The 72,089-nt window shown below is 39.1% G+C and overlaps 1 protein-coding gene across 4 annotated transcripts; it reads right to left on the reverse strand.

Moving 5' to 3' along the window:
• Positions 1-496: 496 nt before the first annotated feature.
• On the reverse strand, positions 497-40,523 carry THUMPD2 (THUMP domain containing 2). Of its 4 annotated transcripts, none has more exons than XM_027555081.1 (10): positions 40,364-40,521; positions 34,769-34,904; positions 33,031-33,434; positions 32,049-32,126; positions 28,622-28,674; positions 25,474-25,561; positions 18,962-19,033; positions 18,338-18,452; positions 8,393-8,501; positions 497-1,397 (listed from the first exon to the last, which is right to left on the reverse strand). In XM_027555081.1, exons 1-10 carry the CDS (start codon positions 40,487-40,489, stop codon positions 1,073-1,075), a joined length of 1,506 nt encoding a protein of 501 aa, XP_027410882.1. In that variant the 5' UTR covers positions 40,490-40,521; the 3' UTR covers positions 497-1,072. The 4 variants fall into 4 exon arrangements, with proteins under 4 accessions (XP_027410882.1, XP_027410883.1, XP_027410886.1 ...); XM_027555084.1 differs by lacking the exon at positions 497-1,397 and adding an exon at positions 4,795-8,039 and having other exon boundaries at positions 40,364-40,523; XM_027555082.1 differs by lacking the exon at positions 18,962-19,033 and having other exon boundaries at positions 40,364-40,520.
• Positions 40,524-72,089: the final 31,566 nt, after the last annotated feature.

Consider the following 72,089-nt stretch of genomic DNA (forward strand, 5'->3'; position numbering starts at 1 on the left):
AAATAAATGACTTATTATGTCTATCGTTTTTTATCTGTCTCCCCCACTAGCTTTAAATCCTGTGAGGGCAGGGATTTGCTTGGTTCACTGATAGCTCCAAGGGCTGAAAAAGTGCCTCGGCAGATAGTGAGTTTGCAATGAGTATTTACTGTATGAATACATAACAGATTACTGTCCCACTGGGCCCACTATGAGGTGCTCTGGGTAAAAGTCCCACCTATCCCACGTACCCCACTCACCCTACACTGACAGTGGGCCTTGATAACTGAGCTGAGGTTACACATCGCACCCTAGCCAGAAACAAGTTTTTGCTTCTATTTTGGAGAGGTGGGATTCACAAGGTGAGAATTTTCCCCAAAATGGAAACATTGTTCAAATGGTACTAAAGCAGCCATGAAGCTATATTATGCTATGGAAAAAAATCATATTTTTCATCAACTTTAAGAAGTGAACACAAAGGATGCATTTAATTTAAGTAGGAATGAAGTGACAATGCTTTTAGAACAAAAACAAAACTTTATTTTCCCTTATGTTGGAGGATATTGGTTTAATTCATATTATTATTCCCACTGATGCTTTACATAACATGGGACATAAAAAATGTACTGTGAATAAAAGTTCTTTTCATTCAAATGGAGAAGAAAATTATAGGCTCAAAAAAATCGAGTTAAATATCAAAAAATAAAAGTTTCTATGTTTCAAAAAACCTGACAATGAAGACAGTTCAAATTTGTGATGAGTGAGATACACTTGATGGTGAGCCTCTGAAAACCTTGGCTTTGAAGTTGAAGCTTCTGCTTAGAAACAGTGTGGGCAGAGCAGACCTGTTCACATTTTGACAGAAGGGCAAGTTTAAGAGTCCTTTAGTTCAAATATCAATTAATTATCCTCTGTCAGAAACACTCTTCAGAGTGTTAAACAGAATTCTTATGGAAGAAGAGGCGTCCAGCAGCCACAACCCTGCTTTAGGGGAATCTGTTGACTTGGAACTCTCTGGCACTGTTAAGATCCCTGGAACAACTGCCCTCTACTCTGTTCAGCTGACATGTAAGGACTCAGTAGCAGCAAGCCGCTATCGCCCAGGGGAGTGCGACTTCTTATACTTGGAGATGAGGGCGTCTGTTTTTCCAAGGCTCACTCTGTAGCAGTCCACTGGCACCAAAGAGCCAAGCGGTGGCATTCTGTCCAAGCGCCCCTGGTTGCTGGCTGCGAATGGCGATGACACTGGCTCTGATACAGCAGCTTTTTCTGCAGGAGTCAAGCGCTCTTCGCCTCCAGGTTCCTCTGTGTGGCCGCCCTGGGAATTCAAAGGGCCGCTACTCGCCTCACCGCCCTTAAGGTGCCTGTGGTGATCTTCGCTGAGCAACAACACGATGGTCCCACCAACACGAAGCACTCTGGCACAAAAAAAAAAAAAGGTAATTAGTATGAGTATTTCTTTCTTTGTAGACAACAAACAATCCCACTTTGTTTAAAATATTTGGTGTTCTTAATTTGAAATTTAATTTTAGCCATTTAAATACGAGGATTTTGATAATTAGGTAGTATCTTCCATAATGCATATTCATTATAGTAATTATGAAATCACTAGTACAAATCTGCTTTAATTATCTATTTTTACTCTATTTAAAAGGCAAGCCTCAAAGTAATTTGTAGTCACAGTTTAATAAGTGATTGTACAAAGGAAAAGGCAAATGAAAGGATCCTGAGGAATCTGAGCACATGAAAGGCAGCAGGCTGAACAAGAACAGAACAAAGTCCCCAGGAAGGACTGAGCACGAAAACAAGAAAGGGCGACAGGGAAGGCCCGGCAGTGTCAGCCTGTGGGGGAGGATTCACTTTCTCAATCGCTTGACCAAAGTCTATACAGCACTTACATGGAAACAGTGATGAATGAGGACATACAGTCCCGAGTTGCTAAAGAGACGACTGAGCAGTGGGAGAGAGAGGCAAGGAAAGAGCTAAAGAGCATATGTGGCAAACGCCACTATTGAGGCAAGGGTGAGGGGCTCCGGAAACACCTCAGGTGGGACCCAAACCTGGGCACTCGGAGTCGGGGAGACTCTCAGAGGCTGAGAATAGCTGCAGTGGGTGTGAAGGACAAGCAGGAGTGAGCTGGGCCGAGGGACTGGGGGACTGGAGCAAGGGGGTGCCCGAGGCAGGGAAGGGAGCAGAGACAGGAAGCTGTGGAGAGGACATACTGAAGGTGGTCCAGCTGGGAGGAACCAGAGCGGGCGGGACGAGGGGATGGAAGAGCTCAGTGTGGAATATGCTGAGCGGGGGGCCAACAGACAGCTGGGCGTAGGGCCTGGAGCTTGTCAGAGAGACCAGGGTCGGAGGTGGAGATTTGAGTTTCCCATAATAAATGGCAGATAAAGCCAGGTGGTGCTAGTGACAAAGAACCCACCTGCAGGAGACATGAGAGGCAGGTTCGATCCCTGGATGGGAAAGATCCCCTGGAGCAGGAAATGGCAACCCACTGCAGTATACTTGCCTGAGAAATCTCATGGACAGAGGAGCCAGGTGGGCTACAATCCATGGGGTCGCAAAGAGTCCGACACAACTGAAGGACTTAACAAACACAAAGCAATAATGGGGGATGAGATCACCTAGGGTGGATGAACAGAAAGAGGAGAGAAAAGGGGTCAAGGAACAGGGACTTAACATTCAAGGAAGGATGGAGAAGGAAGAGCCCATGAAACAGCCAAGGAGAAGGTCTGAACTATGGTGATAGCATGGAAGCCAGAAGAGCAGAGTTTTAAGACGGGAATGAATGGTCTCAACACTGTCAAATGCTACAGGACTAACAAGTGATGAGGATATTAGTGACTCTGGGGCAGCACTCCTAGTTGGGGCCAGGAGCCAGTACTGGTCTGCAGAGGCAAGGCGGGGGTGGGAAGGTGAGGAGAACAAGTATAGACTTTTCTCTGAAGAACTTGGCTGCAGAGGTTAAGAAACCAGGTGCCAGCTGGAGGACCAAGACTTAAAGGGAGCCCTGCCCCCACCACACCCAGCAATGAGGTCAGGAGCTGAAGTAGCTTTCCCTCATCTCAACAGTCCGCCAATCTAAACGAGTCTGTCTGCAAACGACATCACACATTCATCCACTTCATTCTATGCTCTCCTCTGCCCACACTACCACAGCCTGACAGGTCTTATTTCCAAATCTGTCATCATCCCCCAACCTCCCCTTCTGAGTTTCCACACCAGACACAACTACATCCCTGCGAAGCTCTCAACCATTAAACTTCAAATAAACTCTCGGCTCCCACTTGCCTGCTTCCCTTTGCTCACCGTGTGTTCTACAAACTGACCGCCCTTCTTCTTGCCCCAGGACATCCAGCTCTGCTGTTCTGGGGCACTGACACCCACTCCCTTGTGTGCTTCTCATCATTCAGGTCTCAGAGTTCAGACGCCTCCTTGGAGAGGCCTTTCCCTGAGCATCTATCTAAGGAAGCCACTGCTGCTCTCTTAGTCACTCTCTGGCAAAAATGTCGTCTTTAGTGTTCATCGTATCTATCGTGATCTGAAATTATTCTGTTGATTTATTCATGATTTGTATTCCGATGCTGGAGTGCCAGCCCCACGTGGGCAAAAACTCTGTCCTGTTCACAGCCAGATCCCCACTGCCTAGTACAGTGTGTCAGTATGAAAGGCCACAAAAATGTCTGGGGAAGGGATAACTGGATCTGGAGAGAATGAGGAGGTGGACAGGTTGAAGGTAAGAAAGAAGTGGGCAGAGAACAGTTCCTGAGGATGCAGGAACCAAGGGGATAAACTCTTGCTACTGGGAGAGGAGGAGGTGAGGTGAAAGGTGTGGCTGGACACCAGGGGACAGAAACAAAAAACACAGGTATCTCTGAACACATAGGAAAAAACACAATTAAGATAATAAATGAGATTCAATTTTTCACCTACCATATTAACAACAATAAAAAGACTACCACACTCAAGATGGCAAGATTAGAAAAAAATGAGTATTCCTAAAGACAAAAATTGATATAACTTTTTGGACAGTAGTTTAGCAATAATATGGAGGCTTGACTAGTGGTTCAGATGGTAAAGGGTCTGCCTACAATGCCGGAGACCTGGGTTCAATTCCTGGGTCAGGAAGATCCCCTGGAGAAGGAAATGGCAACCCACTCCAGTACTCTTGCCTGGAAAATCCCATGGATGGAGGAGCCTGGTAGGCTACAGTCCATGGGGTTGCAGAGTCTGACACAACTGAGCGACTTCCCTTTCCCTTTCCCTTTAGCAATAATATATCAAAAATATGAAATGTATATAACCTTTGACCCAGCAATCTCACATCTAGGAAATTATTCTAAGATATAAGAGCAGAAGCTGTAGCAGTAGTAGAATAATAGTGACAATTAATGGCAAAGACGGCTAATATTTATCAGTATCAAGGGCTTCCTGGGTGGCACTAGAAGCAGGTGGTAAAGAACCTGCTTGCCAATGCAGGAGATGTAAGAGATGTGAGTTGGATCCCTGGGTCAGGAAGATCTCCTGGATGAGATCATGGCAACTGACTCCAGTATTCTTGCCTGGAGAATCCCATGGACAGAGGAGCCTGGCGGGCTACAATCCACAGGGTTGCGCAGAGTCAGACATGACTGAAGCAACTCAGCAGGCATGCATGTATTATGTGATGAATGTTGTTTTAAATGCTTTGTATATCATTTAGTCCTTAGAATTCAAGTATATTCTGTTGCCACATCCATTTTTCAGATGAAGAAACAGAGGCACTGTGGTTTTAAATAACTTACTCATTATAGTCAGTTTGAAAAACTGTTTGTGCAAAGATGGCTCAGAATGTTATTCTTTATTAAAATGAAATGGTGGAAGTTACCTAAATACCCATCCCAAGTTCTGTAGGCTACATAATGGTATATACATATAATGCAACCACTGTGGCAACCACTGAAAATTATCATGTACATTACGACGACTCATCAGAATGATTGTGACATATTTCTGAGTGGAAAAAACAAAGCAGTTTATACAGTGCAGTAAATTAAGGATGATCCTATTAATATAAAGTTGAAAACATCTATTTGTATATGTGTACATGGAATGATGTCTAACAGGATGTTCAGCAATTAATTTATTGTAACTTTTTTCACATAATGGAAGAAAATAAGAAAGTAAAAATCACCTGGAATCCTGCTACTCAGAGGTGACCATTTTTGATAAAATGTCCTTCTAAGCATCTTTCCACATTCATATACATGTAAATTTCTTACTAAGAAAGCTATTCAGAAATTATAAAGCAATATGTTTCAAACTGGATTCCTATAAACACTAGTATAGTATGAGAGATTATTTCTTGTATATATAAAAAAGAAACCAGCTACAATTATGTGGTCAGTAAGTTGGAGAAGCTCTGTACCAAACAACATAAAAGAGATTTCTCTTTTACATGTGAACCTGCAAGGCTAGGGGTAGATGACACAAACACCCAACTTATTTGAACTTGGATGGCATCAGGCCTTAACCTTCTACCACTCGTCTCTATTCCAAGCAGTCTGGTATATTCATTGTTTTTTGCACATTCTTTTTGCTTCATTATTACCCAAGAAGTACTTGCTAGAATATCTGCATGTATAAAACGTGGTGTGGTCTCCTTTTTCATTCTTTGCAAATTTCTAAATTTCACTGAGATCATGCTTCTTCCATGAATCCACCTCAAATCTTCTGGGCATTGAGTGACTTCTTCCTTCAAGCCGAACAAGTTAAATTTCTAATTTTGCTCATCTGGTTGAGAAGAAAGCTCAAATATTATACTTATCTGTATTTCTCCTTTGCATACATGAGATTGTTATTGCTGAAGTAAATTAAAGGAGGAAATAATTGAGCTGAGAGTGCAGCGCTCACACCACCAGAGCAATCATCTGTCCGACAATTTAAAATTCTGATTGTATGTTCTTTCTTGAAGAATCCAGTGCTCTGTTACACTCAGGACCCAATATTTCCATTGCCTATTATAAACATGTTTATTTTGTATTTTTTCTTAGTGTAAACTATTGGTAAGTCATTGGGAAAAAAGTTATGTATACTTTAGATATATTTATGTATATCCCCACCTATTTCTCAAAAGCACTGGAACTGTTCTACACTGAAAAATCAGGTCTGAGCTAACAGTTACTGAGAGCTTTCAAGGCACCTAGCACTGTCCTTACTTCCCTGGTGGCTCAGCTGGCTCCGCCTGCAATGTGGGAGACCTGGGTTTGATCCCCGGCTTGAGAAGATCCCCTGGAGAAGGGAACACCTATTCACTCCAGTATTCTGGCCTGGAAAATTAGCCTGTCCTAAGAGCTTTAAATCTACTGACTCCTCAGGCCAACACTATCCAGTATGTACTATTATTTAAAGATGAGGCACAGGGTGATTGAACAACATGCCTAGGACAGAAATGACAGAAGAACTATTGAGTATTCTGACTCCAGAGACCACGCTCTTCACCATTGTGTTACAATATATGGCCTGTACAAAACCTCAAACCAGAAAAAGTCAAAAGCCAAACCATAAAGGCTGAGGCCATGTGGCAAGGAAGCTTGGGCACAGGAGCCAGGAATGTTCCTTATGTCCATAGGCATAATTTTTTTTTCTAAATTTTATTTAAAAAATTTTTTGCTTTTTTAATTTTTACAGTGTTGTGTTGGTTTCTACCATACGATTCGAAACGGCTGTAACTATAAATACATCCTTTCCCTCTAGAGCTTTCCTCCCTTTCCCATCCCTCCCTAATCCATCACAGAGCACCAGACGGCGCTCCCTGTGTCACACAGCATCTTCTCACCAGCCATCCATTTTACACATGATAGTGTATACATGTTGATACTGCTTTTTCCGTTTATCCTACTCTCTCCCTCCCCTACAGTGTCTGTAAGCCCATTCTCTACATTTTCATCTCCATTCCTTCCTTGCAAATAGGTTAATCAGTACCATTTTTCTTTCTGGGAGGCACCTGAATTAAGCAGGAAATCTTGAATGTCTTCCTGATTCTCGCGTAAATATTTAAATTTCCTGAAACAATGTGAGGGTGGTCATATCTGTTAGTTTCATTTTCAGTTACTTAGAATAAAAATCAAAACTGACCGAGAGAAAGTCAGGCTGGTCTAATTTTACTAGCGATGAAAGGACAGTCTACTCCAAACACTGCCCTCCAGTGACTTGTGAAGATGTTTAAAATACACAGCACTAGATCAGCAGGTAGGCTAAGCTGCCACCTCTAGTGGAAAGTTCCAGGTTGGGTGAAAAGTTTCATATTAAGTGTAACATGCTCTTACAGTAGTATCTCACCACGGGCTAGCTTAATAGTACAACTGGTAAGTTACCACGCTAGGCACAAAGGCCGTGGTTATTAATCCTGGGGGCACCACAGAATCGCCTTGGGAGATAAAAAATACTGGATGCCCAGGTTCTACTCTGGACTGATTAAATCAAAGTCTCAACGAGGAGGAGTGGAGAATGGGTATCAATGTTTTTCAGAAGTTCCTGAAATGATGTTAATATGAAATCAGCATTGCAAAATCTCGAGGGGAATGCTCCATCAACCAGAAGGCGATACAGGAGCTCAGGAAATGTCTGAGTTACAGGTGCTGAGACCCCAGGTGACGTCACAAGTCAGGTAACTGTGGAACAGGGTTACACACAGGCTCCTGACCATGTACTACGCTGTCCTGCACCATCACACACTCAGTTGAGACAATTTAATACAAACGGACCCCTTATCCATGTCCCTTCATTCCTCTGTGTTCTAGGTTCTCTCCTTTATCAGCTGAAATGATCAGGAAAATTCATATTCAGGTCTCACTGTTTGAACCTCTCAAAGAAACACTTTCACTTCACTGCATTATATTCCCTGAGGTTGACCTTAGAAACATTACATGACTAGCACTTCTGCATTTTCATTTCAAACCAACAACGAAGGCATCATTCTACTTGACTGAATGTTTCATATGTAAATTCTGTCCTGTTGCTCAGTAGCTCTGTGATCTTGAGAAGGATAATATTTCTGGGTCCTGGTTTCTCTCCTGTAAAATGTGGGGGATTAACACATAGGAGGCAGGGTTGGGGGAGAATTAGAAGTAAATATGTAAATTAAGTAGCTCAGTGACTGAAATATATGTCACTATTTTAGATTTTCAAATTTTTGGCTATAATGAAAAATTATCTTTTCCTGAATAAAACTTATAGTATGATGATACAGAATAACTATATCAAGTTTATAACTATATAAACTTCTGATTTGAAATCTTAGAAAATTAAGCTATAAAAACACGAGAAAATTACTAAAATGTAATCAAATCTTAACTGAAGAGCTACAATACATTTTGCTTAAATGCCCTATGGCTCAAAGATTTTGGAAAGAGACTCAACAACTTACCTTTCCATCTCCTGCAGCATCCTTTTGATGTCTTTTCCTAACTTAAACTTTTTTCCAAATGGAATATCAGAAATTATAATATCGACACTTTCTGAAGGCAATGGCAATTCTGAAATACAAAAATGAGAAAATTCTATTACACTAAGTTCAAACATTTACAACCTAAATATGATAAAACTGAAGTACACAGGATTTTTTGCATACTGAATAAAATTTAAGGCTTCTAATATTGTTTCTAAGGAATGACAAGATCCTGAAGGCTTTCAGAATCACTAAAAATAGATGTTACAATTGTTGTATTTTGTCCTTTGAAAAGTGGTTTTTCAAGTGTAATAAAATATGCCATAAGTTAAGAGAATTTTAAATTAACCAGAAAATTAAACTCTTTAAAAATATTACATGAAAAGAAAATTGCTAGATCCAAGAAGAAATCTATTAGGATGCCTAGAAAAACCTTTTACAAAATTATATCCTATAACTTTCATTTTTCTTTTCATGATCATATATAAAATCCATTTGTAGATCTATTTGTTTTTAAGAAAAGTGACACACATGTTTCATTGTATTTTTAATGGCAACCCCAAAGGTTAAGAACATACACTTAAGTCCTAAGATTAGAGAAAAAGTTAAACAATCAATAATCAAGAAAATGACATCACTAAAACAAAATATAGTGTTTGATTATCAAATCTAAATTTCTTTCTCAACTTTACATTTTATTCTCAGAAATTAATTACCACAAGGTAATACCCCCAATCTCAACTTCCACATTTTCTGATTATACTTTTCACTTTGCACTCTTTATACTTCTACTACCACCATCTAAATTTAAAAAATTATTTTACTTTCAGACAGCACCTAATTCTATAGAAATACAATAGAATTTAAATAATCTTTACTATTCTGAATACAAATTTTTGTTGGCAGGAAATTTAAAAACAAAACAAAAAATCCTGTTATCTGGGAAAGTCTAATGGATGAACATTTGCTAATAGAAGAAAGAGTGGGTTGTTAGAAAACAAGTAATGGGATGATATTTTGTTAGAACTAGGCAGGAAATCTTTTTTTTTTCCCCCAAGTCACGTTTTAACGTCATGGTGGCTCAGACGGTAAAGAATTCGCCTGCATGCAGGAGATCGGGTTCAATACCTGGGTCCAGAAGATCCCCTGGAGAAGGGAATGGCAACCCACTCCAGTATTCTTGCCTGGAGAAATCCCATGGACAGAGGAGCCTGGTGGGCTACAGTCTATGGGGTCGCAAAGATTCGGAAACAACTAGTGACTATCACTTTCACTTTCTTTTTTCATTTAGTTTTAGGGTATTGATATAGAGTGGGGCTTCCCAGGTGGCTCAGTGGTAGAGTCTGCTTGCTGACACAAGAGATGTGGGTTCTATCCCTGGGTTGACGGTAAAGACGGTAAAGAATTCGCCTGCATGCAGGAGATCGGGTTCAATACCTGGGTCCAGAAGACACCCTGGAGGAGGAAATGACAACCCAATCCATTATTCTTGCCTGGGAAATCCCATGGACAGAGGAGCCTGGCGGGCTATAGTCCATGGGACTGCAAAGAATCAGACATGACTGAGCAAACTGAACACGCACACATCCACTTGAACACTGTAACTATACTTGTAAAACTACTAAAGACAATGAGCAAACATGGTTATCAAACGTTTATACATGAGGAACCAGGCAGTAACTTATCTTGAGATTGAGCCCAAGTCTTTTGCTTACATAAACACACAACAAACACGAGCTGCCCATCTTCTGGTTTGGATTTTTTCCCCTGCTTGTTAGTCTACTTTCATTTGCAAGTTTTCTACTCTGTATTATAATTTACCAAACTGCTTTAAATCATTTTAGAAGATGAAGGAATAAACATCACTGAGACAGAAGGGAGTAATCTTTTACATAGAACCAGTGTCATCTTCCAATAATAGAACAGAAAATAATCTGGGCTTTTGTGCAGGCTCTGGTGTCAGCTTGCATTTGGCGCTGCCACTTACCAGCTGTGTGACTTTGGAAAATTATTGCTTTACTTTTCTCATCTGTAAAATGGGATAAGAGTACCTATCTCAGAAGTTAACATGTAAGGAACCTACAGAAAGTATCAACAGACATTGCCTGGCACACAATGAGCAGTCAGTAATTGTCAGCTGTTGTCAGTATTTACAACGTCCTCTCTCGCGTGTATAAGGAGATGACAGCCAGGGGGACCCAGTGGGTCAGAATCCTTCCAGGAAGCGCTGCAGAACTTCACAATTCTTCTCACGGCTCCTCAAAGACCTAGTGGGGCTGCTACTTCCAGATGGGTCTCTTTTCAACTTGCCTTTCCCTTAGCAGTGGTTCTCAACGTGCGGTCCCCAGAGAAGCACCATCAGTATCACCTGGAACTATAAACGCAAAATCTTGGGCCCTACAACCAACCTTGATGTTTAATGTGGATCAGAATCAACTAAGGGCCTGGAAGAACGCAAACTGCTGGCCCTACTTCCAGGGATGCTGATGCATGAACTCCTAAAATCACGAGCACCTGACCCATAAGAGTCAACACACAGTAAAATCTTTTAAATTATTAAATGTTTGAACTGCCTGTGAACAAAGAGTTTGTAACTAAGGAGATAAAATTCTGAAATAGAAACATAGCTTAAAACAAGTAAAAAAATCATCTTTTTTACATCTCTGCAGGATGATTCAAAAACATGAAAAAAAAAAAAAAAAGGTAAAAGACTGGTATGTCTTGAATAAAACTGTCCTATTTACTCCCTCCTTCTGGGATAAGTTTGAGTAAGAACTGCTTAAAACCAGGATATAGCCCTAAGATATTTTCTCTCCAAAAGTTTTAAGAGCCTTTAAAATAACTTTCATGTATATATGTAGACAAGAGACTGGGTAAACTGAGAACTTTTACAAGGCTGAGCACATCCTTTTTATATTTTCTTTCATTGTACTTTGTTATTCTTTCCATCATCTAGGTTTATAACAATGGCATTCTATCTTGTAATTCTCAGTTGCTCATATACTTGTATATTTGATTTAATCTTCATGACCGGCCATTTCACCTTGACTTTTTCTATTCCTCAGTTGGTTCATCTCTTAAATGTCTGGGTTTTATTAATTTTTAATAATTTTTCCCCCTCTGACATGCTTGTTAGTGAAACGTTGCCTGAACTTTTTATATTTGAAAGTATATTTGTACTAAAATGATATCTTGGTTGAGCATACTTCTGGGTCCCACTTTGCCTTAGTAACCTTGTGCTGCTGCTGCTGCTGCTAAGTCGCTTCAGTCGTGTCCGACTCTGTTCAACCCCATAGATGTCAGCCCACCAGGCCCTGCCGTCCCTGGGATTCTCCAGGCAAGAACACTGGAGTGGGTTGCCATTTCCTTCTCCAATGCGTGAAACTGAAAAGTGACAGTGAAGTCACTCAGTCGTGTCCGACTCTTAGCGACCCCATGGACTGCAGCCTACCAGGCTCCTCCGTCCATGGGATTTTCCAGGCAAGGGTACTGGAGTGGGGTGCCATTGCCTTCTCCTAGTAACCTTGTAAGTAGCCACTATTTCATTGGCTATTGTTCTATAATTTTGTTTCCATTGTGGGCAGATTTTGAAGTTTACTGCATTAGATTATGCCTTTTCTTTATTTGATTGCTGCTGGTGAAATTTTTCTCTTCTACTATCTTTCTCTTTATACTATTCTTTTTGATTTCATAAAATAGAGAATACAAATACTTCAATGAAGTTGAAATTTCTATATGTATTGCTAATTCAGAATTCCATAATTAGTCTTGAATATGCAAAATGTAGCTTGGCATCTGGGAGATAATTTTAAAGTGCTGTTGCCAGTTTTGTTTTTAATGACTGCAATTTATCAAAAACTTTAAAAACTTAAAAGTTTTTTTGCACTCCATTTGTTGAATTCTTTGATTACAGATTTCCAATGAATTCTGAAAAAACTGCAACTACAATTAGGCAACTTGTTTATTTAAAAAAGTTTATAGCACAATTATAAGATACTCTGGCTAGGTACATCAGCTATCAGTACATCTTCAAAAATTTAAACATTTTTAAGAAAACTGAAGTATAGTTGACTTACAATGTTGTGCCAATCTCTGCTGTACAGCAAAGTAACTCAGTTATACACATACAGTTCTTTGGTTATATCCTTTTCCATTATGGCTTATCCCAGGAGATTGAACACAGCTCCCTGTGGCATACAGTAGGACCTTGTTGTTTATCTATTCTAAATGTAATACTTTGCATCTACCAACTCCAAACTCCCAGTCCATCCTACTCCCTCATCTCTTCCCCTTGGCAATCACAAGTCTGATCTCCCTGTGAGCCTGTTTTTGTTTTGTGAACAGGAAGATTGTTTTCTGTTCTGTTCACTTGTGCCATATTTTAAGATTCCACATCTAAGTGATGTTATATGGTATTTGTCTTGCTCTTTCTAACTTACTTCACTTAGTATGATAATCTCTAGTTGCATCCATGTTGCGGCAAATGGCATTATTTCATCTTTTTTTTACAGCTGAGCAGCATTCCATTACACACACACACACACACACACACACACACACACGTATGTACCACATTTTCTTTCCCTATTCATCTGCTGATGGACATTTAGGTTGTCTCCAAGTTCTGCCTATTGGGCATAGTGCTGCTGTGAACCTCTGGGTGCATGTATCTCTTTGAATTATACTTTTGTCTGAGTATATATGCCCAGTAGTGGGATTGGTGGATCATACGATAATTCTATTTTTAGTTTTCTGAGGAACCTCCCTACTGTTTTCCATAGTGACCACACCAACTTACATTCCCACCAATGGTATAGGGAGGGTTCCTTTTTCTCCACATCTTCTCTAACATTTGTTATTTGCAGACTTCTTAATGAAGGCCATTCTGACCAGAGTGAGGTGGTACCTAATTGTAGTTTTGATTTGTATTTCTTTAATATTTAGTGATGCTAAGCATCTTTTCATATGCCTACTGGCCATCTATCCTCTGGAGAAATGTTTATTAAGGTATCCTGTTCATTTTTTTTTCTTGGATTGCACTTTTTTTTGTGGTTGTTGTTGAGTTGTATGAGCTCTTTGTGTATTTTGGAGATAAAGCACTTGTTGGATGCATCATTTACAAATATTTCTCTCATTCTGTAGGTTGTCTGTGTTCTTTTCTCTGTGCAAAAGCTTATAAGTTTGGTTAGGTCCCTTTGTTTATTTTTATTTCTATTGCCTGGGAGAATGGCCGAAGAAAACATTGATACGATTTACATAGGGGAATGCTTTGCCTATGCTTTCTTCTAGGGTAGGAGTTTTATGGTATTATATCTTTTTTTTTTTTTAAATTGGAGGATAACTGCTTTACAATGTTGTATTGGTTTCTGCCGTACAGCAATGCGAATCAGTCACAACTGTACATATATCTTGTCCCTCTTAAGCCTCTCTCCCACCTCCAGGGTTATGTTTGTCTTTAAGCCATTTTGAGTTTATTTTTGTGCACAGTATGAGGATGTGTTTTAACTTCATTGATTTACATGCAGCTGTCCAACTTTTCCAGTACCACTTGCTAAAGAGACTGTCTTTTTCCCATTTTAAACTCGTATTAAACATTTGCAGTTCAGTTCAGTCGCTCAGTCGTGTTCGACTCTTTGTGACCCCATGAATCTCAGCACGCCAGGCCTCCCTGTCCATCACCAAGTCCCGGAGTTCACTCAGACTCACATCCATTGAGTCGGTGATGCCATCCAGCCATCTCATCCTCTGTCGTCCCCTTCTCCTCCTGCCCCCAATCCCTCCCAGCATGAGAGTCTTTTCCAATGAGTCAACTCTTCGCATGAGGTGGCCAAAGTACTGGAGTTTCAGCTTTAGCATCAGTCCTTCCAATGAACACCCAGGACTGATCTCCTTTAGCATGGACTGGTTGGATCTCCTTGCAGTCCAAGGGACTCTCAAGAGTCTTCTCCAACACCACAGTTCAAAGCATCAATTCTTCGGTGCTCAGCTTTCTTCACAGTCCAACTCTCACATCCATACATGAACACTGGAAAAACCATAGCCTTGACTAGATGGACCTTTGTTGGCAAAGTAATGTCTCTGCTTTTCAATATGCTATCTAGGTTGGTCATAACTTTCCTTCCAAGGAGTAAGCGTCTTTCAATTTCATGGCTGCAGTCACCATCTGCAGTGATTTTGGAGCCCAGAAAAATAAAGTCTGACACTGTTTCCACTGTTTCCCCATCTATTTCCCATGAAGTGATGGGACCAGATGCCATGATCTTCGTTTTCTGAATGTTGAGTTTTAAGCCAACTTTTTCACTCTCCTCTTTCACTTTCATCAAGAGGCTTTTTAGTTTCTCTTCACTTTCTGCCATAAGGGTGGTGTCATCTGCATATCTGAGGTTATTGATATTTCTCCCGGCAATCTTGATTCCAGCTTGTGCTTCTTCCAGTCCAGCGTTTCTCATGATTGACTCTGCACAGAAGTTAAACCCAACAAATGATGGGCAAACAAAAAAGCATGTACTGTCAGGTTGAATTTTTTTGCATTCAACCATCTTTACAGATAGTCTACAGTTTAGTTACTCTGTGTATATTAAAAAAATTTTTTAAGTCTATTATTTTGATAAGTTACTATTTCAATTCAGAACATCACAGTTTGTTTGGAGGTAATTATGAATTATGTAGGTACCATGTCAAATTCTAAGTACATTTCTCTGTCATAGATTTCTTTATTTAATAAGAACATTAATCTTCACCAGGATTCTGTGGTCTACCAAACAATGCATAAACAGACACAGGTGCAGTGCTGAGCTGAATCTACAGTAGCGTTCACAATAATGAAAGATGTTTCATCTCTGACAGAAAAAAAATTCCTAAATTTCCAAGAATTGGGAGGGGGTAGGAATACTAAACCATTACTGGTTTGACTTAGCTAATTTTCTTTTTGAAGGATCTGGTAACACTGATACAAACTGGTAACATTTAACTTTCTGCAGAGGTCTTCTGCTAATGGAGCCAATGTACTAATAGCTATAGCTTCATTTTGTTTATATACATAAGAAAATTTGGAATTGAAAATGAACAAAATTAATTTAGAAGAGTGGTCATTTGATCTAAATGAAAAGTCATGCTTCACAGAGTGATAGTTAAATGCATTTCTTTCTGTGCATCTGATAAACACTAAATTTTGGCTTGCTCTCCTTGAAATAATGAACTAAGTTTTGGAGTAAATGCTAGATGCCTCTATAAACAAGTTTATTTCATTTGGTTACTGCTATCACCATTGCCCTCACAGTGCATGATAAAAGTAAATAAACATTTTACTTTAGTTGTATGTTCATCAACAGCTTTCTTGAGAAATAGTAATTCAGTATATAATTTTTCATTAAATATGCACTTTTAAAACCTTATTGCTGCTGAAAGAGTTTGTTACAGAACAGTGTTACCAAACAAAGGGACTTATAGCATATGATGTATGATAAAGCCACTGTAGCAAAAACACTCAAATTCTCTAAGGTGGGCTTCTCACCCCCTATTTCCCACACATATTTCACACCCAACCTATCACTTCTCATATTTCCCCTGACTTCCCAGATGCCAGAGCAGCCTGGCAGCTTAATGAACTGTGCAGAATATGGTGTGAACCACAACATACCCAGTAGAACGCCAACTTTTCTGCTTCCCTTACCAGCCCAACTACCCAAAAGAATGATGAGAACTAGCTGTCTTCAAGTTACCTCTTCCTGTTCTCTCCAGATCCCATTCAGGCAGGCAAGCCTTTGTTCCTGCTGCTCCACGGAACCAGTTAGGCCTGAGTTTTGCTCCACAGAACTGGTCAAGCCTGAGCTTTGCTTCACCAACCAGCAGCATCTGACACAGTTGCTCATTCTTGCTCAGATTCTCTCTTACTTTCTCATCCCTGGTGGTTCCTTTACTAGATTCTCACTCTCCAGAACTCTAGGCATTTCATCCTCAGAGAAAGCCTCTCTCTTCTCTATTTGTGCTCATTTCCTAGGTGATCTCATGGATGTAAATGTTATCTAGACTAGTGATGTGCACTGTCTCCCCTAAACTCCAGATTTGTATGTTGACTACTACCTTGAGATCTTAATGGTTCTTAATCATCATGTGGAACTGAACAAGCCCCCAACTCTTGTTCCTCCTGCAGTTTTCCGCAACTCAATGAACGGCAATGCCACCCTCTAGCTGTTCAAGCCAGAAAGCTTAGTCATCCTTGTTCTTTTTCTCACATTTAATCCACTAACAAATCCTGTTGGCTCTACGTTCGATGTATATATACATATACATATATATATGTGTGTGTGTATATATATATGTCTGACCTCTTTTCAACACCTCCATCAATACCACTTTGTCCCAAGCCACCACCATTTACCTGGATTAATGCAATAGTCTTGCAACTAGTCTCTCTGTTTCCATCCTTGCTCTACTATTGTCTGTTCTTAACAGACAATAAAAAGACTAATCTTTTAAAAAGCTAGGATTTATTTGGCTACTAGGTATAATAGAAAACTTAAAAAAAAAAAAAAAACTTTTCTTTATTAACAATTGAGCACTTAATGCTTGTTTTTAAAGTGAAATCTTATGGGAAATACCCAAAACATGATAACTGATGAAAGCTGAGCTGGTACAGCAGCGATATTCTGATGGACAAATTAGTACTTCCTTTCTCATGCAACCAAGGCACTTTTGAGACTGTAAAGAGTTGGAAAAACCACTGCTCTGGAACAATTTATAGAGCTATTCCATTTTTCTTGAAGATCTCAAAAAAAAAAAAAAAAACAGCTTTCTTAAAGAAATGTATATGAAAACTTGATTTCAATCTAATCATCCCTCAGCTTCCTCTAGAAACTTGTGTTGCACAGAGTCCAATTAAAAACCTCGACAGAAAGATTGAAAAGATAGTCACTGGCAGCAAACAATTATGAAACTTCAACCAACAATACAATGTCTTCTTTGAGGCCACTTTATTATGCATCTATATAGAAAAGTTATCCTAATATTTTGTTAACAATGCATTTCTACTACTTTTTTACTATCATAGAACACTTTTTTTTAACAATATACTGTTTCTCTAGATTACAGGGACTTGTCTATCACCTACTCTCACTGTGCCAAGAGAATATGATTTTCTTAGCTGAGAATTAAATGTGGTCACTTTTAAGGGAGAAAGGCACACTGACGGAAAGATAGGAGGAATGTGAGGCTTCTCTCAGTCTAAATACCATGTGTGTTAGTAAAATATTATTTTGGACTCCATAGACTTGATTCCTTATAATGTTTCTTGCTGTTGACTCCCCATCAGTAAACAGGGAGTAATGGCTTTCCTCTGCCTCACAGGGTGATGAATCCTGGTTTGCCTTAGAATTTCTGTTTTAGCATTAAAAGTAGTACTGGTGTAGCAAACTGGGAAGGCTTGTTACCTCATTCTCCATAACATAGGAATACTATCCAACTGAAGCAAGGGGAAGGTAAGATAATTCAAAACATTTCATATAGTTTACTGCAAAGAATTCACAGATTCTCAACAAATTATTGTTGCTGTTATTCTGTTTATTTTATGCCTATATTAAATGATCCCTTGTTATCATATGAGAAATGGTTCAGATGCAACAAACACATCTTAAAATTTCTTAAGATGCTTTTACTTTGTACCATGCTTTTCAGGCATGCCTTTACTTACATACTTAGGGAAACTACATAAATATAGTTCCTGACAATGAATCTTTTGAAAAATAAAAAAGTTACAATTATAATATTGGAAGTAAACTGAGTATTGGCCCCACAGATATATCACAAGGTATAAATAATTCAACCTTTATATTAACATATGAAAAGGGAGTGGTGTTCTATATTATGATTCTAAGTGTGTTTACACATGTTTATTTCCCCCAAAAGTTTGCATTTTTAATATCTTACCTATAACAGAGACTTGAAGTAACTCAATCTTATCCCTGAGGCCTGCAGCTCTCAGATTGTCATATGCACCTGATAACTGGGAGTCACTGACATCAGCACCCACGTAATATACATGCTGTGAGGGGAGAAACTCACATTGTAAATAAAACCATATTTATGTAGTTAAGGAAATCTACTTGCAGTTTTTCAAATGATGAAAATGAAATCAATAGATTTGTTAATTCACATTAAAAGAAATTTATGATATTTCTTTAAAATAACATTCAAGGACCAAAACCCGAGAAGTTTTTGGTAAAATGTTAACACATTAATTTTTAACATTTTACAATTAATATTTTAAAATACAAATGTCTAAGGAATTGAGGGATTTATATAATGTAGGTCATGACTAGTTACTGGAATTCTGTCATAATTTCCTAAATTTATCACAGTATTTAAAGAAATAACACAGTAATTTAATTAATCTTTCATAGTCTACTTTGACTACAAGTAAATAGTAACTCATATAATTAAAAATAATAATCCCTAAACAGACAATCTACCTGTAAATAATGGTTAAGTGAATACACAACACACACTGATTAAAGTAAAACACTGCTTGGTTTACCAAACTTTAGAACTTACTGGCCATTCCTTAGCAGCTTCCAAAAGTATTGTTCCAAGTCCACACATTGGATCTAAAACAACTGCACCAGCCTATAGATAGAAATGTGGATTTGCTGCTGTTAAATCTACTGTAACAGGTATTATGCAAGAAGCCTAAAACTTGAGGAATCAATCATTTCAGAGTAAAGATTCCTTTCTCAACTCTATTAGGAGTTTCAGGTAGTTAAAGCCCTAGGGCAGGTGTCTGCTTGGCACATTTAAAGATTAGGCAGGAGACCAGTGTGTCAAAGCACAGTAGGGGCCAGGCAGCTCCACCAAGATGCGCTGTGTAGAATTACAACCACCACGTCCTACAGGTTTAAAAAACTGTGCAGCTCATGGTACAAGCCTACAGTATGACATGTGGGGCTTCTGCTTCTTACCCGGAAAGTGACACAGTGAAGGGGTCACCAGCAGAGGCAAAGAAAACACAACAAATCAGGCACTGGCTTTTAAAGTGCCATCTGGAAGTTGACACACATCATTTCCACCAACATTTAATTGGGGAAAGCACGTCAGTCGCATGACACACACAATGTGAAGAGGTTAGGAAAGGGGCCCTCCTCTCTGTACCTGAGAGGAGAGCAGGAAATCTGGAGGAAAGAAACTAATGACTCTCCCCTCTGGGGGACAGAGGGTGTCACACCATGTCTGATCTTGTTGCTGTTACCAGGATTCTGATTCTATTCTGAAGGATGGGAAACTACTGCAGGGTTCTGAGCAGAGGAGAAACATGATGTAACATTTCAAAGGGATCACTGTGGCTGCCCTGGTGAGAAAGGACCACAGAAAAGTAGGGGAGTTACGAGGAGGCTAGTTAGGGAATCCAGGCAGAGATAATGGCGGCCCGAATAAAGAGTGACATTGGTGGAGGTGGGGAGAAGTAGTTGGATTCTGGGTATATTTTAAAGGAAGAACCGACAGGATGGATGGCAATGCGGAATATTACAAAATGACAATGGTCTGATGTGACTGAAGTTTTTAAGAGAAGGTAAAAAAAATATATAAGCCTATCGTCTGGATGCTGGTGATCTCCTAAGTACCAACGTTTGGTAGATGAAGGCCCAGCAGGGTACCCTGACAGCAGAGGACCCTGACACAGAGCCTAGGCTGGTCCTCAAACAAAGGGGAAACATCCCACAGGCAGGAGTGGTGACAGTGACCACGTGCGGGTAGGCTAAGCAAGGTGAGTGGTTTCGGTGGCGTGCTCAGAGAAGAGCCTGAGGGAAGGGGACACCAGAGAGCACGGGAAGGAAGAAGTAGACACCAAATATGGATGGCTGGTCCTAAGTGTTTCTCTAAAGGGAAGCAGAGGAGGGGGTGAGAGCTGATGGATCATGTGGGTTCAGGAGAGGGTCAATTCATTTTTAAGTTGCAAGATATTATAGCACGTGCACATGCTGATGGGAATGACCCAGTAGAGAAAAAAGTCCTTAAGGAGGCACGAGGGAATGGAATCCAGCACACAAGTAAGGGAGCAAAACAAGGACAGTTCATTTATTATAATGATTATAATTATAAGCCACTGTAATTCCAATATGTTGGTAGACCTCGTGAGAACATGTTAAACTTCTCTTTTGATTCCATTATTTATGTCACTTAAGAAGCAGGAGAATTACAAGTATGCTCAAGGGAATGACTGTAATGATAGAGCCTAAAATCCACGTGGGGAGGGAGGGCTGAGTACAGGTGGTGAGCAGGGCCACCTACTGGGCTTCCTTGGTAGCCCAGCCGGTAAAGAATCCGCCTGCAATACAGGAGACCCTGGTTCAATTCCTGGGTCAGAAGATCCCTGAAGAAGGGCATGGCAACCCTTTCCAGTATTCTTGCCTGGAGAATCCCATGGACAGAGGCACCTGGCGGGCTACAGCCCATGTGGCTGCAAAGAGTCGGACACGACTGGACTAAGCACAGCACAGCACAGGGCCACCGGTGACTAGCGGTCTCATGGAGTTAAAAAACGATGGCAGGGCACAGGAGGAAGTGAGTGGGAAGGAGGAGGAGGATAAGAGCAGCATTTCTGGGATTTGGGGAAGGTATACTTTTCTGGGTATGATAAATTCTAGGATGTGACTACAGCAGATCATGAGAGGCAGGGAGAGCAAGACACTAAGGGATCAGATAGCGCAGACACTGAGTTGATTTCTGACAGGAATAATGCTGTATACTAGTACAGCGGTGACAAGAGATCTGTAGATGACCAGGATGATTGGATGGCACGTGCTTCTAAGGCAGCGAGAGATCCTGGGCAGAAAGGGCAGCGAGGTGCAAGCCGGACACCTACCCCAGCGCCAGGCCCAGAGGTCCCTTGGTCTGTCTACAGAGGAGGCAGAGTGCTCAGAAGACAGCGGGGTTCAGCCAGAGCCAGGGGCTACCTGATGAAAAGAAACAAAATGTCCTTCAGAAGCTTCTCCCTGACACTAAAGTCTACCAGAGTGTCATATGGATCCCCCATGAAGGGGCAGAAAAGTAACAAAAAGAATAATGATTTAAATGACAATTTTAAGATTAATAGCGGTATGAGAACTAATTTTTATTAATGACTTAAAATGTACCAAACTCCATGCTCTTTCTCCCCACAGTCCCTCTTCGATGAGGTGATCTGCCCTTAAATATTTTTCAATGTCCTGATTTTACTGCAGGACTGTCATGACACCTGGGGACATAGACAGTGGCAGAGAAGTATTTCCATATGCTTAAAGTAATAACCAAGATTTACACAGAACTTGATTTTCCTTGCTTTTATGATCTGTATGAAGTAGAATGGTTTACATTGAACATGAAAAATACCTAACACCCCCAGGCTTAAATTTCAGTTTCCATGGCATTGGCCTACTCAAGGTTGAGCTGCTTGTGCAGTTTTAGGTACCAAGCTCCAAAGAGGGGCCGCCTGGATGAAGGCTGGATACTGGGATCATTTATACGGTGGGCCATACTGTGTTCTCCCAAAAAGAACCATGCTGTGCACATCTAAGGGTAGGAAGTCCCTTAAAAGCTAGAGCGAAAACAGGCAGAACCAACAATACACATCTAGTGAAATGAAACTTCTGGAGGGAACAGATAAATATGTGAAAAAAGTTAAAGCCGCTAGAGATATCAAATATAGCATGTGATGTGTGCTAAGTTGCCTCAGACTCTGTGTGACCCCATGGACTGTAGCCCTCCCAACTCCTCTGTCCATGAGATTCTCCAGGAAAGAATACTGAAGAGGGTTGCCATGCCCTTCTCCAAGGGATTTTCACAACTTAAGGATTGAATCCAGGTTTGTTCTGTCTCCTGCATTGGCAGACAGTTCTTTACCAAATATAGCATGCTGCTGCTGCTGCTAAGTCACTTCAGTCGTGTCCGACTCTGTGCGACCCCATAGATGGCAGCCCACCATGCTCCTTTGTCCCTGAGATTCTCCAGGCAAGAACACTGGAATGGGTTGCCACTTCCTTCTCCAATGCATGCATGCATGCTAAGTCGCTTCTTTCGTGTCTGACTCTGTGCAACCCCATGGACAGCAGCCCACCAGGCTCCTCTGTCCCTGGGATTTTCTAAGCAAGAATACTGGAGTGGGTTGCCATTTCCTTCTCCAGTGCATGCATACATGCTAAGTCGCTTCAGTCGTGTCTGACTCTGTGTGACCCCATGGACAGCAGCCCTCCAGGCTCCTCTGTCCATGGAATTCTCTAGGCATACACATACACAATTTTCCAAAGCTAAAAAAATCCATGATTTTAAAACTAAACATTTCAATAAAGTACAGCACATTTTGGTGACTCTGGTTATACCTTGGAAGATAATGTCCAAGGAAAACTCAAAATCCACAGGCAAAATATAAAGAGATGGAAAATATGTGAGAAAGGAAGCTTAACATGTTTATCACAGGATCTCCAGAAACAAAAAAAAGGAAATTGTTTAAGTAAAAGACACTAAAGCAAAATAGTTGAGGAAATAATAAGTAAATAATGGATGAAAGAGTACCTGAGCTGGAGGAAAAAATGATTTCTATAATTATTATATATACTAAATAATAGTTATTATAATTATTATTACTGTTGAGGTCCAGGGCAGGATGCCCCAAAATATGCTTTAATGGCATATTGATTATTTTGAGTTAAAAGTTACTTAAGAAACAGCAGGTAATGATATAAAAAGGACATACACTCTGACCCACTTCTCTCCCCCTGAAAGCAGGAATTTAATCTCCCAAGTGAAGGTATCTTCCCTCTACCAGGAGGATAGAAAGCATCTTTATCACCCGAGTTAGGGAATTCAAAGCTGTATACATGAGAAAGCTGGATAAACAAACTGTTACTTCTTCACTAGTCTGGTACCCCAAGCACAAACCTCTTTGTTTTGTTAAATCTTCACAAGTGTTTCTTTGTCTAAAAATAATATATAAATAGCCTGCTTCCATCACTTCAGGGGTCCCACATCTATGAGAGTTTCATGCATACAAATTAAAAATTTTTTTCTTCTGTTAATCTGTCTTGTGTCAATTTAATTATTAGATCAGTCAAAAGAACTCAAGGGGGGATAGCGAGGTAATTTCTCCCTCCTTGACATTATCATAGCAGAAGTTAACACTTAGGTACTTCCTATATGCTAGGTGCTGTTCTAATCCCTTGATAAATGCTAATTCACATGGTCCTATGAGATTACTATTTTCATCTTGGAAGTAAGAAACCGAGGCGCAGAGATGTTAAGTATCTTACATAAAGTTTCCCAGCCTGTAAGTGGTAGGGTTGGAAAGGGAACTCAGGGAGTTGGACTCATCCAGTTCTGGGCTGAATAAAAAAGATACTTACATAAGTACATCTGGTAATATCCCTGAGATTAGAGGATTAAAAAGAAAACTCTTACAAGCTTGCAAATAAAAAGAACAAGATAGCCATCAAGGAAAAGAAAAATCATACTGGCAGGAACTGCTCCCCTAAAACACTGGAAGTGAAAGGATAATGGAACAGCATTTATAGACCTCTGAGAGAAAAGGACTGGAACTCAAGGATCTCATACCAAGCCAAAGGGGGATACCCAGGTGACAGGAAGAAGTGTAAGGAGATACTGGAGTCCAGAGCGTATATTATTCAAATACCAAGTTTGAGGAAAGTACCAAGAAAAGACTATCCAAGCAACAAATAAAGCAGAGCAGAGACCTCAAAGAGAGAAAGATAAAGTGAAGAAGAAGGGTGAGAAGCACTGTACCTCACACTATACCTGTGTGTTTATACAGAAATGCATGTTACACACACTGCATCTTAATGATTACGGGTGGGTTGTGTAATATAAGTGCAGTATAAGAACTTTTGAAAACGGATATACTTGGAAATTTTGATGCATAATAAATAATTCAGTTCAAGCTGGTAGTTGGGAATGGAAGAGGGTAAACATGTTTCAAAGGTCTCACTGTAGGGAGGAGCAAAGGTGGGCCAGAAGAAGAGAAAAAATACCCTGGAGGTCTCATCTCATGACAAGGGAGGAGCGGACAGAGGAGGAAGTTCAGAGTGTAGGTGGTAAAAACAGTGTGCTGGCAAAGAAAAGAGTTGATGTCTTGTTTTAAAGTCAAGTCTCATGTGTTTAATTAAGAGAGCTGGGAGAGAGAGCCATTCAATAGCACACAGAGTAAAATCCAACCTCAGGGAAAACAATGAGACGATTCACTTGATGAAAGTAGCATAAATAAAGAGTAAACTGCAAGAAGTTGCAAAGCAAATCTATCATAACTGCTGTATCTATCATAATACTGTACTGAATTCTCTCACTGAAAGAGCCTATCATTGTGGGATAAAGATAGAGTTCTATGTTTATAAAAAATACACACTGAAAACAAAGTTGAAAACGAAGCAGAACTACAAAGGAAAATGCAAAGAAAAAAAGTGGAAATACTAAGACATGGTGAAATTTAAGTTTAAACTTACAAATCAACATGATGAAAACTTTAATAACAATAAAAAGGAACACTTTACAATGAGGCAGTAACAGTCAAATGAGTATAAACCAAACTACAGAACAAACTACAGAATGAGGTGACAATGAATAAAAATGCAAAATCTTAAAAAATATAATCTAATAAATTTCAAAATACCTCTTTCAGTACTGAGCAGATAGTAAAACAGCAAGTAAAAGATACAGAGGCCATCTCTTGACTAGAAAATAAAATTATTTTCTTATGTTCATGGAGCATTTACAAAAACTGATCAAGATCTTGGTTAAATTTTAAGTAGAAGTTGTACAGGCCACATGACTGTGACAAAAAATTAGAAATAATAAAATGTAGTTATCTTTTGACTCAGCATTTTCATAGCCAAAATTCTCCCAGAAGTTTGACAAAAGCCTATCTGCAGTTCGTAAGTGTAATGGCAAGAAAAGAAATAGAAAAACAGAATAAAAAAGGTTAAAAGAACCAAAGAGAAAAGAAAGCAACCATCAATAAGAGGCTGTGTAAATTAATTATGGAAAGGACCTTGGTATTCAATTAAAAGGGACCAGAACAGGTTCCTTACCTTAATTTCTGCGAGGGAGGCCATTGCCCAGGCTATGGTAGATCTCAACCCTGCTGTCTTGATGTAAGCTCTGCAGGCTAAAGGAACCCTATTAATAGGATACAAACAAAAATAATTAACCCATTCATACCTGTACATCATGCACTGAAGTATTGCCTAAGTTAGAGAGTATATAACCTTTTTATTAATACAAAATTACCTTCTCTAACTGGTACCTTGTCTAACCAGCCAGTGTGGTATTTCAGAAAGGAAAATTTTTTAGATAACTGAAATTTAAACCCTTAAGTGCTTAACTTAAAAAATTTAATCGTATGAGGGAAGTCCTTCTAACTTTATATGCTTCCCTGACTTCCTATGTAGAACAGACCTTTTCTCACTGACCCAGAGTCATCGAGAGTAAACTGCACTGTGCTACAGATGCAGTACAGGACCCACGGCTGAACGGATGCCAACCCTTAAAGAATTTCTAAAAGGTCCCTTTCGTAAGTTTGCCTTTTGCTCATTTGCACCTTTCTCTAAAGTTGGAATGAAGCTTGACACTGCACTGTCGAAAATAATTTATTGAATGAAATGCTGAAGCAGAGGACTCCCCAGTGAGTTCACTGGTCTCCATTACCTATCACTTCATACTTGATCTTCTACCCCATTATTGCTAATATCGGTGTTTCCAGATTTGATACAGATTTTCAAAATATTATTTCTATGTTTCTGGTGCAGTGAACAACATTGCCTTGCAAATTTCAATGCACTTATCTATTTTGTGTATACTATTTATTGGTAAGACATGATATATGATTTCAAAAATCAATGCTTGGCTGTTTTGTGGTTAGGCCTGTTTTAAAGCCACTAAGAGGGCTCTTCTACTAACAATACACCAAGCCACAGTGTTTTCCAAACCCTATTTCCTTTCATCATTTTCTTTCTGCTCTTAAAGTTTTCTTGTTTTGTCTGTATTTATTGCAAGCCTCTTAAGATCTTAGAATTAGATGAGGTATGTCTTTTAAATAAAACAGTGTAATTGTGTATTTAGTATTATGATGAAGACTGCATGATAAAACTACGAGAGGTTGTTTTTGTTGAAAAGGTTTTTCAGGAAATAAAATTTCATACTGTAAATAGTACCATATCCAGAGATTTGGAATCTGGGATATAAACTTTGTGGGTAGAAGAATTATAAAATAATCTGATCAACGAATCTTGCTTCAGCAGGCTAAGTGCAGCAATTATCTCGCTACAAAACACATCAGGTATAATCAAAACTGAGAAATTACTTTCACTCTAGACACACACAAATAGAACTGGTACGGAAAACTGTCTCTGTCCATACACATTACGAAGTCCTTTTCTACGCATCGGGGATTTATACAGAACCTTTGAAATTTTTGACTATTGTATGCATACTTTTGCTAATAGAGGTTTATTTTATGGTAGCCAACTCTATTAATGTGTGACACAAGGGTACCCATTCTTACTTTGCTTGGACAAAACTAATCTGCTATTACTTCAACAAAAGGGCCTCATTATATCAGTAAAATAAAATTATTCAGGGAAAAGAACTGTTCAGAAATAAACTCTTTGAAAATAAAAATAATTCTCTATTTTCATAGGACCTGGCTAATGTGTTTATTCGGAGTTTTAGCTGACTTTTACCCCAGTACAAAAATAAATGTGGCTTTTGATCCTCTTGTCCTCATATATGAATCTCTTCTTTATTTTCTTACACACCATTATCACCAAGTTGAAGACATTCTCATCTCCATCTCTAGCCTAGATCAGTCCCCTGAATCCCAGATCTTTATCTTCAAATGTGTGTTTGGAGACCTTTTACCTGGAAGTACTGCAAAACTTACAGACATAAACTAAGCATACTCTGCTTTCCCTGTATTTCATATCTCCATACATTTCTTCATTTTCGTGGGTCATTTCCTATCTACAATATATAGAGTATCCCCATCTACATCTGCAGGGGTTAGGGCCTGGCACTCCAAAAGGCACTGAAGTAGGGAAGCCTGGACACCTCGTAGGTGTAGATGTACGTAGGTGTAGATGTAAAACAGTGGGTTAGGTCTGGTCTGGGAGAGTTGGGAAGGTACTGGAGTAGGTGGGGGCCAAGGGAAGCCAACAGGGCCTTGAGGCATGTGATGACCTCATGTGTGTTAAAGTGACTATTGGTGCATGATATCTGTAATCTTGAGGCTAGTGGGGCCTACCCTATAACTAGCACACAGCGAGAACACAATCATTCAGCATTTCTTGACCATTCAGAATGTCCTCAGCTCTGTGCTAATCAACTGCAATGGTGCATCATCTGATAAAACTGTTACAATGACCTTAAGCGTTCTTTTTACATCCTGATCTGGGCTTACACATGTACAAATGTGACCTCAGGGTCAATGGGATCTTTCCATAGGATTTTTATGATTTTAAAAATATTCCATACCTAGAACCACCTAGAGAAAAGATATCTAAATCACTTTATACTATGTAAACATGGCTATGCATATAAAATGTTTTGAAGATGCCAACAATATTTACATGCTCCCAAGAAACTGCAAATCACTATTTCCATCATCCAACCACCCATTCCTTCCCAAAGCATCTAAGAAAGTACTGCTGTATGATAAACATTCAATAAATATTTCTGAATAAGAAATATTCAGAAAAATTCAACTGTATTTATTATTATATAGTACCCTACATAACTAGGGAGAAAACCTGAAGAAGATTTTAAAAATTGGAATTACTCTCCCACAAAAAAAACTGCAGTAAAATGTGAAGTATGTTCAAAATGAATTTTAAGAACTGTGATGTATTTTCTATTTTAATGAAAAATCCAAGAGGCCAATGGACTAAAATTTAGTTTAAATGTGGGCCTGTGAAAATCATTTAATAAAAAAATAGATATGATTTTCAATATGAAAAATGTAATCAGTTGACTATTGTGATCAAATCTTTCACAACTCTAACCAGTCCAATCAGGATCCAAAGTTCCATGCAAATACTTTACTGGTTCAAGCAAAGAACTCAAAGGCTTTGATTTAAGCTCCCTCTGATATATCAGTGTTTCATACTATGAATAAAAACACAAAGTTTTTAGTTTTACAAACTCTCCTAAGACACAAACCTGAAGCTTAGAAATAATACGTACCTGAACACAGGAATTCCCAACACAGAGTAAACGTCACTTAGATGTATAAAAATCTGAAAGAACAAATATTGACGTTAGAATGGACCAGGTAATGCATTACCCAATGAGTGACAATTTGAAAGCTTCCATTTGGAACCTATACAACGTATATTTTAATAAATTCCAAGGCCTCTTCATATCTGAAAAAATATTCCATAGTATTTTTTATTGAGCAAAGTAAATTTTAAGTACATCTCATAGAAAAATTCTGAAGTCAATTTGGTAAACAACTTATATTGAGAATCACATTACGAAGAACTCAAGATCACTTTTCTTTACAGCGATTCTTTGAATTACCCTAACTAAATTAGATTTTTAAGCATTTTAGGTTAGAGCTGCTGCTGCTGCTAAGTCGCTTCAATCGTGTCCAACTCTGTGCGACCCCATAGACGGCAGCCCACCAGGCTCCACCGTCCCTAGGATTCTCCAGGCAAGAACACTGGAGTGGGTTGCCATTTCCTTCTCTAATGCATGAAAGTGAAAAGTGAAAGTGAAGTTGCTCAGTTGTGTCCGACCCTTAGCGACCCCATGGACTGCAGCCTTCCAGGTTCCGCCGTCCTTGGGATTTTCCAGGCAAGAGTACTGGAGTGGGTTGCCAGTGCCTTCTCCGTTTAGGTTAGAGACAATTACCTAAATCTACCCTAATTCTAGCCTCAAGTAAGACTTGATACCATGGTTAACAGAAAACCTGCTTAAGCTAATATACTGTAGTAAGAGTGACCTTTCACTCTATTATTTATAGGGACTGCTTTTTTTTTCTTTTAAAATTTTTATTGGGGTATAGTTAATCCACAAGCTGTGCTACTTTCAGGTGTACAGCAAAGTGCATCAGTTATATGAAGAGTTTATTCCTTTCTATCATGGCATCTGGTCCCACCACTTCATGGGAAATAGATGAGCAAACAGTGGAAACAGTGTCAGACTTTATTTTTTTGGGCTCCAAAATCACTGCAGATGGTGACTGCAGCCATGAAATTAAAAGACGCTTACTCCTTGGAAGGAAAGTTATGTCCAACCTAGACAGCATATTCAAAAGCAGAGACATTACTTTGCCAACAAAGGTCCGTCTAGTCAAGGCTATGGTTTTTCCTGTGGTCATGTATGGATGTGAGAGTTGGACTGTGAAGAAAGCTGAGCACTGAAGAATTGTTGCCTTTGAACTGTGGTGTTGGAGAAGACTCCTGAGAGTCCCTTGGACTGCAAGGAGATCCAAGCAGTCCATTCTGAAGGAGATCAGCCCTGGGATTTCTTTGGAAGGAATGATGCTAAAGCCTGAAACTCCAGTACTTTGGCCACCTCATGGGAAGAGTTGACTCATTGGAAAAGACTGATGCTGGGAGGGATTGGGGGCAGGAGGAGAAGGGGATGACAGAGGATGAGATGGCTGGATGGCATCACTGACTCGATGGACGTGAGTCTGAGTGAACTTCGGGAGTTGGTGATGGACAGGGAGGCCTGGCATGCTGCGATTCATGGGGTGGCAAAGAGTCGGACATGACTGAGCGACTGAACTGAACTGAACTGATCATCTTTCTCCTGTTATTTTCCCCCCAGTTTTATTGAGAAATAATTCATACATCACTATCTACGTTTAAATCATACAGTATGAAGGTTTGATTCATGTATATTATGAAATGATTATCACAATAGGTTCAACTAATATCCACCTTCTCATGTAGATAAAAAGAAAAGCAAAAAAGGGGAAAAAATTTCCTCACCATGAGGACTCTTAGGATTTACTCTTCACAACCTTCCTATACCACACAGCAGTGTTAGCTATAGTTCTCATGTTAGGTCATGATGAGGATTTAAATGTCTCAAGTTGAAATCAGTAGCCCACATAAATTTTAAAAGAATCTTACTCCTTTAGCCTGATGAGGTTTATGGAATATTCTAACTCTGCTCTTTGACCTCAACAACATTTGACTCCTGATACTTTTACCCCAAAGGTATTTTAATATAGTTTAATCAGAACTATTCCAATATTGATAAGCTTTTACTAAGAAAAGAATAATCTGGAATGAATTCCATTTAGTTTAATTCTTTGATCATTGAAGCTAAACTTTACAATTTTTTTATCTTATTCATGTTAGCAAAGCTACTGATTGGTATTGATTCTTTTCTATTTAACAGTTAAAGTTATGATATACTGATATTTTTATATACCAAATGTTATCAGGTACAACTTTTTGCACTATGAAGTCTTCTCTGTTACTTGTACAGAACAAAATTTGCTAAAATTTGATTCTTCTGTCAGTTTTGGTCACATAGATTTTACTATGTGTGATTCTGTTGTCAATTTTGTTTTGTGTTAATTATTTCTACTAATAGCTATTATTTGCATTAAATGGATGATAGGAATTAAATTAGATATATTTGTTTATGAGCTAAACTATGAGAAAACTGTGGTTCTGAGACACTGAGATGGAGTCAGGGAGAGATGAGGAGGAAACCAGACGGAAGATAAGAAAACTATAGACAGGGAGATGAAAGAAGATACGCTTATATAAAAACATTCTCAGCATCAAAGAATTTTGCAAAACAGCAATAAAGGATATACACTAGGCATGCCTTTTTAAAAGCAAAAAATATCAAATAACAAAATAGAAAACAACACAAAGCCTTCTGGTTTGACTAGCCATTACTCCTTTTAAAGCTATATAAAAATAATCTACCAATTAATGAATCATAAAAATGACTACTGGTCAAACTTATGGTCTTCAAAAAACACTGAAGAACATTTGTTATAGTCAGAATTCATTGTCCCATGTGTTTACTTTGTTCCAATTAAAAATGGTATAACCTCATTAAATTAATTTTGAAAATAGAGAAAAGGGAAAGAAAAATAATCCCACAAGCCCAACAAAGCCACTGTTAACACAGGTCTGTTTTCCAATTTTATTTTTTACATTAACTAGAATTTCTTATAGATATTTGTTATGTATTATAGTGATTATAGAGAGCATCTCTAGTGTTTAGTTTAACTGCGACTAAACAATTCCATTCCAAAAGTTCAATTTGAATGAGACATTTTCACAGTGAAAACTACTAGCAAAAGAATCTGCAAAAAAAAAGAATCTGCAGTATTCTGTTGCAGAGGAGGAATCAGACTGTTAGATCCATGTAGACATGACTTAAAACTTTAAAGCAAAGTTAAAAAGCACACTAAAAGTTATTGACATTGCAGCTGTATTGTAATAACTTTGAATGGAGACAGATGGCTATTAGACTTGTGATGATTTTATAATGTATGCAAATGTTGAATCACTGTGTAATTCACGTGAATCATATTTTATGTCAACTACATTTCAATTAAAAAAAAGAATAGTTGGCATTGTCTTTAAAGAATTAGGTTATGAGCATATAAAATAAAATGAACATTCATTACCTCCAAATTTGGATTCCTCAAATCTGCTTTCCATCCAAACTGTTTCATAAGAGCAATTCCAATTACTCTTCCTACCTCCTGAAAAGGCAACAGGTTAAAAAAAGATAAGACTACTAAAAATGAAAATTTTAAGTTTAAATGTAAGCAGAAAACTATCAGGGAAATCAATCATACTATCTGATGGTAATTTAAGGTTACAATATTAAAATACTACACGAAAGCATTTTCTATTCAAGGCAATAAGGGTGCATTGTACCGCTTCCACCCCAACAAATCTTATGGCATTGACGTTTACTTGTGTGTAATCTCTCTCCTCGTAATTTCAGACACATGAAATAACCAGATTGTGGCCTGATAAATATGGTCATTCTGGGTTCCAGGAAATAGATGCAAACTGAAAGATGAACTATTTTAGCTATGGCAATTCTGTATAATTTAAAAGTACCTGTTTAGTAGCATTAGGTTCAGACTGAAGAGTCTGTCTGATTTTAAGACTGGCCCAAGGACCCACACCTATGCCCTCAATATCACTAAACTTTGCAGGGTCCTTTTGTGGTGTTCGCTCTCCTTTTAAGTACACCTGTGTATCTCAGTCTGGGTCCTGGGAAGATCCCACATTCAAGACCTGGTGCTGAGCAACCACTCGATCAACACAGAACCGAATTGAAGAGAAAGCCAAAAGGCTTAGGGCCATGATATTCGAATTTCCAAATGTAAACAGTATCTATGAGTTTAAGGAAACTTTTAGGAAGAAAGTAAAAGGAAGTCTTTATGTAGACTGGCACAGTATTCCTCTTAAGCATCTGAGGTAAAGTTAAGAAGGAAAATGCATTTTTAGAAGAGATTTAGTTATGTGCGATTAGGTCGAGTGATCTGTCTGGGCCTGGTTATGTATTCTGTGAGAAGTTTTCACCTCATTTTTGATCTAAAGAATAATTAATTCTTTTAGAAAATGGGAACCCACTCTGGGGGGCAAGTGTACCTGCGCAGTAAGGGTCTTTGCAACGGCCCCACTGCAGCGACAGGAAACTCTAAAAGTTAAGTTGGTCTGGTTACGCGTATCAACAGCTTCCGTGACATCATCCTGAAGTTTTTGAAATTTTTCTCCTTCGGTGATAAAATTTCCTTGCTCCAATATTTTTTCTTCTATTTGTTTTTCCAGCTGGCATTCCTTAGTCTCTTGTAGCTCTTGGATTTGTTCTGTTTTCAATTTCTTAGCAGTGATATCATCTTCTCCCACTTTTCTTTTGAGTGGGTTAGCATTTTTGTGAGAAAGTTTTTCCTTTTTTGCATCAAGTTCAAGAAGATTCTTCCAAATTGAAATGGCATTCAACCAACTTTCAGGATCATCATTTATAAGTCTTTGTAGTTCATTAAGTATTTTTCCTAAATAAGTAAAATCTCAGTTTATCCTTTAGTGAAGCTATTCACACCCTCAAATCCCATTACCTTTATTTCTTTAAAATAAGAAATTTTATTAAATTGCTACATGAATACTGATTTCCCTTTTATCTGGAACTTATATAATTTAAGAATATTGTACAGAATAAAGTTCATTCATGTATTCCATACTTAACATCAAACCTGTTTTAAAATTCCTATAAAGTTACCATTTACTTTAGCAAGATCATTTGTCCTATGATAACATATGTATCTCTTCGATATACACAGAGATGTACAATGTGTGTTGATCTTTAAAGTAATGCTGATCTTGCATATAAAAAATTAAGTTTTAAAAAATAGAGTAAATTGCAAAACAGAGCTCAAAAACAGAGCAACTGAATCTTGAGACTATTTAAGACCACAAAATATTAGCACAGATCATAAAATGAGCTTCCATAAAGAAACATTTCAGATACACAACTCATTCATAATTTAGGAACTGGCAGTCATGCTTAGTAAAATGTAATCTTTTCTTGATAAGCAAAAGCCATCAAGATGATCAAAGAGTAATTACTGTAGTTCTTTAAAGATGAAAGTGTGTGGAATATTGGGATGAAGTTTTACTGACCTTACAACATAATATCTGAGGATTTGTTAACAATTTTTCTGCCTCATCTTGATGTCTCACCATTTGAATTGCTCTTGACACAGTTTATTATAGGCTGTGATGACATGATTTCTTGTGCACAAGCAGCAGTCAAAATAAGGTTTAAGGCAATGTTTTATCCAGCTATAGCAGATCCTTTTTTGCTTTTGTCAGTATCTTTACGTTATTTTAGCAGCACATTTATAAAAGTAGGGAGTGGACAAGAAATCTCTTAAGCCCTCTTTAATGCTTTATCAATTTAAAGTTCCCCACAATAGGAAATTTGACTATGTAGTATTTTCCAATTATATCACTCATCAGGTAAAATTTATAAGTTCTGACCAATTATTTAAATCAATGCATTTGGGGTTATTACATGCTCCTAAATCTTAATAAATGCACCAACCATATATAGCCTTAGAGAAGGTGTCTGATCATAATTCTCAAGGAAGAAATGTGACTTAGGACACTAAAATCTCAGAAGGAAGGCAACACATTGGTCAAAACTTGTAAAAGAGAAGAAACACAATTAGGTGATAATATTCAGGAAATACAGAAAAATAACTAAAATTAATGATCCCAGGGGTATGAATGATTCTTTAAAATATGAAATGGCTACATATTAATTGCCAAGCAAAAAACTCTGGAGTGCACTATGTCACGTAGGTAAAAGCAACAGGTATACACCTACCTTTACTCACAGAAGAAACAGGAAATGGAAGCTGCTTTTTAATCAGCAAAAATAACCTTTCTGCAGATTTCAATTGTTTCAGCATATTCAAGTCAGAACAGGTGGTGAAAAAAACTTTTCCTGAAATGTATTCAACCTAGAGATAGAAAAAATAGATATTAATGTAGTTCAATGTCAGATTAAGAATCATTTCCCTTCCCTCCCCCTTAATGCATTAAAACATAGCATCTAACAATAATAAAAATGCCTATTTCTGAAGTATCTACTATTTATTAGACTATCCTAGGCACTCTGAATACGGTTTTCCCCCTCATCCTATAACAACCCTCTAAGGTAGATTTTATCATCTCCATTTTATAGATTAGGAAATTGAAGCTTAGAGTGGTTAAATAATTTGTATGAAGTCACATAATCAGTGACCAAGACCATAATCTTTCTGTGTTACTTTTTGGAAAGTTTTTGTGTACACTCTACTAAAAAAAAAATAGAACACAAAATACTGATTAATTATCAAATCTCACACAACTACTAAAAGTGGGGAAAGGAAAGGCAAAATGGATAGGACAAATTAGGTGTCTAGACCAAGTTTAACCTAATCAGTAGGTATTTATTAAACACGAGGAAGCATAGAGTATAAATCCTACAGATGAATAATAATGTAAAAGGCATATACTGACATACAATTAAAATGTAAAAGGTATAAGACAATAATTTGCATTAAGCCCAGGAGAAAAGTAAAATGTTAATAAATGTTCTGGTAAGTTGCAGGTACAATAAGCATTACTAACGATGGAAGCCACCATTAGTAAAAGTCTTGGGAAAGAATCCTATAAGATTTGGTCAGAGGGATTCTCACAAAAGAATGCAGGGGAAGAATGCAGAGGTGGGCGTGACAATCTGGCTGAAGTAAACTGTAAGACAGCATGGCAACCTTTGCTGTGTGATGCTGACTGGATGGTGTCAGGCGGATGGATGGTGCGGCTCAGGCCCAGCTTGAAAAACAGTAACGATTTTACCCCAGATAGTAATGGTTCACCATTATAGACTTCTGATGAAAACTATGACAGCACTAAATTAGCTGGAAGAAAGATTTCTGTGGACGGGGCATAAAGGACTGAGTGCTGAATGTGATGCTGGAGGGAGAAGCAGATTACTGAGGAAGAAATAATGAACCACTTGGCTGCGGGAACCGGACAATGGATAGAAGCAAGAGTATGCATCAAACTGAAAGAGGCTTGAAAGACAGGATAGATATGTAGACAAAGTCAGAGAAGAAAGGAAAATGAAAAGAGCACTGATTCAGAGAGTCAAATGAGGTACAGCAAACGATGCTCAATGCCAATGGAACCCTAAACCTTTTGGGTCAACCAACCCCCTAAAGTTCAGGATGGATGTGGATGCTCCTAGCATTCTCCTTTAGGAATGGCCTCAGGCTAACTAACATGGTTTTAAGTTATCTCCTAGGACTGAGGCAACCATGGAATCAGGGGTGTTCCATGTGTACAGACAGCTCCCACTCAGTGGAACTTGAACTCCAAGTGTATGGTATGTTTGATCTGACCTGTTCTAATTAAGCTTTTGGGATGGTAATTTCTAAAGTTACACTCTAGCTTGATGAAGAAGAATCTCTGCTGGGGAAGCCCTAAGTTGATGACAATTAAAACCCCAATACTTCTATAGTTTTAAGATGAACAAGATCTGGGATTCTGATGTATAGCATGGTGATTTTGGCTAATAATTCTGTATTATTTAGCTGAAAGTTGCTTAAAGAGTAGATCTTAAATGTTCACATCAAAAAAGTAATGCTGATTACATGATGGGATGGAGGTGTTAGTTAATGCTATGGTGGTCATCATTTTGCAACATATAAACGTATCAGATCACCTTAAACTTAAATAATGCTATATATCAATTATATCTAAATAGAGCTGAAAAAACAAATAAATTTTAAAACTCCAAAGACTTTAGGTACTAGCAATGTACCTAAGACAGACGAAGGAAGTAGGGAATGAAAGAATGTTTAGGAATCAATATTTAAGGGGATAATGAAGTAACTAAAACAAGAACTTCCGGTTTTTACAATTTACTTCTTTCTCATTACAAAGGTGACATTTTCCCACTAAAGTCAAAATTGAATATATACCTCAAAATGCTTAGAACTTGGAAACAAAGTTTTAAAAGGTAAATTTTTTTGAAGTTTAGATTTTGTTACTTGATCTAAAAGTATAGTTGATATTAAGCCATCACATGAAATAGCCAGTTAAGATTCTGGGGGAACTGAAATAAATATTTTACTGTAAATCTATGGTTCTAAGATTCAAGTCTTATAAATAAACTGATACAAACATCTAGACCAGTCTAGACATTAAATTAATTATTTACTAGTACAAAGATCTTATCTTTTCTCATTTACTTGAGTATCAAGGGAGATAATTTATATAATGAACTTCTAAAAATATTTTATTGGAGGAGGGTGTGGAGAACAAAAAATTTTTTTGACTGAAAATCAAGTTAATTAAGAGGAAGAGGACCTAAAAGGTCCTTTAGGAAAAGGCAATGGCACCCCACTCCAGTACTCTTGCCTGGAAAATCCCATGGATGGAGGAGCCTGGTGGGCTGCAGTCCATGGGGTCGCTAAGAGTCAGACATGACTGAGCGACTTCACTTTCACTCTTTACTTTCATGCATTGGAGAAGGAAATGGCAACCCACTCCAGTGTTCTTGCCTGGAGAACCCCAGGGACGGGGGAGCCTGGTGGGCTGCCATCTCTGGGGTCGCACAGAGTCGGACACAACTGAAGCGACTTAGCAGCAGCAGCAGCAGCAGCAGCAGCAGCAAAAGGTCCTTTAATCTACTGGGGTGCTCAATCATAAGAATAATATGTGTTTAGCCACTTAAAATGTTAAATACATTCTAAAAATCAATACCAACACTGGTTTATTCTGTTTATTTAAAAAAAAATTAACATTAGGCCTACATTCCTTTTATAAGAAATGAGCATGTAATCAGAATGTGGCGGATTCATTTTGATATTTGGCAAAACTAATACAATTATGTAAAGTTTAAAAAAAAAAGAAGTAGTTTATGAAATGGTAAAATAGCCACTGTGAGAATCAATCATATATATGCAAGTGCTTTAACAGTTCACCTTTGATAAAGTATTCTATCTCAAAGTAGTAGAAAAACGAGTTTTGGTATTTATGATTTCAAACACTGCTGAAGCTACTGTTACTCATTTTCTTTAGTTTATTGTTTGTAACTGATCATATTCAATTACAATAATTAGGGAGGACTGTGGCATTTTAGACTATTTCACACTAGTATTTGTTACTTGAAAATTTATTTATATATCCAATCTGTTTTTTCCATTTGGAATTAAATCATTAAAAGTGTCTAAAACCAACTGGTTTTATGTCTAACACTTCAGAAGATGAAACAACAGCCTTTATTAAAAGAAAAAACAGCTCTGTTGTCAGCTATAATATCTACGCAGTTAGTATTTTTGTTTTTCTTTTAAAATTTAGGGAGTCAGATCTAATGAAAAGATGAAAAGCCTAAGCCAAGGCAAAAAGGTAAGGTACAGTAATAAGGAGATACCAAAGTTTTCCTAATTCTACAGATGCCACTTAATTTTAGAATTAATTTTTAAGTGCTAGGTGAAGGACCGAGGTGGGGTGTGAGCTTTTGTGTTTCATTTTAGAAGAGAGAATTAAAAATATATATTTTACTTAATTTTTTAAAAAGTATCCAATCTACAGGGAATGCATAGAATCTAGAACCTTATGCAATCATCCCATTAAATGAAATAACTGAAATAACTCGACTATCTGCTTAACCCTACTATGTGGGCTAATTGTTTTGCTATGTGGGTTTATAAAGGCTGATTAATTAACTGACCGGGCCTCCTGGTTCTCTGGCATTGCAGACACCTCTACTACAATGAATTTTATCTTCAAGATTACTGTTTCTACTTTTATTTTTATAATAACAGTATTTAACACATTAAACAGAATTACAAAGTAAAGCTTAATTTTACCCAATACATTTCTTTAAGGTATGCTACACACTGCATACTAGAGTATATATTATATTTATATGCTGTAAGTATTTAAAAATACCCAGGAACCTATAAAGAGGCTTGCCCCAACACCGGAGGAAAAATAATCAAACCTGAACGTGACCAAGTGCCAGCTATAACTTATTTGACTCCAATTGATAGGAAATAGAGGAACATGTGAAAGTACACCACGGAGGTGCAAATGGCAAACACTGAGAACAAGCAGAGAGGTCAGTTTTCTAATACTGAAGCATACGCAGATTGGGTCAAGCCTTCTATTTTTCATACCAAGAACTCTAAGTGAATATTTGAAAAAAAAAAAAAAAAATCAGCGCGGCATGATGTCATGGCTTCACAGTGTTCAAGGACCTGGAACCAGGTGCCAACCTGCCTGGGTTGAACATGATAACATGTCTGATTTCACAGATAGCTTGGGTGTGAATCCCAGCTCTGCCATTTTCTGGTTCCGTGATGTGAATATTTTATTGGACTTACTTGTGCTTCATTTTCCATTTCTGTTAAATGTGGAGCCCACCTCAAAAGATAGGGTTGTTGTGAAAATTAAGTGTCTGACATATTAAATGCTTAACCCATGTCGGCAGTTGCTATTATATTGTTGCTTTTTCAGACTAGCTACATTTAACACTCTATGACATTCGGTGACTAAAACCACAAACGGCAGTTAGTCTAATAAGACTGATGTCATTCTTCATGATCCTCTCTGTCCTCTCTCCAATCATCATCACAGAAACTCCTTTTGTGAGCTTTCAACACTTCAGGAGTCCTGGGAGTGGAGTGGTCAGTTTCTTTCAATAAGCTTTCATTTTCCAAAAATACATCATTTACACTGTCATATATAATCCCATCAAGACACTGGAGCCTTTTTCTATTACATCCTTTCCCTGTTTTCAAGAAACAGGCTCAGCATGTACTAGACGGTAAACTGATGTTTACAACTTTCTTCATTTCATCGAAATTAACAGTGTAATAATACCAGCAACTGCTAACTTCCTTCTCTGAGGCATCTTAGGGTATTTTTCTAGCTACTATTTACTGCGGATTTACACTGTACTTTACATAACCTTTATCACTGAATCCTCCCAACAGTCCTGAGATAAACACAGTGTCAGGAAACTGACAAAAATAGCTGAACCTGACGATTATATTTGCATTTAAAAGCTGGAGAAAGAATTCTTACAGGTCTAATTCTAATTATAGGCACTATCAAACATTTTTCTTTAAAGAATCTAGGAAGTAACTCACATCAATAGCTCTTTTTAAAAAAAAAAACCTTCAGCCGTGACAGTGACAGATGTGTAGGGGGAAAGGGCTGGCGGGTCTTTCTGGCAGTAATTAAGGGACCTGCCAGCAGAACTCCGAGGGCCCGGCCGTCGCCTCTGTGGGTTCGCGGTCAGACAGTGAGGGGTTCGCGTCACTTTCGAGGGTCGAGGACCGACCCCAGCGGGGAGGGACCACGGGCAGGGGCGGGGCCTGGGCCGCCCTGCTTCTCGCCCCGGCTCGCTGCGAGGCCGACTCACCTGGGTGGCAGCCAGCCGCTCCCGCACCTCCCGCATCAGGAAGGGCTCCAACCCGCGGCCCGCGGTGCAGAAAAACTGGGCGCCCACTGCAGGCCTGGAGCTGGGACCTCCGGGAACCACCGCCATGGCAGTTCGGGGTCACGTGGCCTCGGGTGCGCGCGGCGCGGCCCCGAGGTCCCGGAGGCGGCGCGCAGGGGCCGAAGGGCCGGGTGTAGCCAAGGGCGAACCAGGCCGGAAGGTCCCAGAAAGGTCTGATCGGCTGAGAGGGGCCCTGTGGGTCTCCTAGGTTAACTGATTGGAACCTCGTTGATTAGGCATCTGGAATTATTTAGAATCGCAGGTGGAAGGGATGTGATTGGGATATATAACTGGGAATAATAAAGACTGCCACTCATCTGGTAGATCCTTAGCAGATGCTCTTATGGCACATCTTTGCCTCTGATAGCATGGCTTCGCTATGCTAAAGAAGTGAATGATGACTATAGGAAACAACATAAAATGTGAAAGACTGGAGGGAATGAATAACTGATGGCGTTGCTTAAAATATCCATTAGATTTTTACCTCAGTTCTTCCCCGGTAGTGAGATAGGGGATAAGATTACTGGTTTGTGCTAATAATGAGACATCCTATTCCAAACGATTGATTGTTGGTGTATAAAATAAATGAATAATATTTTCAAATCAATATTTTTTAAGGTGGGAAAATGAAGCATTAAAAATGATTTCCCTATAACATCTGTGACTGCTACTCTTTAAATGACTATAACAAAGGAAGATACATCAGTAATAGGTCTTTCTGTTGTACCTTGGAGAAAACAATAAGTCGGAACTTGGATAAGAAGTTGGAACTTGGATAAGAAGGCAACCCCACTCCAGTACTCTTGCCTGGAAAATCCCATGGACGGAGGAGCCTGGTGGGCTGCAGTCCATGGAGTTGCGAAGAGTTGGACACGACTGAGCGACTTCACTTTTACTTTTCACTTTCATGCATTGGAGAAGGAAATGGCAACCCACTCCAGTGTTCTTGCCTGGAGAATCCCAAGGACGGGGGAGCCTGGTTGGCTGCCGTCTATGGGGTTGCACAGAGTCGGACACGACTGAAGTGACTTAGCAGCAGCAGCAGCAAGAGTATAAATAGTGTACTCTTATTTTAATCTTTGACTATAATAATATAAACAGGCAATAAAAAAAATATGATATGCATTAGCTTGGGCTTCCCAGGTGGTGCTAGTTGTAAAGAATCCACTTGCCAATGCAGGAGACATAAGAGAGGTGGGTTTGATCCCTGGGTGGGAAAGATCCCCTGGAGGAGGGCATGGCAAGCCACTCCAGTGTTCTTGCCTAGAGAATCCTATGGACAGAGGAGCCTGGCATCCTATAGTCCTTGGGATCGCAAAGAGTCAGACACAGACTGAAGAGACGTAGCAGGCTCGCACTCATTAGCATAACTTTAAAACAAATTATATCTCTGACATAACTTTTAAAAATAAAGATGTGAAATATTTTTTAAAAAGGAGATGTACTATCATCTCGTTCATCTTCTTATTTTTCAGATAGAGGAAATTGATGCTTAAAGAGGCTCAGGGACAGTGAGTTAGGGGCACAGCTCAGGCTAGAACCTAAGTCTTGATTTATACTGTACATACTGAGCTTTGTTCCATTCCTACCAACTCCCTCCCCTCATCTCCATCCCTCCCCACTACTCTCCTAAGATGAGGACCAGGCTCTGTCTTCTCCAAGCATTGGGCCCAAACTGGGAATTCCTAGGCCCAAGAGCAGACATTTCCATGCTCCACCAAAATGTCTTTATATTCATAAAAGAGGTAATATTTCTGCACTAAATTAACTATATAGTCTGGGCCACCTGATTTGATTGACTCTCTTAACAGTATTTGAAGAGGTGTCTTTTAAACTCTGAATTTTAAATTGACAATGAATACATCACTTGAAGACTAGAATTCATATTATTTAATAAGCAGCATTAAATTAGCTCTGTAGTTATATAAATCAGGTATACAGAAACTACTAAATGTGCCTCTCTATCAAGTGTGTCTCCTGTTCCTCACAATAGGATATTAAGTTCAGTAAGTGGATATTCCTCCACTCTGCCCTGCCCCCTACCCAGCTCATGGTCCGCTAGGACATATTGTGAAAATTCTTATGGAGTCAGGTTACATGAGCTTTCCAAACTTCAGTCCTAAAACTCTGCAGCCTTGGGTCAGCCATGGTTCTATCCAGGAGAGTACATTGCTGGCCAGCCTGAGGCTGGAGGAGTTATTTCTTCTTCTGCCTTGGGCAGCACTGCCATGACCTGGTCCCCTACTGATCTCTCTTATCTCTTGATATCAACTCATATAATTTATGCTCTGATAATTTGCAATTTTTTAATGTTTAATATTCTGATAGACTGCCTGAAGAACTATGGATGGAGGTTCGTGACATTGTACAGAAGGCAGGGATCAGGACCATCCCCAAGGAAGAGAAATGCAAAAAGGCTAAATGGTTGTCTGAGGAGGCCTTACATAGCTGTGAATAGAAGAGAATCATCGAAAGGCAAAGGAGAAAAGGAAAGATATACCCATTTGAATGCAGAGTTCCCAAGAATAGCAAGAAGAATTAAGAAAGCTTTCCTCAGTGATCAATGCAAAGAAATAGAGGAAAACAATAGAATGGGTAAGTCTAGAGATCTCTTCAAGAAAATTAGAGATACCAAAGGAACATTTCATGCAAAAATGGGCTCAATAAAGGACAGAAATGGTATAGATCTAACAGAAGCAGAAGATATTAAGAAGAGGTGGCAAGAACACACAAAACTGTACAAAAAGATCTTCATGACCCAGATAATCACCGTGGTGTGATCACTCACCTAGAGCCAGACATCCTGGAATGTGAAGTCAAGTGGGCCTTAGAAAGCATCACTAAATTCCAGTTGAGCTATTTCAAATCCTAAAAGATGATGCTGTGAAAGTGCTGCACTCAATATGCAAGCAAATTTGGAAAACTCAGCAGTGGCCACAGGACTGGAAAAGGTCAGTTTTCATTCCAGTCCCTAAGAAAGGCAATGCCAAAGAAAGCTCAAACTACTACACAATTGCACTCATCTCACACACTAGTAAAGTAATGCTCAAAATTCTCCAAGCCAGACTTCAGCAGTATGTGAACCGTGAACCTCCAGATGTTCAAGCTGGATTTGGAAAATACAGAGGAACCAGAGATCAAATTGCCAATATCCACTGGATCATTGAAAAAGCAAGAGTTCCAGTAAAACATCTATTCTGCTTTATTGACTAAGTCAAAGCCCTTGACTATGTGGACCACCACAAACTGTGGAAAATTCTGAAAGTGATGGGCATACCAGACCACCTGACCTGCCTCTTGAGAAACCTGTATGCAGGTCAGGAAGCAACAGTTAGAACTGGACATGGAACAACAGACTGGTTGCAAATTGGGAAAGGAGTACGTCAAGGCTGTATATTGTCACCCTGCCTATTTAACTTATATGCAGAGTACATCATGAAAAACGCTGGGCTGGAAGAAGCACAAGTTGGAATTAAGATTGCCAGGGGAAATATCAATAACCTCAGATATGCAGAGGACACCACCCTTATGGCAGAAAGCGAAGAAGAACTAAAGAGCCTCTTGATGAAAGTGAAAGAGGAGAGTGAAAAAGTTGGCTTAAAACTCAACATTCAGAAAACTAAGATCATGGCATCTGGTCCTATCACTTCATGGCAAATAGATGGGGAAACAGTGGAAACAGAGGCTTCATTTTTTGGGGCTCCAAAATCACTACAGATGGTGACTGCAGCCATGAAATTTAAAGACACTTGCTCCTTGGAAGAAAAGTTGTAACCAACCTAGACAGCATATTGAAAAGCAGAGACATTTTTTGCCAACAAAGGTTCGTCTAGTCAAGGCTATGGTTTTTCCTGTGGTCATGTATGGATGTGAGAGTTAGACTATAAATAAAGCTGAGCACCAAAGAATTGATGCTTTTGAACTGTGTGTTGGAAAAGACTCTTGAGAGTCCCTTGGACTGCAAGGAGATCCAATCAGTCCATCCTAAAGGGTATCAGTCCTGAAAATTCATTGGAAGGACTGATGCTGAAGCTGAAATTCCAATACTTTGGCCACCTGATGAGAAGAACTGACTCATTGGAAAAGACACTGCTGCTGGGAAAGATTGAAGGCAGGAGGAGAAGGGGATGATAGAGGATGCGATGACTGAATGGAATAACTGACACAATGGACATGAGTTTGAGTAAACTCCAGGAGTTGGTGATGGACAGGGAGACCTGGCGTGCTGCAGTCCATGGGGTCACAAAGAATCGGACACGACTGAGAGACTGAACTGAACTGAGTGTTCTGTTTGTGAGATTTTTAAAAAATAATTTTTGACCGTGCTGGGTCTTTGTTGGCTGCACACGGGCTTTCTCTAGTTGCTGCAAGCAGCGGCTACTCTTCATTGTGATGCTCAGGTTCTCATTGCAGTGGCTTTTCTACTTGCAGAGCACAGGCTCTAGGAGTGTGGGCTGCAGTAGTTGTAGCTCATGGGCCCAGTTGGTCCTTGGCATGTAGGATTTTCCTAGACTAGAGATCAAACCCTTGTCCCCTGCATTGGCAGATGGATTCCCAACCACTGGACCACCAGGGAAGTCCTGATAATTTGCAACTTTGCCTACTATTTCTTCTTTGCCCATCATCCCTTCTACACACTTTATAAATAACGTTTGTTAACCAGAAATATTCCTCAGAATGACCTGGGGAGTTGTTTCAATATGTCAGGTTTCAATATGTCATCCCCAGTATTCTGGTACAGTTGAGTGGGGTTGGTGGTGAGCCAAGGCTCGTCTTCCCAGGAGGGAACCAGAGCTATATACCAACCAATTCAACTGCCAACTTCCCCCAAATCCCCACTCTTTCCCCTCTCTAGGCCTTTGCTTACACTGTTCCCTTTGTCTAGAACCTGCTTCCTTTTCTTCTCTTTAAGCCTAAGCTAGAACACCACATCTTCTATGATGCTCTTTCCTTGCCTTTACTGCATAAAATTATGCTTTTATCATTTATTTATTCATTAATAAATATTTATTGATTCCATGGCAATGTGTCAGTTGATATGATAAGGCCCCAGCCTTTGAGAACCTATCAGTTTAATGGGAAGCAATGTGATGGTGCTGGATTGCCCAGAGAGACATATAAAGGATGATATATAAAATATGACATATGGGAAGGAAAGGAAAGCAACTGGGCCTGACATATAGTAGGCACTTTATAAATAAGATTGAACAAATGAACATATTCTGAAGTTGAGTGAGCATTTGTCCTGTTTGTGGCTTCTCAGCAACTTTTGAGCTTCTTTGCCAAGTCAGGACATTCTCTGCCTTCAGAAGCCCAGCTCCCTAAGGTAGATATGCAGGTGGTGGGCACTGTGGAGGTATGATGAGCTCTTGTTCACACAGGCCAACATGGTAACTTACAGAGTAGAATTTTATAAATATTGTTAGAGTTCAGCTGAATTGTGACATTGTGGTAAAAGCTTAGATGCAGAGATCTGCTGGATACACGCATTCCAACCAAGTCAATGCAGCTGTGAAAGAATAAACATATTTTTATGTTTGCAATGGCAAAAGCACTTTGGAAAAAAGCTCTTGGCCACATACTGATCATTTAAATCATTTACATGCACTCATCCTGAGTGTACAGTCAAAAAAGAGAAAATTTAGCAGAAAATTAGTGCATTATGTATGTAAATACTGCCTTTAAAAGCATTATGTATTCATTAGTATATCTCTGTAGTTTTTGTGTAGCATCAAAATTCAAAAGATGCAACTGCCATGCTTGATCTAGAGAGACAATTCCTTTATAGATATTATCTTTCTCTAGTTATGCAGTACATGAAATTCTTTTGATGTACAAATAAAGCCTAGTATATTCAGTGCTTTTTCTCAGAAAAGCATGCTGAGTGTTTAATGCATGTTTCAAAACACTAGGGTATTTGATGTGATTTTATTTGTTTAAATGTATTTTGAGCCCATAAAACCATATTTATATTTGATAGACCTTTATAGTGTCCCCGTTAGAAGAGAGTTTGGAAATTATTTTTTCGATATATTTGCTGACTGAAAGAATGACTGAATCTACAATTTTCTTCAATTTACTTTAATGGGCTATATTGCCTAAATAAAATAAAGCCACTTTATTCTTGCAGTTACACTCACTTTACTGAGGCTGCTGTTTTAATATTCCTTTTCTTGTGCTGCATTTGTGTGTATGTTTACTGTGAACTGTTTTCCTTGAGAGCTTTGCTCTTAACCTCTCTTTCTATTTCCTAGTCCAAAGAAAGTCCCAGAAACTTCTCAAACCACCTAGGATGCCCATATTTTTATATTTTCCTCCTTTCATTTTCTCCTCTTACTGCTTTCCAGTAGATGGCCATTTATTTTGCCTGGTTTATCAGTGGTCATTAAAAAAAAAATCACCTTAAAACTCAAGCTGACATGAACTACAAGTAAACAAAAGCAACCAAAGGACAGATTTTATTTCTTCAAAAGTACAGAAAAAACACCCTGTTTTAATGTGAATGGTATTTGGCAGAATAGAATATGGAGATTTTATTAGAATGTTGGCTTGATTCAGTCACTTTCCTCCCATTGTTGGCACGAAATGTTGAGAGTGGAGTATGGAGCAAGCAAACTTACTTTATTATGTATTCATATCTTTCTGTTTTTCTTCTTGTTGAAGGGTGATAATTCTTTGCTGCCCACAGAGATTTTGTGCTGCTTTGAAAAACAGATTTTTTTAAGCACTCTTGGAAAATTCTTTCTGATACATATCCACACATACTCAGCCTTGTCTTCCAACAATTTTCTGTAAAAAAATTTTTGTGCTGTGCTAAGTCGCTTCAGTCATGTCTGACTCTTTGCAACCCTGTGGACTGTGGCCCACCAGGCTCCTGTGTCCATGGGATTCTCCAGGCAAGAATACTGCAGTGAGTTAATCTCTCCTTCTCCAAGGGATGTTCCCAACCCAGGGATCAAACCCGAGTCTCTTACGTCTCCTGTTTTGGCAGGCAGGTTTTACCACTAGTGCCACCTGGAATTTTAATAACTAAGAATATTCTATTTATATTTAATGCTATAATTTTTAATTACAGTATTAATTACTTGGCTTAACAGAAAAACAATACAGATACAAAATAAAGGCTGCAGTCTGTAACAATAACTTAGGCAATCGTTTGAGGCTTTCATAAAATACCTTCAGAACAGGACATAATGTTGGAAATTATTTGGTACTGCATGAACTCTTTATTGCCAATTCAGACTTAAATTGAAGAAAGTAGGGCAAACCACTAGACCATTCAGGTAAGACCTAAATCAAATCCCTTATGATTATACAGTGGAAGTGAGAAATAGATTTAAGGGCCTAGATCTGATAGAGTGCCTGATAAACTATGGAATGAGGTTCGTGACATTGTACAGGAGACAGCGGTCAAGACCATCCTGATGGAAAAGAAATGCAAAAAAGCAAAATGGCTGTCTGGGGAGGCCTTACAAATAGCTGTGAAAAGAAGAAAAGCGAAAAGCAAAGGAGAAAAGGAAAGATATAAACATCTGAATGCAGAGTTCCAAAGAATAGCAAGATGAGATGAGAAAACCTTCTTCAGCGATCAATGCAAAGAAATAGAGGAAAACAACAGAATGGGAAAGACTAGGGATCTCTTCAAGAAAATCAGAGATACCAAAGGAACATTTCATGCAAAGATGGACTCAATAAAGGACAGAAATAGTATGGATCTAACAGAAGTAGAAGATATTAAGAAGAGATGGCAAGAATACACAGAAGAACTGTACAAAAAAGATCTTCACGACCCAGATAATCACGATGGTGTGATCACTGACCTAGAGCCAGACATCCTGGAATGTGAAGTCAAGTGGGCCTTAGAAAGCATCACTACAAACAAAGCTAGTCAAGGTGATAGAATTCCAGTTGAGCTATTCCAAATCCTGAAAGATGATGCTGTGAAAGTGCTGCACAATATGCCAGCAAATTTGGAAAACTCAGCAGTGGCCACAGGACTGGAAAAGGTCAGTTTTCATTCAAATCCCAAAGAAAGGCAATGCCGAAGAATACTCAGACTACCACACAATTGCACTCATTTCACATGCTAGTAAAGTAATGCTCAAAATTCTCCAAGCCAGGCTTCAGCAATACATGAACCGTGAACTTCCTGATGTTCAAGCTGGTTTTAGAAAAGGCAGAGGAACCAGAGATCAAATTGCCAACATCCTCTGGATCATGGAAAAAGCAAGAGAGTTCCAGAAAAACATCTATTTCTGCTTTATTGACTATGCCAAAGCCTTTGACTGTGTGGATCACAATAAACTGTGGAAAATTCTGAAAGAGATGGGAATACCAGACCACCTGATCTGCCTCTTGAGAAATTTGTATGCAGGTCAGGAAGCAACAGTTAGAACTGGACATGGAACAACAGACTGGTTCCAAATAGGAAAAGGAGTACATCAAGGCTGTATATTGTCACCCTGCTTATTTAATTTATATGCAGAGTACATCATGAGAAACGCTGGACTGGGAGAAACACAAGCTGGAATCAAGATTGCTGGGAGAAATATCAATAACCTCAGATATGCAGATGACACCACCCTTATGGCAGAAAGTGAAGAGGAACTCAAAAGCCTCTTGATGAAAGTGAAAGTGGAGAGTGAAAAAGTTGGCTTAAAGCTCAACATTCAGAAAACGAAGATCATGGCATCCGGTCCCATCACTTCATGGGAAATAGATGGGGAAACAGTGGAAACAGTGTCAGACTTTATTTTTCTGGGCTCCAAAATCACTGCAGATGGTGACTGCAGCCATGAAATTAAAAGACGCTTACTCCTTGGAAGGAAAGTTATGACCAACCTAGATAGCATATTCAAAAGCAGAGACATTACTTTGCCAACAAAGGTCCGTCTAGTCAAGGCTATGGTTTTTCCTGTGGTCATGTATGGATGTGAGAGGTGGACTGTGAAGAAAGCTGAGTGCTGAAGAATTGATGCTTTTGAACTGTGGTGTTGGAGAAGACTCTTGAGAGTCCCTTGGACTGCAAGGAGATCCAACCAGTCCATTCTGAAGGAGATCAGCCCTGGGATTTCTTTGGAAGGAATGATGCGAAAGCTGAAACTCCAGTACTTTGGCCACCTCATGCAAAGAGTTGACTCATTGGAAAAGACTCTGATGCTGGGAGGGATTGGGGGCAGGAAGAGAAGGGGACGACAGAGGATGAGATGGCTGGATGGCATCACTGACTCGAATGATGTGAGTCTGAGTGAACTCCAGGAGTTGGTGATGGACCAGGAGGCCTGGCGTGCTAGGATTCAAGGGGTCACAAAGAGTTGGACACAACTGAGCAACTGATCTGATCTGATCTGAACTTCTAGATCCCAGATAGATAAAGGTATTTGTATCTTTAATCACTATATGTATGTTGCTCTATTTCTCTGTCACTTTGATCAGTTTAGGTGATGCAGATCTTCTGCCTCACAAAATTCAAAATCTAAATGTAGCCAGGCTGAGATAAATAATCTTAAAAGTAGCTTCAGAATGCACCTTAGGTACACATGAGTCTTTAAGAGAATTCCTTGATGGTGTTTAGCGAGGCTTCAACTAGAGAAATCTAGAGATATTAATAATTAAACTGTGCTGCTTAAAAAGTCAAGGGGAGGTAGGGAATATGGTGAGCTCAGGAAAGGAAAGGAGGTTTGGGGAGTAGTGGGGGAAGATGAGGCCAGAGGAGAAAAGTAGCCAGAGAGAGGCTGCCTGTGGTGTGGTTGCTGAAGGACTTCTAAGAAGGATCTTCAATACTGAATTAAATTTGTTTTTGGTATTGGCATGTTAGACCCTCTCAAGTAGCCCAAACTTTCAGTAAAACAAATAGGAACAGCTATTTGCCTCAGGTATTTTAGGATTCAAAGTTATCATGGTGTTGGTCTTTGTTAAATTAAAATATAGTTGATTTACCGTGTGGTGTTAGTTTCAGGTATACAACAAAGTGATTCAGATATATGCAGTTTTTATATAAGCTTTAAGATTCTTTTTATAGGTTATTATAAAATATTGAGTATAGTTCCCTGTACTATACCGTAGGTCCTTGTTATCTATTTTATATATAGTAGCATGTTTTGACGGAGAAGGCAATGGCACCCCAGTCCAGTACTCTTGCCTGGAAAATCCCATGGATGGAGGAGCCTGGTGGGCTGCAGTCCATGGGGTCACTAAGAGTCGGACATGACTCAGCGACTTCACTTTCACTTTTCACTTTCATGTATTGGAGAAGGAAATGGCAACCAACTCCAGTGTTCTTGCCTGGAGAATCCCAGGGATGGGGGAGCCTGGTGAGCTGCCGTCTCTGGGGTTGCACAGAGTTGGACACAACTGAAGAGACTTAGCAACAGCAACAGAAGTCAAAACTCAGAGTAGAGTCCATAAGGAAAACCTAAGTGTCTGAATTTATCTCTTACCTGAAGCAATAAATTTTATATAAACCAGTGTCTAATCCTTAAGTGCTTATTTCTTATTCTTGACAGGTGTAGGTGTTGCAATTTTGGAGTGTCCCAGGGCAGATAAACTAATGGGGATTAAAACCAGAGGTTGGGCTCAACATCCTCAATTTTATATTTTTAGATAGTCATTTTCTTATAATTTTATTACTATTATTTAAAATAGTACTAGATTTGAACATGGATTAATCACACAAATCAGAATTGCTCAAATTTGTGATCTGCTATTGTACGTAGTTTGCAGTGGATATTGTATTGGCTGTCTACATTGGATGTAGATTACTGTGCAGACGTTCCAGACTTTTTAAGATTCTGGGAGTACACATACTCTTTAAATTGGAAACATCCTTCCAATTTAATGATGTGATGATAAACTTGGGTTCTTTAAAAACCAAGTTTCTAAAGTTGTGAAAGAATGTGTGTTGGGGGAGGGAGGGAGGGAATGCTGTTACAAACCCTGAGGCTCTTTTTTTGGGGCCTGAGAATAGCAGTCACAGTTCTGAGAGTTTGATTTCCTTGAAGGCAACTTTGATACTGAGTGCCCAGTTAGGGCAACTGGAAGACAGGGCCCTATAACAAATATTGGAGACGACTGATAACCCAAACGATTGCAGGTAAACTTGGCACTCATATGTTTTAAATGTATGGCTCATATATGGTAAGTAATGCTATTTGCTATTTCAGAATGGGTATACATAGAATTTAAAACATTCATATACATAACTGGTTGAAAACAGTGTTAGGTGATAACTTGATTTGGAAACTCCTCGCTCTTCTTCAAATTAGAGTTGGCTCTCTACCCAGATGCTGTCAAAGAGATATTCAAACACTTCAGACAAAAATCTCAATAATAAGATAAATCTCATGGGGGCAAATGCAAGGGAAAAAATGAGGAAAGACTGACTAGATATAAGTTTAATCCAAATGTAGCTGTTTATAAGCCTAAACACTTAACCTGGACCCCAAATTGACCACAATCTATATCCATTTGTTGATCACATTCTAAGCAAGAAAGTGTCCCAAGGAGAAGGGGAAGAGAGTGGCAGAAGATGAGATGGTTAGATAGCGTCACCGACTCAATGGACATGAACCTGAGGAAACTCCAGGAGATAGTGAAAGGCAGGGAAGCCTGGCATGCTGCAATCAATCCATGGGGTCGCGAAGAGTTGGACATGACTTAGCAACTGAACAACCACAGGTTGTCCCAAGATCAGGTCATAAAGGATGAAACTGGCGAGTAGAGACAGATGGTTACCGAAAAGGATAATTGGGCGATTATTCACTTTCAAAGGCTTTGAAAGTGAAAAAACAATCTTGTGTTCTCTCATAAGCTCTTTAGCCTTATTCCTCTATTAGGATTCACCATATTGTTTTTCATTTGTTTTGCTTTCATTTAAAAAATTGTGGTAAACACCACATAACATAAAATTTTACCATCTTAACCATTTTTAAATATACAGTTTGGTAGTAACTATATTCATATTGTTATACAACTAATCTGTAGGACTTTTTCATCTTGTAAAACTGAGCAGCCTCTTGTTTCCCCCTCTCCCCAGACTTTGGCACATTGGGTTTTTTTTTTTTTTCCTGCTTCCCTCCTCACTCTGGCCAGGGATTGAACTCACACCCATTGCCATGGAAGCACACAGTCTTAAGCACTGGACTATTAGGGAAGTCAGGGATATTGGATTTTAATGGATTTTTTCCCTATGTATTTACATCCCTCATTAGTCTTTAAGAATTTAATCATCTTTTGTCCCCAGTGCCTTACATTTCAGTTCAGTTCTGTCACTCAGTCATGTCCGACTCTTTGCGGCCCCATGAATTGCAGCATGCCAGGGCTCCCTGTCCACCACCAACTCCTGGAGTTCACTCAAACTCATGTCCATCGAGTTGGTGATGTCATCCAGCCATCTCATCCTCTGTCGTCCCCTTTTCCTCCTGCCCCCAATCCCTCCCAGCATCAGAGTCTTTTCCAATGAGTCAACTCTTCACATGAGGTGGCCAAAGTATTGGAGTTTCAGCTTTAGCATCATTCCTTCTAAAGAACACCCAGAACTGATCTCCTTTAGAATGGACTGGTTGGATCTCCTTGCAGTCCAAGGGACTCTCAAGAGTCTTCTCCAACACCGCAGTTCAGAAGCATCAATTCTTCGGTGCTCAGCCTTCTTCACAGTCCAACTCTCATATCCATACATGACTACTGGAAAAACCATAGCCTTGACTAGACAGACCTTGGCCTTACATTTAGGGGGTATTTAATAAATGTCTTCTGAAAGAATGAGGGAATGAACAACAAAGTGAATCCTTTCAAGTAGACTTATGATAACAACATTAAGTTAACAAATGTGGCTGATGCTATTTGCTTTCCCAACCCATTCCCTGTCCTTAATCCTTTTTTTTTTTTTTACAAAAGCCAGATTATTTCATTCACGATGGCCATGGATGTGGTTGATTCTGTCAATAACTCTAAAATGGCCCAGTATGTGATTCTCATCCTTGCCTGTGCATGACAGTCACCAATGCTGCTTTTAAAAATACCCATGATGAATGGATAAGAAAGCTGTGGTGCATATACACAATGGAGTACTACCTAGCCATTAAAAAGAATACATTTGAATCAGTTCTAATGAGGTAGATGAAACTGGAGCCTATTATACACAGTGAAGTAAGCCAGAAAGAAAAACACCAATACAGTATACTAACGCATATATATGGAATTTAGAAAGATGATAACAATAACCCTGTATGCAAGACAACAAAAGAGACACAGATGTATAGAACAGTCTTTTGGACTCTGTGGGAGAGGGAAAGGGTGGGATGATTTGGGAAAATGAAATTGAAACATGTATAATGTCATATATGAAGTGAATTGCCAGTCCAAGTTCGATGCATGATACTGGATGCTTGGGGCTGGTGCACTGGGATGACCCAGAGGGATGGTTCAGGGAGGGAGGAGGGAGGGGGGTTCAGGATGGAGAACACGTGTATACTTGTGGCGGATTCATGTTGATATATGGCAAAACCAATACAATATTATAAAGCAATTAACCTCCAATTAAAATAAATAAATTTATTTTAAAAAATAAAATAAAATAAAGGGGGAAAAAATAAAAGGGAAGAGAGACACCAAAAAGAAAAAAAAATACCCATTTGAAAAAAAAAATAGATACCTGCATATGTATAAATGAATCACTTTTCTGTATACATGAAACTAACACAACATTGTTCAACTAATAATAGCAAATGAAGCAACCTACAAACAACTAATCTCAAAAATATACAAGCAACTCCTCCAGCTCAACTCCAGAAAAATAAATGACCCAATCAAAAAATGGGCCAAAGATCTAAATAGACATTTCTCCAAAGAAGACATACAGATGGCTAACAAACACATGAAAAGATGCTCAACATCACTCATTATCAGAGAAATGCAAATCAAAACCACTATGAGATACCATTTCACACCAGTCAGAATGGCTGCGATCCAAAAGTCTACAAATAATAAATGCTGGAGAGGGTGTGGAGAAAAGGGAACCCTCTTACACTGTTGGTGGGAATGCAAACTAGTACAGCCACTCTGGAGAACAGTGTGGAGATTCCTTAAAAAACTGGAAATAGAACTGCCTTATGATCCAGCAATCCCACTGCTGGGCATACACACTGAGGAAACCAGAAGGGAAAGAGACACGTGTACCCCAATGTTCATTGCAGCACTGTTTATAATAGCCAGGACATGGAAGCAACCTAGATGTCCATCAGCAGATGAATAGATAAGAAAGTGGTGGTACATATACACAATGGAGTATTACTCAGCCATTAAAAAGAATACATTTGAATCAGTTCTAATGAGGTGGATGAAACTGGAGCCTATTATACAGAGTGAAGTAAGCCAGAAGGACAAACACCAATACAGTATACTAACGCATATATATGGAATTTAGAAAGATGGTAACGATAACCCTGTATACGAGACAGCAAAAGAGACACTGATGTATAGAACAGGCTTATGGACTCTGTGGGAGAGGGAGAGGGTGGGAAGATTTGGGAGAATGGCATTGAAACATGTGAAATGTCATGTATGAAACGAGATGCCAGTCCAGGTTCAATGCACGATGCTGGATGCTTAGGGCTGGTGCACTGGGACGACCCAGAGGGATGGTATGGGGAGGGAGGAGGGAGGAGGGTTCAGGATGGATTTTCTTTTAAAAATTTAAAATAAATTAAAAAAAATAAAAATAAAACCAGCTTGAACATCAAAAAAAAAAGAAAAAAGAAAAAAAAACCCAACTATAATATAAAAACAAACAAACAGAAGACAGAATGGGAGAGAATGCCATGAAAAAAAGTAATTCTTAAAAAAAAAAAAATATGATTCCTGCTTTCCTTCCACGATTCCACGATTTAACTTGTTTGAAATGGGGCCTAGGCATTAGCATTAAAAACAAAATCTCTCACTAGGTTAGAAAACCATTGTCAGGCAATCCTGTTCTTTGCCAAATCTTTGCTTTTCCTGGCTTTTTAATCTCTGTGGTTGGCCATGTGATTTAGTTCTGTCCAGTGAATCTCTGCTATATGTTCTTGAACCTCTTTTGCTTTCCTAATAAAAGAGACAGATACCAGAGAACTCAATGGTATGGCATTTTCCTCCTTTTTTTCTGTCTTGAGTGCAAGTGTGATATCTTATGCCTTGGCAGCCCTCTTGCAACCATGAGGCAACAAGCATTATGATAAAAAAAAAAAACAAAACTACAAGTTAATGGGGAAGCAGAAAGTTGGAAAGAACCTGGGTCTTTAATAATATTGTTGAACTCTGAGGGTGCTTATTTCATTATAGTTTAATCTCCCTAACAGTGGCTCTTCTGTCATTGAAGTGAAATGAAAGTCTCTCAGTCATGTCCAGCTCTTTGTGACCCCATGGACTATATAGCCTGCCAGGCTCCTCTGTCTATGGAATTCTCCAGGCCAGAATACTGGAGTGGGTAGCCATTCCCTTCTCCAGGGATTAAACCCAGGTCTCCTGCATTGCAGGCAGATTCGTTACCATCTGAGCCACCAGGGAAGCCCAAGAATACTGGAGTGGGTAACCTCTCCCTTCTCTAGTGGATCTTTCTGACCCAGGAATCAAACCAGGGTCCCTTGCATTGCAGGTGGATTCTTCTGTCATTACCTGCTTACAAAAGCATCCTGAACTGAAACAAAGGTTATCATAGACAATACTCAAACTGGATGTAGATAAATCCCAGAATGAAATGTTTTTCAGAAAAGCTAGCTAAAACTCTAAAACTATTTGCCTAAATGTATAACTGTTATTACAAAGGTTTGTGGTATTTACTGTAAAACACTCCCTGACATGGCTATCAAAAACAGACCAAGGTTGGGTATAATTCTTACTCATTTTTGCATTTATGTTTTTTATATTTCCAGTAATTAAAGTCAGCAGGGTAGAATAGTAATAAATAAAAAATAAAATTTATTCATTGTACAAATGTTTATTGAATGTAAGCTCTGCCAGGCACAATTTTAGGTAAACATATGGGAAACATTAGTGAATGAAACAAATCACTCTGTTTTAAAAAATACCCCTATGGCACTTACATTCTAGCTGGGGGCTGCAGAGGGCAAGCAAAGGAGCCATTTTTATAATAAGTAAGATATGTGATGTGTTAGAAGGTGAAAGTTCAGTTCAGTCGCTCAGTTGTGTCTGACTCTTCATGACCCTATGGACTGCAGCACGCTAGGATTCCCTGTGCATCACCAACTCCCGGAGCTTACTCAAACTCATGTCCATCGAGTCAGTGATGCCATCCAACCTTCTCATCCTCTGTTGTCCCTTCTCCTGCTGCCTTCAATCTTGCCCAGCATCAGGGTCTTTTCAAATGAGTCAGTTCTTCACATCAGGTGGCCAAAGTATTGGAGTTTCAGCTTCAACATCAGTCCTTCCAATAAATATTCAGGACTGATTTCCTTTAGGATAGACCGGTTGGATCTCCTTGCAGTCCAAGGGACTCTCAAGAGTCTTCTCCAACACCACAGTTCAAAAGTATCAATTCTTTGGTGCTCAGCTTCCTTTATAGTCCAACTCTCACATCTATACATGACTACAGGAGAAACCATAGCTTTGACTAGTGGACCTTTGTTGGCAAGTAATGTCTCTGCTTTTAATATGTCTAGGATGGTCATAGCTTTTCTTCCAAGGAGCAAGTGACTTTTAATTTCATGGCTGCAGTCACCATCTGCAATGGTTTTGGAGCCCAGAAAAATAAAGTCTGTCACTTTATCTCCCCATCTATTGTTTCCCCATCTATTTGCCATGAAGTGATTGGGACCAGATGCCATGATCTTAGTTTTCTGAATGTTAAGTTTTAAGCCAACTTTCACTCTCCTCTTTCACTTTCATCAAGAGGCTCTTTAGTTCTTTGCTTTCTGCCATAAGGATACTGTCATTTGCGTATCTGAGGTTATTGATATTTCTCCCGCAATCTTGTTTCCAGCTTGTGCTTCATCCAGCTCGGCATTTCACATGATGTACTCTGCACATCAGTTAAATAAGCAGGGTGACAATATACAGCCCTGATGTACTCCCTTCCCAATTTGGAACCAGTCTGTTGTTCCATGTCCAGTTCTAACTGTTGCTTAGAAGGTGAAAAGTGCTATTAAAAGATAGGACAGCTGAAGAAGGGCTTGGAGGGCAGGAAAGAGCAAGGCTTACAGTTTTAAATCAGGTGAAGGAAAATCTCAATGTTTTTACTTTTGACATGATATACCTTTAAATATTCAGATAAAAGCAGCATTTTAGAGAGTGAAATTAACCTTAAGTACTAGATTCATTTTCTTAGCATGTACTATAACCAATGTGTATTTTGCAGAGGGCTGGTGAATTTATATATGTTAGCCACAGATGAAAGGAGTAAGATTGGACACAGAAGGACATTCTGATGGTGACGTGTTGCTCTGTTTGAAAATAGGGAAGGGATGTAATCAGTCGTGGGCCTTCTTTCTGACCTGTGACAGGTGTCACTCTTGTTACTCTCTGCGGGCCAGCTCACTCTGGTTGATATAACAGCAGTTTTGTGAATGCCTAGGGAAACTCCATCAATCAGAAATGCAAAGAGGGCGAAAGAGACAGGTTTAGGAATTAGTCTCTCCTAACGGGGGAAATAGATGGGGAAACAGTGGAAACAGTGTCAGACTTTATTTTTCTGGGCTCCAAAATCACTGAAGATGGTGATTGCAGCCAGGAAATTAAAAGATGCTTACTCCTTGGAAGGAAAGTTATGACCAACCTAGATAGCATGTTAAAAAGCAGAGATATTATGTTGCCAACAAAGGTCCGTCTAGTCAAGGCTATGGTTTTTCCAGTGGTCATGTATGGATGTGAGAATTGGACTGTGAAGAAAGCTGAGCGCCGAAGAATTGATGCTTTTGAACTGTGGTGTTGGAGAAGACTCTTGAGAGTCCCTTGGACTGCAAGGAGATCCAACCAGTCCATCCTAAAGGAGACCAGTACTGGGATTTCTTTGGAAGGATTGATGCTGAGGCTGAAACTCCAATACTTTGGCCACCTCATGTGAAGAGTTGACTCATTGGAAAAGACCCTGATGCTGGGAGGGGTTGGGGGCAAGAGGAGAAGGGGACGACAGAGGATGAGATGGCTGGATGGCATTACTGACTCGATGGACGTGAGTCTGAGTGAACTCTGGGAGTTGGTGAGGGACAGGGAGGCCTGGCGTGCTGTGATTCATGGGGTCGCAAAGAGCTGGACACGACTGAGCGACTGAACTGAACTAAACTGAAGGGTCTTCTTTGGGCTTCCCTGGTGGCTCAGCAGTAGAGAATCCACCTTCAATTAGGAGCTGTAAGAGGTGTGGGTTAGATCCCTGGGTCAGGAAGATATCTTGGAAGAGTGCATGGCAACCCACTCCAGTATTCTTGCCTGGAGAATCCAATGGACAGAGGAGTCTGGAGGGCTACAGTCCAAAGAGTAGGACACAACTGAGGCGACTCAGCACGCTTGCAAGGGTCTTCCTCAGATTTTACCTCAATTAATTGCTTGAGATAGTGATAAAAGTCATATAGATAAAATTTAATTTTTATGTAAAGTATTTAGAGAGGTTTGTAAAAATTGCTTTTGAGACAACGGTAAAAAAAAGTCATTTAAAAATGACCTATAGTTGATTTTACGATGTTGTGTCTAGCTTCTGCTGTACAGCAAAGTGGCTCAATTATGCATTTATATATTCTTTTCATATTCTTTAGCATTATGGTTTATCCTAGGATATTGAATATAGTTCCCTGTGCAATACAGTGGGACCTTGTTGTTTATCCATCCTGTATATAGCAGTTTGCATCTGCTGATTCCAACATCCCAGTCCTTCCCTCCACCACACCCACTTCCCCTTGGCAACCATGTCTGTTCTCTATGTTTGTAAGTCTGCTTGTGATCATTGGTGTTGCATTTTAGATTCCACATAGAAGTGACATCCTATGGTATTTGTCTTCCTCTTTCTGACTGACTTTGCTGAGTATAATCTCTAGATCCATCCATGTTGCTGCAAATGACATTATTTCATTCTTTTTTATAGCTGAATAATATTCCATTATATACAATGGAATATTATATGTATATATATATATATATCACATATTCTTTATCCTATATATTCATCTATCGATGGACATTTAGGTTATTTCCATGTCTTGGCGATTGTAAACTGTACTGCTATGAACAAAGAGGTGAATGAATCCTTTCAGAATTTAGTTTTGTCTGGGCATATGCTCAGGAGTGGGATTTCTGGATCATATGGCAAATCTATTTTTAGAAAATTAGTTATTTAAAAAAACACCAAGATCTCTGTACACCTGGGCTTGACTACTATTGATACCTACTTCTTATCAACTAAATATAAGGGTTATTATAGGGAACCTAGTGGGGAAAATTCTTTACTAGCTAGCCCATGGCTTGTTTTTCTAAAGAAAAGTCTTTTAAATGTACTTGAGTGTGGTGCATGGCTAGGGAATAGAGAAAACACCAAAAACCAAGGAGAATGGATTTTGTTTTGCACAATGTTTCTCTTTGGTACAACAAAAGAATGCTGTTCTTTTGTACAATATCCAGGAAAAGGGACACGGCTTCACCTTTAGCCAAACTACACAATGTAAGGGGCTTCTCATGGTCACTTTTAAAAGCAAACAGAAGCCTCTGGAGCCTTTGAGAGAGGTGATTGAGGGCTGGTTGATGTTTTATGGCTGCATGGTTTTAGCCTAGTTTTGGTTTTATGAAGTGAGAGGAGGGAAAAAAAAATATGTTGGTTGGAGTGCTCTGTGTTTTATTTACCTTCCTGAGTTATTGTGATGGCCTTCTAGGCTGAAGTTTTATGGCATCAAATGAAAACTGTTTATTTTACCCAGGCTTCAACATCTGACAGAGGCAAATCATCCAATCTTACATCCTGGATTACTTGTAAACAGAAGTGTGATAAGATACAACCCAAGGAACAAATTTTAAAACTATTAATCATCACTCAGATACAGTTTTTATAAGCTTTTTCCTGTTTATTTCACTTGATTGCATTAACACTAGCATTGCCTACAGAAATGAGCTTTTGTGATGTGTGACATTATTCTCTTTCTTTATTTACTGTTGAAATTGGAAACAAATGTCTCAGTAAATAAATATCAGAAGAAAACCTGTATAAAATTTCAAATTGCTTGCTGTTGTTTCTATGATTTTAAAAATCAACACAGCTATGTATTTTGTGTGTGGTTAGATTTACTTCAATAAAAATATTTCAAAATCAAAGAAAAATCTTGTTCTTACGTATCCTAGGAAACGGATTAGTAAGATGGAGTGTTAATGAATCTATTCTAATTATTTTTTTCCTTTGGAGTTGATAGTGTAATTTGTTTAAATACAAGATTTAAATTCAGCCAGTCCATAACTTGACAAGAACAGTAACACAACTCAAACTATTAATTTTTCAGAGTTTATTTTGGGATTATTTCTCAGTAATAGTCTAAAAGAAATGACCAATTGTGATAATTATTGATGAGGCTTGAAGAGATTATAGTGTGAGTTGCTCTGGGGGGGCGGTCAGTCACTCAATCATGTCCGACTCTTTGCGACCCCGTGGACTGTAGCCCACTAAGCTCCTCCGTCCATGGGATTCTCCAGGCGAGAATACTGGGGTGGGTTGCCATTTCCTTCTCCAGGAGATCTAGGAAGACTTAAAAGCCTAAGAAAAAAGTTTTTAGAAAAAAAATTTAAATTTAATTGATTTAAAGGTTTCCAATAATCACTTAAGAGATTCCCATATTTTATGTAAAGGGTGAAATCCATGGTACACAAGGTCAGCTGTGAGTCCAACAGTCTTATTTAAACGGTCAGATCAGATCAGTCGCTCAGTCGTGTCCGACTCTTTGCAACCCCATGAATCGCAGCACGCCAGGCCTCCTGGTCCATCACCAACTCCTGGAGTTCACTCAGACTCATGTCCATCGAGTCAGTGATGCCATCCAGCCATCTCATCCTCTGTCGTCCCCTTCTCCTCCTGCCCCCAATCCCTCCCAGCATCAGAGTCTTTTCCAATGAGTCCACTCTTCGCATGAGGTGGCCAAAGTACTGGAGTTTCAGCTTTAGCATCATTCCTTCCAAAGAAATCCCAGGGCTGATCTCCTTCAGAATGGACTGGTTGGATCTCCTTGCAGTCCAAGGGACTCTCAAGAGTCTTCTCCAACACCACAGTTCAAAAGCATCAATTCTTCGGCGCTTAGCCTTCTTCACAGTCCAACTCTCACATCCATACATGACCACAGGAAAAACCATAGCCTTGACTAGACGGACCTTTGTTGGCAAAGTAATGTCTCTGCTTTTCAATATGCTATCTAGGTTGGTCATAACTTTCCTTCCAAGGAGTAAGCGTCTTTTAATTTCATGGCTGCAGTCACCATCTGCAGTGATTTTGGTGCCCAGAAAAATAAAGTCTGACACTGTTTCCATTGTTTCCCCATCTATTTCCCATGAAGTGATGGGACCGGATGCCATGATCTTCGTTTTCTGAATGTTGAGCTTTAAGCCAACTTTTTCACTCTCCACTTTCACTTTCATCAAGAGGCTTTTGAGTTCCTCTTCACTTTCTGCCATAAGGGTGATGTCATCTGCGTATCTGAGGTTATTGATATTTCTCCCAGCAATCTTGATTCCAGCTTGTGTTTCTTCCAGTCCAGCGTTTCTCATGATGTACTCTGCATATAAGTTATATAAGCAGGGTGACAATATACAGCCTTGATGTACTCCTTCTTCTATTTGGAACCAGTCTGTTGTTCCATGTCCAGTTCTAACTGTTGCTTCCTGACCTGCATACAAATTTCTCAAGAGACAGATCAGGCGGTCTGGTATTCCCATCTCTTTCAGAATTTTCCACAGTTTATTGTGATCCACACAGTCAAAGGCTTTGGCATAGTCAATAAAGCAGAAATAGATGTTTTTCTGGAACTCTCTTGCTTTTTCCATGATCCAGCGGATGTTGGCAACTTGATCTCTGGTTCCTCTGCCTTTTCTAAAACCAGCTTGAACATCAGGAAGTTCACGGTTCACATATTGCTGAAGCCTGGCTTGGAGAATTTTGAACATTACTTTACTAGCATGTGAGATGAGTGCAATTGTGCAGTAGTTTGAGCATTCTTTGACATTGCCTTTCTTTGGGATTTGAATGAAAACTGACCTTTTCCAGTCCTGTGGCCACTGCTGAGTTTTCCAAATTTGCTGGCATAGTGAGTGCAGCACTTTCACAGCATCATCTTTCAGGATTTGGAATAGTTCAACTGGAATTCCATCACCTCCACTAGCTTTGTTCGTAGTGATGCTTTCTAAGGCCCACTTGACTTCACATTCCAGGATGTCTGGCTCTAGGTCAGTGATCACACCATCGTGATTATCTGGGTCGTGAAGATCTTTTTTGTACAGTTCTTCTGTGTATTCTTGCCATCTCTTCTTAATATCTTCTGCTTCTCTTAAGTCCATACCATTTCTGTCCTTTATCGAGCCCATCTTTGCATGAAATGTTCCTTTGGTATCTCTGATTTTCTTGAGGAGATCCCTAGTCTTTCCCATTCTGTTGTTTTCCTCTATTTCTTTGCATTGATTGCTGAAGAAGGCTTTCTTATCTCTTCTTGCTATTCTTTGGAACTCTTCATTCAAATGGGTATATATCTCCTTTGCTTTTCACTTCCCTTCTTTTCATAGCTATTTGTAAGGCCTCCTCAGACAGCCATTTTTCTTTTTTGCATTTCTTTTCCATGGGGATGGTCTTGATCCCTGTCTCCTGTACAGTGTCACGAACCTCCATCCATAGTTCATCAGGCACTCACTCTATCTATCAGATCTAGTCCCTTAAATCTATTTCTCACTTCCACTGTATAATCATAGGGGATTTGATTTAGGTCATACCTGAATGGTCTAGTGGTTTTCCCTACTTTCTTCAATTTAAGTCTGAATTTGGCAATAAGGAGTTCATGGTCTGAGCCACAGTCAGCTCCTGGTCTTGTTTTTGCTGACTGTATAGAGCTTCTCCATCTTTGGCTGCAAAGAATATAATCAATCTGATTTCGGTGTTGACCATCTGGTGATGTCCATGTATAGAGTCGTCTCTTGTGTTGTTGGAAGAGGGTGTTTGTTATGACCAGTGCATTTTCTTGGCAAAACTCTATCAGTCTTTGCCCTGTTTCATTCTGTATTCCAAGGCCAAATTTGCCTGTTACTCCAGGTGTTTCTTGACTTCCTACTTTTGTATTCCAGTGCCCTATAATGAAAAGGACATCTTTTTTGGGTGTTAGTTCTAAAAGGTCTTGTAGGTCTTCATAGAACCATTCAACTTCACCTTCTTCAGCATTACTGGTTGTGGCATAGACTTGGATTACTGTGATATTGAATGGTTTGCCTTGGAAACAAACAGAGATCATTCTGTCATTTTTGAGATTGCATCCAAGTACTGCATTTCGGATTACCATTTAAATGGTAGTATTCCCAATTAGAAATTTCCCACAAAAGAGACTTAGTCTTACAGGAAACTTCATCCAAAACAATGAATATTTTCTAGGCTTCCTCCCTAGGCTTCCTTTATTATAGAGCTGGTGGTTATGCTTTGTCAATGTTAATAATATTAAGCCAAAGTGAAAGTGTTAGTTGCTTAGTCATTTCTGACTCGTTGAGATTCCATGGACTGCAGGTCACTAAGCTCCTCTGTTCATGGAATTCTCTGGTCAAGAATACTGGAGTGGGTAGCCATTCCCTTCTCCAGGGGATCTTCCCAACCCAGGGATCAAAGCCGGGTCTCCTGCATTGCAGGCAGATTCTTTGCCATCTGAACCACCAGGGAAACCCATTAATAATATAATAGCCAGTTATTTTACCAGCAAAAGCAAGCCTATTCTGAAATAGTCAGAAGAACTGCACTGTGGGATATGTGAACTGTGGTGGACCATAGGCAATTCAGAAAACAAGGAAGGCAAATAGGTTCTTATGGGGAAAAGGGAGGAGTAGAGACGGGCTGTAATAACCAAGGGGACCACTGGAAGAAGCTGCAAGTCCAAAGTATGGAGGCTTCTTATCTGTTGGGGCTGCTAGCAGACTGGATTGTCAGTGCCTGAGAGTTTTATTTTTCCTGCTGGACAGCTGAGTAGGAGACGCCTTCCTATCAGAGATGTAGGCTTATGCCTCTTCCTGTTTGGAGTAATTGATAACGCAATGCAGGGCAAAGAGAGCTCCTTAGAGAGGCTGTCCTGGCTCCAATTTTAGCTTAGGATTTCTTTAATTCTACAAAGTAAATATTCAAATTAAAATATTTGTCCAGAGAGATGCAAAGTTAAATTTTCCCCCAAAGCATCATTAATGACATATTCTGGGTCCAAGTTCTGCTATTAAATCAGATCTTTGAATCGTGGGTTTTGCCAGTTTTTCTTGCTCTGCCTTTATTAACTGTATAATAAGAAATGAATCCACCTAAATATTGGTAAGCCTTTATTTCTGTTAGTCTGATAACATTTTCTTCTATTTCTTTTCAGTCCTGATCATAATAAGATAGAGATTTTTGACCTACAGCATCATGGTTATAGTTAGATTTAAGAGAAAATAACCTTTGGACTTTTGTTCTTAAAATTGATTTTTTATCAGGGATGACCTTGTTTCTAGAAAACATCTTGTTTTCTAGGATATTGATCATAAAAACATATCTGGCTTGACCATCATTCGTAACAGTCATTCTTAGGAGATAGTCACAGAACTGAAAAAACATTGGCTTTTAAACTTGGATTTCCTTACATTTTGAGTCTATTCTCCCATCAGTACATATGTCAGACTTTTACCCTGTCCGCTCCCCACAATGCTCTTGCTTCTAAACTTGGATTATTCTTAGTGAATGAAAGAAAAGAGGAGACCAGAAACTTATATTCTCAAACATGACTAGTTGAACATATGATAACAACAGAAAAATTTTTTTTTAAAAACTTAAAAGCAAGTAATTGCATAGTGCATTGTTTCTGGAGTCATGATGGTTTCCCAAGGATCAACTGAGTGATATCTGAATTACTAATAGATTGAAAACTTCCTATGTTCTAGGAGCTATGCTATGCTAAGGCCTTTCCATTTACATCATTTCACTTATTCCTCAATATTTCCCATCTAAATAGATGGAGAAACAATGGAAACAGTGACAGACTTTATTTTTGGGGGCTCCAAAATCACTGCAGATGGTTGACTGCAGCCATGAAATTAAAAGTCACTTGCTCCTTGGAAGAAAAGCTATAATCAAGCTAGACAGCATATTATAAAGCAGAGACATTACTTTGCCAACAAAGGTCCGTTTAGTGAAAGCTATGGTTTTTCCAGTAGTCATGTATGGATGTGAGAGTTGGACTATAAAGAAAGCTGAGTGCCAAAGAATTGATGCTTTTGAACTGTGGTGTTGGAGAAGACTTGAGAGTCCCTTGGACTGCAAGGAGATCAAACCAGTCCATCCTAAAGGACATCAGTCCTGAATATTCATTGGAAGGACTGATGTTGAAGCTGAAACTCCAATACTTTGGCCACCTGATGTGAAGAGCTGACTCATTGGAAAAGACCCTGATGCTGGGAAAGATTGAAAGCAGGAGGAGAAGGGGATGACAGAGGATGAGATGGTTGGATGGCATCACCGACTTGATGGACATGAGTTTGAGCAAGCTCTGGGAGTTGGTGATGGACAGGGAAGCCCGGCGTGCTGCAGTCCATGGGGTCACAAAGGGTCTGACATGATTGAACGACTGAACTGAACTGACTTATTACTCCCAATAACTGTGGTTAGTTGGGTACTAGTCTCATCTTATACATCAGAAAATCGAGGCACAGGGTGGTTAAGTGACTTTCTGAAATACACACAGTGCTCAGTGGCAGAGCTGAGAATGAAATGTGTGCTGCTTGACCTCAATGCCCAGGCCCTTATCTGTTGTTCTCACTTTTTCTCTTTCAAGGGATGTGCAGTGGATGATTCAATAAATGGAGGGTAATGCTTATTTTAATTCTGTTGATGAATGTTCACAGTTGCATTGAGACATTTTATTCACCTATTCTTCTACTGTCATTTACATTAGCACTAAAGATCTGTGCCTTTGACTGTCACATTCAAATACCTTTTCTTAAGGAAGACACTAATTTTCATCTTACTTTCCTGGTCCTTGTGTTTGTTTTATAATCTAATATTGTGATTAGGGTTATATTTTGGACAACTGTGTTTTTGTGCAAGGGGGACAGAATTAGAGCTTTAAGGTAATGAATTTTCTATACTGTTTGGGAGATGTGCAGATGCTATTCTCTAGGTATAAAATGCTCTATCTATCACTGGTTCTTGTTAACTTTGTTGTTTAAATCTTCTACAACAGAGGCTGGCAATCTTTCCTTAAAGGACAGATAGTAAATATTTTTGGCTTTGCAGACCATACATTCTCTGTCATAGCTACTCAATTCTGCTGTTGTAATGCAAAAGCAACCATAGACTATATGTAAATAAATGAGTGTAGCTGTGTTCCAATAAAATTTTATTTTCAAAAATTGGCTGCCAGCCAGCCAGCAAGGCAGAATTTGCTGATTCATGTTCTGTTACTTTATTTATTTGTTATCTACCTGATCTATCATTTTCTGTAGGGTGTGTTAAAATTTCCAAGTAAATTCATAATTTGTTCTTGATTTATCACCTTAAAAACTTGTCGGTTATTACTTTATAATTTAGAATAGGAGCAGAAAATAGGGGTTGAGAAGGTGAACTCTGAGTCATGAGCATGTCCTTATGCAAGACTCTTCACCCTCTATGACTCAGTTCCCTACTCTGCTGAATGGAGGTTAATATTTACAGCATAGGTTTGTTGAGGATTAAATGAGTTAATACATGTAAAGCTCTTAGAAGAGTGCTTGGAATCTGATAGGCACTAACTGTAGATGAACTATTATTATTTGAGATGTTGCTAATCCCATGGACGGAGGAGCCTGGTAGGCTGCAGTCCATGGGGTCGCTAAGAGTCGGACACGACTGAGTGACTTCACTTTCACTTTTCACTTTCATGCACTGGAGAAGGAAATGGCAACCCACTCCAGTGTTCTTGCCTGGAGAATCCCAGGGACGGGGGAGCCTGGTGGGCTGCCGTCTATGGGGTCGCACAGACTCGGACACAACTGAAGCGACTTAGCAGCAGTAGCAGTAAGTGCACTTAGGGATATAATCATTATACCTTTTGGGTTTATATTCTTTTAACCTGTATATAATATTCTTCCCTGCTATTTTTGGCTTGGCATTCACTTTCAGCTGATGTTAAAACCACCTCTCTGGCTTTCTTTTGCTTCACACTTGCCTATTACGTCTTTTCCCTTCCTTTCATTTCCAGCTTTTCTATACTAAGCATGTCTCTAGACAATGTATTTTTAAATCTTATTTTTTGTTTGTTGTTAAACCAAACTGACACCCTGTTTGTTTTTGTTGGTTAGTTTAATGTAGTGATTTGCATTTATTTTAGTTATTGTCATATTTAGAGTTATTAAAACTTTCTGATTCATCTCATCTCTTTATCATACTTTCATTTGGTCAATTTATTTTTCCTTTCCTTACTTCTGATCAATACATCAAATATTCTTATGCTGGTTAGACAGGTATACATTTAAAATTTTTGAATGTCCGGTGGTTACCTTAAACTTAAGACCTACTTTTATGGTTTTATTTTTTCCCCTTTCATAGTTCTTGATTTTTAATGATATCTATATTTTCTCCTTGAAGGTTGAGCTCTGAGTCATACTGCCTGAATTTGAATTCAGGCACTGAATGTGGCCCTGTGTCTTAGTGGCTGTGTGTCCTTATATAGGTTTTTAACCTCTCTGTTCTCAGTTTCCTCATCTGTAAAATGGTGTCTTCTGATGGCAACCTCTTCTTTCCTCTTTTCTCAAGAAAGTCCACTTGGTATCATCCCCCTTTAGCTCAGGTTATTAACTTTTTGCTCTGTTGCTTTTTAAAGGTAAAATAACCCTTTTTAACTTATTTACTCATTCTAACTTCCTTTATATCAGACTTCAGTTTTTTTCTTTCTTTTGGAGTACTTATTGTAAAAGTGTTTTCACAGCAGGTCTTTGTGCTATGCTGAGCTTTCTTCTGAGGCTTTGCCTACAAATAATACTTACTTATTGCCTTCTTATATTTAAATGACACTATGGAGAAGGCAATGGCACCCCACTCCAGTACTCTTGCTTGGAAAATCCCATGGACGGAGGAGCCTGGTAGACTGCAGTCCATGGGGTCGCGAAGAGTTGGACACGACTGAGCGACTTCACTTTCACTTTTCACTTTCATGCATTGGAGGAGGAAATGGCAACCTACTCCAGGGTTCTTGCCTGGAGAATCCCAGGGACAGGGGAGCCTGGTGAGCTGCCGTCTATGGGGTCGCACAGAGTCAGACACAACTGAAGCGACTTAGCAGCAGCATTGGGCATAAAATTTTAACTTCAGTGCTTTTGTCTTTAAACACTTTAAAAACATTTTGCATTGTCTCTGCTATGGCTGTCAAGACAACTAATCATCTGAATTTTATTCTTTGTAGTGGAATTGCTCTTTCTTACTAGAAGCTTTCCAAATTTTCTCTTGAACTTTGAAGTCCTTTAGTTTTCCTCTACTGATGTCTAGATTTTGGATTTTCTTTTCCACTTCTGTTTGCCCTTTGATGTGCCATATGCCTTCTTAATCTAAGGCCTTTCATCTTTAATTCTGGGAAACTATCAGTCATTAATTCTTCAAATATTTACCTCCTTTCATTTACTCTCCCTTTACAGTTGACCCTTGAACAACATGGGTTTGAACATGAGTTTCAACATGGATCCACTCATACAAAGATTTTTTAAAATAAATATGTACTGCAATACTGCATGATGTGTGGTTGGTTGAATTTGTAGATGCTGAATTGAAGATGTGGAGGAAAGACTAATGTTAGATGCAGATTTTTAATTATATAGATGGTAAGCATCTCTACCTGCTGTGTGTTTAAGGGCCAATTATATGCTATTAATATTATGTAGATGGTAACACTCTCCTTTATATTTCTTAAATATATTCATAGTATCTGACATATATTCCATCTTAATTCATCCCTGAATCCTTCTGTGATTCCTTGGCCCAGGATAGGGAGTCTGAAACTGGTGTCCTGGTTTGTAAACCCCCTGAACAGACTGTTATTTCCTTTCCACTTAAGGTCATAACCACTTTCTAGATCTTCAGGAGGCTCATGTGGATTTTATGTTAGCTTTTAAAAACATAAAATGCATATGTTTCCTCCCTGGTTTTTGGTTTCTTTTTCTTGTTTTTCCTTTGTTTTGGTTTTTGCTTTTTTAAAATTGAGTTCAGGAGAGGAAGTTAGCAGTCTTGGTTAATTCATTGTCATGCTACAAGGGTACTTTTTTTTTTAGTAAAATATTGCCAGTTCTCAAGTTATATGTGAGTGAAAGTCGCTCAGTCTTGTCCAGCTCTTTGCGACTCCAGTTCTCCAAGCCAGAATACCTGAGTGGGGTAGCCTTTCTCTTCTCCAGGGGATCTTCCCAACCCAGGGATCAAACCCAGGTCTCCTGCATTGCAGGAGGATTCTTTACCAGCTGAGCCACGAGGAAAGCCCAGTGTTTAAAAAGGACAGTGTATACAGTTGCTTCTTCCAAAATTTAGAAAGTTTATTAATCATTGCATATCATATATATTAGACTTAGCCGTATCAATCTCCACCTCTGAAGACTGCTGATATGAATAAAATGGTATGTCTGTAGTATATAGACTTGACTCAACCTTTCTCTTCTTGATGAGGCTGAAAGGGCCAATACTGTACTTCAAGGATATAATTTACGTACTTGAATGATGATTCTCTAGTTCTACGTGTAGTAATTTTTACCAGTCTTGCTGATTTACGACAACAGCAAAGTCATATCTTAAAATTTATGGTATTTTAATACAAAATTTAAATTGAATTTTACTTTCATTGATTTCCACAAAGTCAAGCAATTCACTTCAGGATTATAAATTCTGCACCTACACCAGGTCTGTCAAGCAATGATGATGAAGACTGATGCTCTTTCTGTTCTTTTGATTTTCATGCAACATCCTGGTTTTGTAAGTCTTCTTGTGGGAAGGTTTGCCTGAGAGTTCAACAGAGCGTCTTATCACCAGCCTTATGTAACTTGTATGATATTTATTTTCCTGGAGGAAAAAAAAATAGATTTAAGGGTTAGGTTAAATTAATTTAATTTTTTAAAATATATTCCTATTAAGGTTCTGAATGATAGTTGATTTAGTTGATAAAAACAGTTTGTGTCAAGTGTTGAAATTAATTACTGAGATGGCATGTAAAATCTTTCTCTGGAATTCTTTAAATGCAGGATATATTTTTATCTTTCTGAGGTGGCTAGTTTAGGGGTATTTTTAAAGATTGAAGGACTGAAATGATATCTTTTCTATTTGAATCCTTTGACTGAAACTGCTCTCCAATTTTAGCTGAAAAATGCATTCTTTAAAATGCATCCTTTTGTGCCACTGATATTCTTTAAAGTAAAGCCTTGAAGAAATTATATTTTATTTGAAATTTTGTATTGATCACTTTTTCTTCCCTTTCTCTCCTAATAATTTGTATCTGCTCCTTCATTTTTGTCCTAATAGCTCCTGGAAATACCTGAGATGTTCTCTCTAGCTTTGGCATAGATTTTATAGCTTTTTAAAGAATTGCCTTATTTGTACACTTATTTTCTTCTTCCCTAACTTTTCCTTCTTACACCCCTCAAACAAATATGTCTCAGTGACATCAGATCAGATCAGTCACTCAGTCGTGTCCAACTCTTTGCGACCCCATGAATTGCAGCTCGCCAGGCCTCCCTGTCCCTCACCAATTCCTGGAGTTCACTCGGACTCACGTCCATCGAGTCAGTGATGCCATCCAGCCATTTCATCCTCTGTCGTCCCCTTCTCCTCCTGCCCCCAATCCCTCCCAGCATCAGAGTCTTTTCCAATGAGTCCACTCTTCGCATGAGGTGGCCAAAGTACTGGAGTTTCAGCTTTAGCATCATTCCTTCCAAAGAAATCCCAGGGCTGATCTCCTTCAGAATGGACTGGTTGGATCTCCTTGCAGTCCAAGGGACTCTCAAGAGTCTTCTCCAACACCACAGTTCAAAAGCGTCAATTCTTCAGCACTCAGCCTTCTTCACAGTCCAACTCTCACATCCATACATGACCATAGGAAAAACCATAGCCTTGACTAGACGAACCTTTGTTGGCAAAGTAATGTCTCTGCTTTTGAATATGCTATCTAGGTTGGTCATAACTTTCCTTCCAAGGAGTAAGTGTCCTTTAATTTCATGGCTGCAGTCAGTAGATTAGAACAATTAAATATTACTATGACCATGGCCTGAATTTTCCCTAGTTTTATTCAGACATTGTAATATTCTTAACCCCTCTCTACCTCCTCACACATCCTTTCAGGAGAAAAGTGATTTATTTTCCTGGTTCACTTGGGGACAGGAAGTGGTCATGCAGGGTTCAGATCTTTCTCCTCTTATCTCATGGAACCCAGTTGCTCTAAGGAAGAATGCAATTTTTCTCCCCTGCTTTTCCATGCTGCAGAGTTTATGGAGCAGC

The sequence above is a fragment of the Bos indicus x Bos taurus genome, chromosome 11 (assembly GCF_003369695.1).
Source record: "Bos indicus x Bos taurus breed Angus x Brahman F1 hybrid chromosome 11, Bos_hybrid_MaternalHap_v2.0, whole genome shotgun sequence".
Lineage (NCBI taxonomy): Eukaryota > Metazoa > Chordata > Mammalia > Artiodactyla > Bovidae > Bos > Bos indicus x Bos taurus.

Bases quoted from the DNA above. Each gene is read 5' to 3' on its own strand.
- THUMPD2 (XM_027555081.1), bottom strand. From the start codon at position 40,489: ATGGCGGTGGTTCCCGGAGGTCCCAGCTCCAGGCCTGCAGTGGGCGCC. The intron at 28,675-32,048 runs GTAATGAATGTT...TTGTTCTTTCAG, and splicing joins TGAGGAATCCAAATTTGGAG to ATTTTTATACATCTAAGTGA. The intron at 25,562-28,621 runs GTACGTATTATT...TCCTATTAATAG, and splicing joins TTGGGAATTCCTGTGTTCAG to GGTTCCTTTAGCCTGCAGAG.